At 50.7% G+C, this 71,208-nt stretch overlaps 1 protein-coding gene across 1 annotated transcript; it reads right to left on the bottom strand.

Annotated features, from left to right (window-relative positions):
* Positions 1-49,826: 49,826 nt before the first annotated feature.
* gatd3a (glutamine amidotransferase class 1 domain containing 3A) lies at positions 49,827-64,860 on the bottom strand. Its single transcript, XM_041211358.1, has 7 exons — positions 64,748-64,860; positions 62,917-62,969; positions 61,845-61,955; positions 58,441-58,560; positions 54,971-55,063; positions 52,139-52,295; positions 49,827-50,436 (listed from the first exon to the last, which is right to left on the bottom strand). The coding sequence occupies exons 1-7, from the start codon at positions 64,844-64,846 to the stop codon at positions 50,308-50,310; spliced, it is 762 nt and encodes a 253-aa protein (XP_041067292.1). The 5' UTR covers positions 64,847-64,860; the 3' UTR covers positions 49,827-50,307.
* Positions 64,861-71,208: the final 6,348 nt, after the last annotated feature.

The raw sequence follows: 71,208 nt of genomic DNA, 5'->3' as shown, positions 1-71,208 counted from the left end.
TGAGGGAGTGCTGCACTGTCAGAGGGTAAGTACTGAGGGGATGTTACATTGCTGAATGGTCAGTACTGAGTGAGTGCTGCTCTGTCGGAGGGTCAGTACTGAGGAAGTGCCGCACTGTCAGAGGGTCAGTACTGAGGGAGTGCAGCACTGTCAGAGTATAAGTACTGATGGAGTGCTGCACTGTTGGAGGGTAAGGAAAGAGGGAGGGTAAGGAAAGAGGGTGTGCGTTGGTGTGAGACAGTCGGTAGTGAGGTGTGCAGCACTGTCAAACGGTCAGTATTGAGGGTGTTCTGAACTGTCGGAGGGTCAGTACAGAGGGAGTGCTGCACTGTGAGAGGATCAGTACTGAGGGACTGCTGCACTGTTGGAGGGTAAGGAAAGAGGGAAGGTAAGGGAAGAGGGAGCGCGTCGGTGTGAGACAGTCGGTAGTGAGGTGTGCAGCACTGTCAAACAGTCAGTATTGAGGGAGTTCTGAACTGTCGGAGGGTCAGTACTTGGGGATTGCAGCACTGTCAGAGGGTCAGTATTGAGGGAGTGTTGCACTGTCAGAGGGTCAATACTGAGGGAGTGCTGCACTGTCAGAGGGTCAGTACTGAGGGAGTGCTGCACTGTCAGAGATTCAGTACTGAGGGAGCGCTGCACTGTCGGAGGGTCAGTATTGAGTGAGTGCTGCACTGTCAGAGGGTCAGTACTGAGGGGGTGTAACACTGCTGAAGGGTCAGTACTGAGGGAGTGCTGCACTCTCAGAGGGTCAGTACTGAGGGAGTGCTGCACTGTCAGAGAGTCAATACTGAGGGAGTGCTGCACTGTCAGAGGGTCAGTATTGAGGGAGTGCTGCACTCTCAGAGGGTCAGTATTGAGGGAGTGCTGCACTCTTGAAGGGTCAGTATTTGAAGGGGTGTTGCGCTGTCGGTGAGTCAGTACTGATGGAGGGCTGGATTGTCAGAGGGTCAGTACTGAGGGAGTGCTCAACTGTTAGAGTTTCAGAACTGCAGGAGTGCCGCTCTGTTGGAGGGTCCATAATAAGTGAGTGTTGCAATGACAGAGGGTCATTAATGAGGGACTGCCGCTCTGTCAGAGGGTCAGTGCTTAGGGAGTGCTGTACTGTCAGAGGGTAAGTATTGAGGGAGTGCTGCACTGTCAGAGGGTAAGTATTGAGGGAGTGCTGCACTGTTGAAGGGTCAGCATTAAGGGAGTGTTGCACTCTCGGAGGATCAGTACTGAGGGAAAGCAGCACTGTCGGATGGACAGCATTGAGGGAGTGCTGCGCTGTCAGAGGGTCAGGACTGATGGAGTGCTGCTCTGTGAGAGAGTTAGTACTGAGGGAGTTCTTAACTGTCGGAGGGTCTGTCCTTGGGGAGTGCAGCACTGTCAGACTGCCAGTATTGATGGAGTGTTGCCCTGACAGATGGTCAGTACTTGGGGAGTGCAGCACTGTCAGAGGGTCAGTACTGAGGGAGTGCTGCACTATCAGAGGGTCAGTACTGAGGGAGTGCTGCACTGTCAGAGGGTAAGTACTGAGGGGGTGTTACACTGCTGAATGGTCAGTACTGAGGGAGTGCCTCATTATTGGAGCGTACCTACTGAGTGACTGCTGCAAAGACAGAGGGTCAGTTTCAGAGGGAGTGCTGCTCTGCTGCATGGTCAGTACTGAGGGAGTGCTGCTCTGTCCGAGGGTCAGTACTGAGGGAATTCTGCACTGACAGAGGGTCAGGACTGATGGAGTGCTGCTCTGTTAGAGAGTCAGTACTGAGGGAGTGCTGCACTTTCGGAGAGTCGGTACTGAGGGAGTTCTGAACTGTGGGAGGGTCAGTCCTTGTGGAGTGCAGCACTGGCAGAGGGCCAGTATTGATGGAGTGTTGCCCTGACGGAGGGTCAGTACTTGGGGAGTGCAGCACTGTCGGAGGGTCAGTACTGAGGGAGTGCTGCACTGTCAGTGGGTCAGTCCTGAGGTTGCATTGTCAAGGGTCAGTACAGAGGGAGCGCTGCACTGTCAGAGGGACAGTTCTGAGGGAGTGCTGCACTATCAGAGGGTCAGTACTGAGGGAGTGCTGCACTGTCAGAGATTCAGTACTGAGGGAGCACTGCACTGTCAGAGGGTCAGTACTGAGGGAGTGCTGCACTGTCAGAGATTCAGTACTGAGGGAGTGCTGCACTGTCAGAGGGTCAGTACTGAGGGGGTGTAACACTGCTGAAGGGTCAGTACTGCGGGAGTGCTGCACTCTCAGGGGGTCAGTACTGAGGGAGTGCTGCACTGTCAGAGGGTCGGTATTGAGGGAGTGCTGCGCTCTCAGAGGGTCAGTATTGAGGGAGTGCTACACTCTTGAATGTCAGTACTGAGGGGGTGTTGCACTGTCGGTGAGTCAGTACTGATGGAGGGCTGGATTGTCAGAGGGTCAATACTGAGGGAGTGCTGCACTGTCAGAGGGTCACTATTGAGAGGGTGCTGCACTCTTGAAGGATCAGTACTGAGGGGGTGTTGCGATGTCGGTGAGTCAGTACTGATAGAGGGTTGGATTGTCAGAGGGTCAGTACTGAGGGAGTGCTCAACTGTTAGATTTTCAGAACTGCAGGAGTGCCGCTCTGTTGGAGGGTCCATAATAAGGGAGTGTTGCAATGACAGAGGGTAAGTAATGAGGGACTGCCGCTCTGTCAGACGGTCAGTGCTTAGGGAGTGCTGTACTGTCAGAGGGTCAGTGCTTAGGGAGTGCTGCACTGTCAGAGGGTAAGTATTGAGCGAGTGCTGCACTGTTGAAGGGTCAGCATTAAGGGAGTGTTGCACTCTCGGAGGATCAGTACTGAGGGAAAGCAGCACTGTCGGATGGACAGCATTGAGGGAATGCTGCTCTGTCAGAGGGTCAGGACTGATGGAGAGCTGCTCTTTGAGAGTGTCAGTACTGAGGGATTTCTGAACTGTCGGAGGGTCTGAGGGTCTGTCCTTGGGGAGTGCAGCACAGTCAGAGTTCCAGTATTGATGGAGTGTTGCCCTGACAGAGGGTCAGTACTTGGACAGTGCAGCACTTTCGGACGGTCAGTACTGAGGGGATTTTACACTGCTGAATGGTCAGTACTGAGGGAGTTCCGCTATATTGGAGCATACATACTGAGTGACTGCTGTAAAGACAGAGGGTCAGTTACAGAGGGAGTGCTGCACTGTCAGAGAATCAGTACTGAGGGAGTGCTGCAATGTCAAAGGGTCAGTACTGAGGGAGTGCAGCACTGTCAGAGGGTAAGTACTGAGGGAGTGCAACACTGTCAGAGGGTAAGTACTGAGGGAGTGCTGCAATGTCAAAGGGTCAGTACTGAGGGAGTGCAACACTGTCAGAGGATCACTACTGAGGGGATGTTACACTGTTGAATGGTCAGTACTGAGGGAGTGCTGCTCTGTCGGAGGGTCAGTACTGAGGGAGTTCTGCACTGTCAGAGGGTCAGGACTGATGGAGTGCTGCTGTTAGAGAGTCAGTACTGAGGGAGTGCTGCACTTTCGGAGAGTCGGTACTGAGGGAGTTCTGAACTGTGGGAGGGTCAGTCCTTGTGGAGTGCAGCACTGGCAGAGGGCCAGAATTGACGGAGTGTTGCCCTGACGGAGGGTCAGTACTGAGGGAGTGCAGCACTGTCGGAGGGTCAGTACTGAGGGAGTGCTGCACTGTCAGTGGGTCAGTCCTGAGGTTGCATTGTCAAGGGTCAGTACAGAGGGAGCGCTGCACTGTCAGAGGGACAGTTCTGAGGGAGTGCTGCACTATCAGAGGGTCAGTACTGAGGGAGTGCTGCACTGTCAGAGATTCAGTACTGAGGGAGCACTGCACTGTCAGAGGGTCAGTACTGAGGGAGTGCTGCACTGTCAGAGATTCAGTACTGAGGGAGTGCTGCACTGTCAGAGGGTCAGTACTGAGGGGGTGTAACACTGCTGAAGGGTCAGTACTGAGGGAGTGCTGCACTGTCAGAGGGTCGGTATTGAGGGAGTGCTGCGCTCTCAGAGGGTCAGTATTGAGGGAGTGCTACACTCTTGAATGTCAGTACTGAGGGGGTGTTGCACTGTCGGTGAGTCAGTACTGATGGAGGGCTGGATTGTCAGAGGGTCAGTACTGAGGGAGTGCTCAACTGTTAGATTTTCAGAACTGCAGGAGTGCCGCTCTGTTGGAGGGTCCATAATAAGGGAGTGTTGCAATTACAGAGGGTCAGTAATGAGGGACTGCCGCTCTGTCAGAGGGTCAGTGCTTAGGGAGTGCTGCACTGTCAGAGGGTCAGTGCTTAGGGAGTGCTGCACTGTCAGAGGGTAAGTATTGAGGGAGTGCTGCACTGTTGAAGGGTCAGCATTAAGGGAGTGTTGCACTCTCGGAGGATCAGTACTGAGGGAAAGCAGCACTGTTGGATGGACAGCATTGAGGGAGTGCTGCTCTGTCAGAGGGTCAGTACTGAGGGAGTGCTGCTCTGTCAGAGGGTCAGGACTGATGGAGAGCTGCTCTTTGAGAGTGTCAGTACTGAGGGAGTTCTGAACTGTCGGAGGGTCTGTCCTTGGGGAGTGCAGCACAGTCAGAGTGCCAGTATTGATGGAGTGTTGCCCTGACAGAGGGTCAGTACTTGGGGAGTGCAGCACTTTCGGACGGTCAGTACTGAGGGAGTGCTGCACTGTCAGAGGGTCAGTACTGAGGGAGTGCTGCACTGTCAGAGGGTCAGTACTGAGGGAGTGCTGCACTGTCAGGAGGTCAGTACTGAGGGGATTTTACACTGCTGAATGGTCAGTACTGAGGGAGTTCCGCTATATTGGAGCATACATACTGAGTGACTGCTGCGAAGACAGAGGGTCAGTTACAGAGGGAGTGCTGCACTGTCAGAGAATCAGTACTGAGGGAGTGCTGCAATGTCAAAGGGTCAGTACTGAGGGAGTGCTGCACTGTCAGAGGGTCAGTACTGAGGGAGTGCTGCACTGTCAGAGGGTCAGTACTGAGGGAGTGCTGCACTGTCATTGGTCAGTACTGAGGGAGTGCTGCACTGTGAGAGGGTCAGTACTGAGGGAGTGCTGCACTGTCAGAGGGTCAGTACTGAGGGAGTGCTGCACTGTCAGAGGGTCAGTACTGAGGGAGTGCCGCACTGTCAGAGGGTCAGTACTGAGGGAGTGCTGCAATGTCAGAGGGTCAGTACTGAGGGAGGGCTGCACTGTGAGAGGGTCAGTACTGAGGGAATGCTGCACTGTTGGAGGGTAAGGAAAGAGGAAGGGTAAGGAAAGAGGGAGCTCGTCGGTGTCAGTCAGTCGGTAGTGAGGTGTGCAGCACTGTCAAACGCTCTGTATTGAGGGAGTTCTGAACTGTCAGAGGGTCAGTACAGAGGGAGTGCTGCACTGTCGGAGGGTCAGTACTGAATGAGTGCTGCACTGTCAGAGGGTCAGTACTGAGGGTGTGCTGCACTTTCAGAGGGTCAGTACTGAGGGTGTGCTGCACTGTCTGAGAATCAGTACTGAGGGAGTGCTGCACTGTCAGAGGGTCAGTACTGAGGGGGTGTAACACTGCTGAAGGGTCAGTACTGAGGGAGTGCTGCACTCTCAGAGGGTCAGTACTGAGGGAGTGCTGCACTGTCAGAGGGTCGGTATTGAGGGAGTGCTGCGCTCTCAGAGGGTCAGTATTGAGGGAGTGCTACACTCTTGAAGGGTCAGTACTGAGGGGGTGTTGCACTGTCAGTGAGTCAGTACTGATGGAGGGCTGGATTGTCAGAGGGTCAATACTGAGGGAGTGCTGCACTGTCAGAGGGTCACTACTGAGAGGGTGCTGCACTCTTGAAGGGTCAGTACTGAGGGGGTGTTGCGATGTCGGTGAGTCAGTACTGATAGAGGGTTCGATTGTCAGAGGGTCAGTACTGAGGGAGTGCTCAACTGTTAGATTTTCAGAACTGCAGGAGTGCCGCTCTGTTGGAGGGTCCATAATAAGGGAGTGTTGCAATGACAGAGGGTCAGTAATGAGGGACTGCCGCTCTGTCAGAGGGTCAGTGCTTAGGGAGCGCTGCACTGTCAGAGGGTCAGTGCTTAGGGTGTGCTGCACTGTCAGAGGGTCAGTGCTTAGGGTGTGCTGCACTGTCAGAGGGTATGTATTGAGGGAGTGCTGCACTGTTGAAGGGTCAGCATTAAGGGAGTGTTGCACTCTCGGAGGATCAGTACTGAGGGAAAGCAGCACTGTCGGATGGAGAGCATTGAGGGAGTGCTGCGCTGTCAGAGGGTCAGTACTGAGGGAGCGCTGCTCTGTCGGAGGGTCAGTACTGAGGGAGTTCTGCACTGTCAGAGGGTCAGGACTGATGGAGTGCTGCTCTGTTAGAGAGTCAGTACTGAGGGAGTGCTGCACTTTCGGAGAGTCTGTACTGAGGGAGTTCTGAACTGTGGGAGGGTCAGTCCTTGGTGAGTGCAGCACTGGCAGAGGGCCAGTATTGACGGAGTGTTGCCCTGACGGAGGGTCAGTACTTGGGGAATGCAGCACTGTCGGAGGGTCAGTACTGAGGGAGTGCTGCACTGTCGGAGGGTCAGTGCTGAGGGAGTGCTGCACTGTCAGAGGGTCAGTTCTGAGGTAGTGTTGCATTGTCAGAGGGTCAGTACTGAGGGAGTGCTGCACTATCAGACGGTCAGTACTGAGGGAGTGCTGCACTGTCAGTGGGTCAGTACTGAGGGAGTGCTGCACTGTGAGAGGGTCAGTACTGAGGGAGTGCTGCACTATCAGAGGGTCAGTACTGAGGGAGTGCTGCACTGTGAGAGGGTCAGTACTGAGGGAGTGCTGCACTGTTGGAGGGTAAGGAAAGAGGAAGGGTAAGGAAAGAGGGAGCTCGTCGGTGTCAGTCAGTCGGTAGTGAGGTGTGCAGCACTGTCAAACGCTCTGTATTGAGGGAGTTCTGAACTGTCAGAGGGTCAGTACAGAGGGAGTGCTGCAGTCGGAGGGTCAGTACTGAATGAGTGCTGCACTGTCAGAGGGTCAGTACTGAGGGTGTGCTGCACTGTCCGAGGGTCAGTACTGAGGGAGTGCTGCACTGTCAGAGGGTCAGTACTGAGGGACTGCTGCTCTGTCGGAGGGACAGGACTGAGGGAATGCTGTACTGTCAGAGGGTTAATTTCAGAGGCAATCTGCACTATTGGAGGGTCAGTGCTGAGTGAGTGCTGCCCTGTCAGAGGGTCAGTAGTGAAGGATTGCCACCTTGTCGGAGGGTGAGTACTTAGGGAGTGCAGCATTGTCAGACAGTCGGTAGTGAGTGGGTGTTGCAGATGGTCAGTACTGAGGGAGTGCTACACTGTCAGAGGGTCAGTAATGAGGGACTGCTGCACTGTCAGACGATCAGTACTGAGGGAGTGCTGCACTGTCGGAGGGTCAGTACGGAGGGAGTGCTGCACTGAAGGAGTGTCAGAATGGAGGGAGTGCTGCACTGTCAGAAGGTCAGTACTGAGGGAATGCTGCACTGTCAGAGGTCAGTACTGAGGGAGTGCTACACTGTCAGTGGGTCAGTACTGAGGGAGTGCTGCACTGTCGGAGTGTCAGAACAGAGGGAGTGCTGCACTGTAAGAAGGTCAGTACTGAGGGAGTGTTGCACTGTCAGAGGGTCAGTACTGAAGGTGCGCCACACTATCAGAGGGTCAGTACTGAGGGATTGCTAAACTGTCAGAGGGTCAGCACTGAAGGAGTTCTGCACTGTCAGAGGGTCAGTTCTGAGGGAGTGCTGCACTGTCGCAGCGTCAGTACTGAGGGAGTGTTGCACTGTCGGAGTGTCAGAACTGAGGGAGTGCTGGACTGTCAGAAGGTCAGTACTGAGGGAATGCTGCACTGTCAGTGGGTCAGTACTGAGGGAGTGCTGCACTGTCAAAGACTGGGTACTGCGGAAGTGCAGCACTGTCGGAGGGTCAGCACAGAGGGAGTGCTGCACTGTCAGAGGGTCAGCACTGAGGGAGTACTGCAGTGTCAGTGAGTCAGTACTGAGGGAGTGCTGCACACTCAGAGGGTCAGTACTGATGGAGTGCTGCACTGTCAGAGGGTCAGTACTGAGGGAGTGCAGCACTGTCAGAGCGTCAGTACTACGGGGTTGCTGCACTGTCAGATGGTCAGTACTGAGGGAGTGCTGCACTCTTAGAGGTTCTGTGCTAAGGGAGTGCTGCACTGTCGGAGGATCAGTACTAAGGGAATGCTGGACTGTTAAATGGTCAGTGCTGATGGAGTGCTGCACTCTCGGAGGGTCAGCACTGAGGGAGTGCAGCACTGTCAGATGGTCAGTACTGAGGAAGTGCTGCACTGTCAGAGCGTCAGTACTGAGGGAGTGCAGCACTGTCAGATGGTCAGTACTGAGGGAGTGCTGCACTGTCAGAGGGCCAGTATTGAGGGAGTGCTGCACTGTCAGATGGTCAGTATTGAGGGAGTGCTGCACTGTCAGAGGATCAGTATTGAGGGAGTGCTGCACTGTTAGAGGTTCAGAACTGCAGGAGTGCCGCACTATTGGAGGGTCCATACTGAGTGACTGCTGCTATGACAGAGGGTCAGTTTCAGAGGGAGTGCTGCCCTGTCACAGGTTCAGTAGTGAAGGAGTGCCGCCCTGTCGGAGGGTGAGTACTGAGGGAGTGCTGCACTGTCGGAAGGTCAGTACTGAGGGAATGCTGCACTCTCGATGGGTCAATACTGAGGGAGTGCTGCACTGTCAGAGGGTCAGTACTGAGGGAGTGCTGCACTGTCGGTGTGTCGGTACTGAAGGAGTGTGCACTGTCAGAGTTTCAGTACTGAGGGAGTGCTGCATTGTCGGAGACTCAGTACTGAGGGAGTGTTGCACTGTCGGAGGGTCTGTATTGAGGGTGCGCCACACTGTCAGAGGGTCAGTACTGAGGGACTGCTGCACTGTCAGTGGGTCGGTACTGAAGGAGTGTGCGCTGTCAGAGTTTCACTACTGAGGGAGTGCTGCACTGACGGAGACTCAGTACTGAGGGAGTGTTGCACTGTCGGATGTTCAGTACTGAGGGAATACTGCACTCTCGGATGGGCAGTAATGAGGGAGTACTGCACTGTCGGAGGGCCAGCACTGAGGGAATGCTGCACTGTCAGAGAGTCAGTACTGAGGGAGTGCGGCACTGTCAGACAGTCAGTACTGAGGGCGTGCTGCACTGTCAGAGGGTCAGTACAGAGGGAGCGCTGTACTGTCAGAGGGTCAGCACTGTGGGAGTGCTGCACTGTCAGAGGGTCAGTACAGAGGGAGCGCTGTACTGTCAGAGGGTCAACACTGTGGGAGTGCTGCACTGTCAGAGGGACAGTACTGAGGGAGTGCTGCACTGTCAGAGGGTCAGTACTGAGGGAGTGCTGCACTCTTAGAAGTTCTGTGCAAAGGGAGTGCAGCACTGTCACAGTTTCAGTACTGAGGGAGTGCTGAACTGTCAGAGGGCCAGTATTGAGGGAGTGCTACACTGTCAGATGGTCAGTATTGAGGGAGTGCTGCACTGTTAGAGGTTCAGAACTGCAGGAGTGCCGCACTATTGGAGGGTCCATACTGTGTGTCTGCTGCAATGACAGAGGGTCAGTTTCAGAGGGAGTGCTGCCCTGTCACAGGGACAGTAGTGAAGGAGTGCCGCCCTGGCGGAGGGTGAGTACTGAGGGAGTGCCGCCCTGTCGGAGGGTGAGTAATGAGGGAGTGCAGCACTGTCAGACAGTCGGTAGTGAATGGGTGCTGCGCTGTCAAATGGTCAGTACAGAGGGAGTGCTGCACTGTCAGAGGGTCAGTACTGAGGGAATGCTGCACTGTCAGAGGGTCAGTACTGAGGGAGTGCCTCACTGTCAGAGGGTCAGTACTGAGGGAGTGCTGCACTGTCAGAGGGTCACTACTGAGGGAATGCTGCACTGTCAGAGGGTCAGTACTGAGGGAGTGCTGCACTGTCAGAGGGTCAGTACTGAGGGAGGTTTGCAATGTCAGAGGGTCAGTACTGAGGGAGTGCTGCACTGTCGGTGGGTCAGTACTGAGGGAGTGCTGCACTGTCAAAGGGTCAGTACTGAGAGAGTGATGCACTGTCGGAGGGTCAGGACTGAGGGGGCGCCACACTATCAGAGGGTTAGTACTGAGGGAGTGCTTCACTGTCGGTGGGTCAGTACTGAGGGAGTGCTACACTGTCGGTGGGTCAGTACAGAGGGAGTGCTGCACTGTCAGAAGGTCATTACTGAGGGAATGCTGCACTGTCGGTGGGTCAGTACTGAGGGAGTGCTGCCCTGTCGGAGACTCTGTACTGAGGGAGTGTTGTACTATCAGAGGGTCAGTATTGAGGGAGTGCTGCACTGTTAGAGGTGCAGAACTGCTGGAGTGCCGCACTATTGGAGGGTCCATACTGAGTGACTGCTGCAAAGACAGAGTGTCACTTTCAGAGGGAGTGCTACACTGTTGGAGGGTCTGTACTGAGGGAGTGTTGTACTGTCGGAGGGACAGTTTTGGAGGCATTGCAGCACAATTGGAGGGTCAGTACTGAGGGAGTGCTGCACTGTTAGAGGTTCTGTGCTAAGGGAGTGCAGCACTGTCACAGTTTCAGTACTGAGGGAGTGCTGCACTGTCGAATGGTCAGTACTGAGGGAGTGCCGCCCTGTCGGAGGATGAGTACTGAGGGAGTGCAGCACTGTCAGACAGTCGGTAGTGAATGGGTGCTGCACTGTCAAATGGTCAGTACTGAGGGAGTGCTGCACTGTCAGAAGGTCAGTACTGAGGGAGTGCTACACTGTCAGAGGATCAATACTGAGGGAGTGCTGCACTGTCGGAGGGTCAGTACTGAGGGAGTGCTGCACTGTCGGAGTGTCAGAACTGAGGGAGTGCTGCACTGTCAGAACGTCAGTACTGAGGGAATGCTGCACTGTCAGAGGGTCAGTACTGAGGGAGTGTTGCACTGTCAAAGGGTCAGTACTGAGGGAGCGCTGCACTGTTTGAGACTCAGTACTGAGGGAGTGGTGCACTGTCAGATGGTCAGTATTGAGGATGCGGCACAACATCAGAGGGTCAGTACTGAGGGAGTGCTGCACTGTTAGAGGTTCAGAACTGCAGGAGTGCCGCACTATTGGAGGGTCCATACTGAGTGACTGCTGCAAAGACAGAGGGTCAGTTTCAGAGGTAGTGCTACAGTGTTGGAGGGTCAGTACTGAGGGAGTGTTGCACTGTCAGAGGGACAGTTTTAGAGGCAATGCAGCACAATTGGAAGGTCAGTGCTGAGGGACTGCTGAACTGTTGGAGGGTAAGGAATGAGGGAGCAGATCGCTGTCAGACAGTCGGTAGTGAGGGTGTGCTGCACTGTCAGATGGTCAGTACAGAGGGTGTGCTGTACTCTTAGAGCTTCCGTACTGAGTGAGTGTAGCACTGTCAGTGCATCAGTACTGAGGGAATGCTGCACTGTCAGAGGATCAGTACTGAGGGAGTGCTGCCCTGTCGGAGGGTCAGTACTGAGGGAGCGCTGCACTGTCGGAGTGTCAGAACTGAGGGAGTGCTGCACTGTCAGAAGGTCAGTACCGAGGGAATGCTGCACTGTCGGTGGTTCAGTACTGAGGGAGTGCAGCACTGTCAGAGGGTCAGTACTGAGGGAGTGCTGCACTGTCGGTGTGTCGGTACTGAAGGCGAGTGCACTGTCAGAGTTTCAGTACTGAGGGAGTGCTGCACTGTCGGAGACTCAGTACTGAGGGAGTGCTGCACTGTCAGAGGGTCAGTACTGAGGGAGTGTTGTACTGTCGGATGGTCAGTACTGAGTGTGCGCTTCACCATCAGAGGGTCAGTACAGAGGGAATGCTGCACAGTCAGAGGGTCAGTACTGAGGGAGTGCTGCACTGTTAGAGGTTCAGAACTGCAGGAGTGCCGCACTATTGGAGGGTCCATACTGAGTGACTTCTGCAAAGTTTCAGAGGGATTGCTGCACTGTTGGAGGGTCAGTACTGAGAGAGTGTTGCACTGTCAGAGGGACAGTTTTAGAGGCAATGCTGCACAATTGGAGGGTCAGTGCTGAGGGACTGCTGCACTGTCGGAGGGTAAGGAATGAGGGAGCACATCGCTGTCAGACAGTCGGTAGTGAGGGTGTGCTGTGCTCTTAGAGCTTCCGTACTGAGGGAGTGTAGCACTGTCAGAGCATCAGTTCTGAGGGAGTGCTACACTGTTAGAGGTTCAGAACTGCAGGAGTGTCGCACTATTGGAGGGTCCATACTGTGTGTCTGCTGCAATGACAGAGGGTCAGTTTCAGAGGGAGTGCTGCCCTGTCACAGGGTCAGTAGTGAAGGAGTGCCGCCCTGTCGGAGGGTGAGTACTGAGGGAGTGCAGCCCTGTCGGAGGGTGAGTACTGAGGGAGTGCAGCACTGTCAGACAGTCAGCAGTGAATGGGTGCTGTACTGTCAAATGGTCAGTACTGAGGGAGTGCTGCACTGTCAGAGGGTCAGTACTGAGGGAGTGCTGCCCTGTCAGAAGGTCAGTACTGAGGGAATGCTGCACTCTCGATGGGTCAGTACTGAGGGACTGCTGCACTGTCAGTGTGTCGGTACTGAAGGAGTGTGCACTGTCAGAGTTTCAGTACTGAGGGAGTGATGCATTGTCGGAGACTCAGTACTGAGGGATTGTTGCACTGTCGGAGGGTCAGTATTGAGGGTGCGCCACACTGTCAGTGGGTCAGTACTGAGGGAGTGCTGCACTGTCAGTGGGTCGGTACTGAAGGAGTGTGCACTGTCAGACTTTCACTACTGAGGGAGTGCTGCACTGACGGAGACTCAGTACTGAGGGAGTGTTGCACTGTCGGAGGGTCAGTAATAAGGGAGTACTGCACTGTCGGAGGGTCAGCTCTGAGGGAATGCTGCACTGTCAGAGAGTCAGTACTGAGGGAGGGCTGCACTGTCGGAGTGTCAGAACTGAGGGAGTGCTGGACTGTCAGAAGGTCAGTACTGAGGGAATGCTGCACTGTCGGTGGGTCAGTACTGAGGGAGTGCTGCACTGTCAAAGACTGGGTACTGCGGAAGTGCAGCACTGTCGGAGGGTCAGCACAGAGGAAGTGCTGCACTGTAAGAGGGTCAGCACTGAGGGAGTACTGCAGTGTCAGTGAGTCAGTACTGAGGGAGTGCTGCACTGTCAGAGCGTCAGTACTGAGGGAGTGCTGCACTGTCAGTGTGTCAGAACTACGGGGTTGCTGCACTGTCAGATGGTCAGTACTGAGGGAGTGCTGCACACTCAGAGGGTCAGTACTGAGGGAATGCTGCACTGTCAGAGGGTCAGTACTGAGGGAGTGCCTCACTGTCAGAGGGTCAGTACTGAGGGAGTGCTGCACTGTCAGAGGGTCACTACTGAGGGAATGCTGCACTGTCAGAGGGTCAGTACTGAGGGAGTGCTGCACTGTCAGAGGGTCAGTACTGAGGGAGGTTTGCAATGTCAGAGGGTCAGTACTGAGGGAGTGCTGCACTGTCGGTGGGTCAGTACTGAGGGAGTGCTGCACTGTCAAAGGGTCAGTACTGAGAGAGTGATGCACTGTCGGAGGGTCAGGACTGAGGGGGCGCCACACTATCAGAGGGTTAGTACTGAGGGAGTGCTACACTGTCGGTGGGTCAGTACTGAGGGAGTGCTACACTGTCGGTGGGTCAGTACAGAGGGAGTGCTGCACTGTCAGAAGGTCATTACTGAGGGAATGCTGCACTGTCGGTGGGTCAGTACTGAGGGAGTGCTGCCCTGTCGGAGACTCTGTACTGAGGGAGTGTTGTACTATCAGAGGGTCAGTATTGAGGGAGTGCTGCACTGTTAGAGGTGCAGAACTGCTGGAGTGCCGCACTATTGGAGGGTCCATACTGTGTGACTGCTGCAAAGACAGAGTGTCACTTTCAGAGGGAGTGCTACACTGTTGGAGGGTCTGTACTGAGGGAGTGTTGTACTGTCGGAGGGACAGTTTTGGAGGCATTGCAGCACAATTGGAGGGTCAGTACTGAGGGAGTGCTGCACTGTTAGAGGTTCTGTGCTTAGGGAGTGCAGCACTGTCACAGTTTCAGTACTGAGGGAGTGCTGCACTGTCGTATGGTCAGTACTGAGGGAGTGCCGCCCTGTCGGAGGATGAGTACTGAGGGAGTGCAGCACTGTCAGACAGTCGGTAGTGAATGGGTGCTGCACTGTCAAATGGTCAGTACTGAGGGAGTGCTGCACTGTCAGAAGGTCAGTACTGAGGGAGTGCTACACTGTCAGAGGATCAATACTGAGGGAGTGCTGCACTGTCGGAGGGTCAGTACTGAGGGAGTGCTGCACTGTCGGAGTGTCAGAACTGAGGGAGTGCTGCACTGTCAGAACGTCAGTACTGAGGGAATGCTGCACTGTCAGAGGGTCAGTACTGAGGGAGTGTTGCACTGTCAAAGGGTCAGTACTGAGGGAGCGCTGCACTGTTTGAGACTCAGTACTGAGGGAGTGGTGCACTGTCAGATGGTCAGTATTGAGGATGCGGCACAACATCAGAGGGTCAGTACTGAGGGAGTGCTGCACTGTTAGAGGTTCAGAACTGCAGGAGTGCCGCACTATTGGAGGGTCCATACTGAGTGACTGCTGCAAAGACAGAGGGTCAGTTTCAGAGGTAGTGCTACAGTGTTGGAGGGTCAGTACTGAGGGAGTGTTGCACTGTCAGAGGGACAGTTTTAGAGGCAATGCAGCACAATTGGAAGGTCAGTGCTGAGGGACTGCTGAACTGTTGGAGGGTAAGGAATGAGGGAGCAGATCGCTGTCAGACAGTCGGTAGTGAGGGTGTGCTGCACTGTCAGATGGTCAGTACAGAGGGTGTGCTGTACTCTTAGAGCTTCCGTACTGAGTGAGTGTAGCACTGTCAGTGCATCAGTACTGAGGGAATGCTGCACTGTCAGAGGATCAGTACTGAGGGAGTGCTGCCCTGTCGGAGGGTCAGTACTGAGGGAGCGCTGCACTGTCGGAGTGTCAGAACTGAGGGAGTGCTGCACTGTCAGAAGGTCAGTACCGAGGGAATGCTGCACTGTCGGTGGTTCAGTACTGAGGGAGTGCAGCACTGTCAGAGGGTCAGTACTGAGGGAGTGCTGCACTGTCGGTGTGTCGGTACTGAAGGCGAGTGCACTGTCAGAGTTTCAGTACTGAGGGAGTGCTGCACTGTCGGAGACTCAGTACTGAGGGAGTGCTGCACTGTCAGAGGGTCAGTACTGAGGGAGTGTTGTACTGTCGGATGGTCAGTACTGAGTGTGCGCTTCACCATCAGAGGGTCAGTACAGAGGGAATGCTGCACAGTCAGAGGGTCAGTACTGAGGGAGTGCTGCACTGTTAGAGGTTCAGAACTGCAGGAGTGCCGCACTATTGGAGGGTCCATACTGAGTGACTTCTGCAAAGTTTCAGAGGGATTGCTGCACTGTTGGAGGGTCAGTACTGAGAGAGTGTTGCACTGTCAGAGGGACAGTTTTAGAGGCAATGCTGCACAATTGGAGGGTCAGTGCTGAGGGACTGCTGCACTGTCGGAGGGTAAGGAATGAGGGAGCACATCGCTGTCAGACAGTCGGTAGTGAGGGTGTGCTGTGCTCTTAGAGCTTCCGTACTGAGGGAGTGTAGCACTGTCAGAGCATCAGTTCTGAGGGAGTGCTACACTGTTAGAGGTTCAGAACTGCAGGAGTGTCGCACTATTGGAGGGTCCATACTGTGTGTCTGCTGCAATGACAGAGGGTCAGTTTCAGAGGGAGTGCTGCCCTGTCACAGGGTCAGTAGTGAAGGAGTGCCGCCCTGTCGGAGGGTGAGTACTGAGGGAGTGCAGCCCTGTCGGAGGGTGAGTACTGAGGGAGTGCAGCACTGTCAGACAGTCAGCAGTGAATGGGTGCTGTACTGTCAAATGGTCAGTACTGAGGGAGTGCTGCACTGTCAGAGGGTCAGTACTGAGGGAGTGCTGCCCTGTCAGAAGGTCAGTACTGAGGGAATGCTGCACTCTCGATGGGTCAGTACTGAGGGACTGCTGCACTGTCAGTGTGTCGGTACTGAAGGAGTGTGCACTGTCAGAGTTTCAGTACTGAGGGAGTGATGCATTGTCGGAGACTCAGTACTGAGGGATTGTTGCACTGTCGGAGGGTCAGTATTGAGGGTGCGCCACACTGTCAGTGGGTCAGTACTGAGGGAGTGCTGCACTGTCAGTGGGTCGGTACTGAAGGAGTGTGCACTGTCAGACTTTCACTACTGAGGGAGTGCTGCACTGACGGAGACTCAGTACTGAGGGAGTGTTGCACTGTCGGAGGGTCAGTAATAAGGGAGTACTGCACTGTCGGAGGGTCAGCTCTGAGGGAATGCTGCACTGTCAGAGAGTCAGTACTGAGGGAGGGCTGCACTGTCGGAGTGTCAGAACTGAGGGAGTGCTGGACTGTCAGAACGTCAGTACTGAGGGAATGCTGCACTGTCGGTGGGTCAGTACTGAGGGAGTGCTGCACTGTCAAAGACTGGGTACTGCGGAAGTGCAGCACTGTCGGAGGGTCAGCACAGAGGAAGTGCTGCACTGTAAGAGGGTCAGCACTGAGGGAGTACTGCAGTGTCAGTGAGTCAGTACTGAGGGAGTGCTGCACTGTCAGAGCGTCAGTACTGAGGGAGTGCTGCACTGTCAGTGTGTCAGAACTACGGGGTTGCTGCACTGTCAGATGGTCAGTACTGAGGGAGTGCTGCACACTCAGAGGGTCAGTACTGAGGGAGTGCTGCACACTCAGAGGGTCAGTACTGAGGGAGTGCAGCACTGTCAGAGGGTCAGTACTGAGGGAGTGCTGCACACTCAGAGGGTCAATACTGAGGGAGTGCTGCACACTCAGAGGGTCAGTACTGAGGGAGTGCAGCACTGTCAGAGGGTCAGTACTGAGGGAGTGTTGTACTATCAGAGGGTCAGTATTGAGGGAGTGCTGCACTGTTAGAGGTGCAGAACTGCTGGAGTGCCGCACTATTGGAGGGTCCATACTGAGTGACTGCTGCAAAGACAGAGTGTCACTTTCAGAGGGAGTGCTACACTGTTGGAGGGTCTTTACTGAGGGAGTGTTGTACTGTCGGAGGGACAGTTTTGGAGGCATTGAAGCACAATTGGAGGGTCAGTACTGAGGGAGTGCTGCACTGTTAGAGGTTCTGTGCTAAGGGAGTGCAGCACTGTCACAGTTTCAGTACTGAGGGAGTGCTGCACTGTCGAATGGTCAGTACTGAGGGAGTGCCGCCCTGTCGGAGGATGAGTACTGAGGGAGTGCAGCACTGTCAGACAGTCGGTAGTGAATGGGTGCTGCACTGTCAAATGGTCAGTACTGAGGGAGTGTTGCACTGTCGGAGGGTCATTAATGAGGGAGTACCGCACTGTCGGAGGGTCAGCTCTGAGGGAAAGCTGCACTGTCAGAGAGTCAGTACTGTGAGAGGGCTGCACTGTCGGAGTGTCAGAACTGAGGGAGTGCTGCACTGTCAGAAGGTCAGTACTGAGGGAATGCTGCACTGTCGGTGGGTCAGTACTGAGGGAGTGCTGCACTGTCAAAGACCGGGTACTGCGGAAGTGCAGCACTGTCGGAGGGTCAGCACAGAGGGAGTGCTGCACTGTCAGAGGGTCAGCACTGAGGGAGTACTGCAGTGTCAGTGAGTCAGTACTGAGGGAGTGCTGCACACTCAGAGGGTCAGTACTGATGGAGTGCTGCACTGTCAGAGCGTCAGTACTGAGGGAGTGCAGCACTGTCAGATGGTCAGTACTACGGGGTTGCTGCACTGTCAGATGGTCAGTACTGAGGGAGTGCTGCACTCTTAGAGGTTCTGTGCTAAGGGAGTGCTGCACTGTCGGAGGATCAGTACTAAGGGAATGCTGGACTGTTAAATGGTCAGTGCTGATGGAGTGCTGCACTCTCGGAGGGTCAGCACTGAGGGAGTGCAGCACTGTCAGATGGTCAGTACTGAGGGAGTGCTGCACTGTCAGAGCGTCAGTACTGAGGGAGTGCAGCACTGTCAGATGGTCAGTACTGAGGGAGTGCTGCACACTCAGAGGGTCAGTACTGAGGGAGTGCTGCACACTCAGAGGGTCAGTACTGAGGGAGTGCTGCACACTCAGAGGGTCAGTACTGAGGGAATGCTGCACTGTCAGAGGGTCAGTACTGAGGGAGTGCTGCACTGTCAGAGGGTCAGTACTGAGGGAGTACTGCACTGTCAAAGGGTCAGTACTGAGGGAGTGTTGCACTGTCGGAGGGTCAGGACTGAGGGGGCGCCACACTATCAGAGGGTGAGTACTGAGGGAGTGCTACACTGTCGGTGGGTCAGTACTGAGGGAGTGCTACACTATCGGTGGGTCAGTACTGAGGGAGTGCTGCACTGTCAGAAGGTCAGTACTGAGGGAATGCTGCACTGTCGGTGGGTCAGTACTGAGGGAGTGCTGCACTGTCAGAGGGTCAGTACTGAGGGAGTGCTGCCCTGTCGGAGACTCTGTACTGAGGGAGTGTTGTACTATCAGAGGGTCAGTAATGAGGGATTGTTGCACTGTCAGAGGGTCAGTAATGAGGGAGTACTGCACTGTCGGAGGGTCAGCTCTGAGGGGATGCTGCACTGTCAGAGAGTCAGTACTGAGGGAGGGCTGCACTGTCAGAAGGTCAGTACTGAGGGAGTGTTGCACTGTCGGAGGGTCAGTATTGAGGGTGCGCCACACTGTCAGAGGGTCAGTACTGAGGGAGTGCTGCACTGTCAGTGGGTCGGTACTGAAGGAGAGTGCACTGTCAGAGTTTCACTACTGAGGGAGTGCTGCACTGACGGAGACTCAGTACTGAGGGAGTGTTGCACTGTCGGAGGGTCATTAATGAGGGAGTACTGCACTGTCGGAGGGTCACCTCTGAGGGAATGCTGCACTGTCAGAGAGTCAGTACTGAGGGAGGGCTGCACTGTCGGAGTGTCAGAACTGAGGGAGTGCTGGACTGTCAGAAGGTCAGTACTGAGGGATTGCTGCACTGTCGGTGGGTCAGTACTGAGGGAGTGCTGCACTGTCAAAGACTAGGTACTGCGGAAGTGCAGCACTGTCGGAGGGTCACACAGAGGGAGTCCTGCACTGTCAGAGGGTCAGCACTGAGGGAGTACTGCAGTGTCAGTGAGTCAGTACTGAGGGAGTGCTGCACACTCAGAGGGTCAGTACTGATGGAGTGCTGCACTGTCAGAGGGTCAGTACTGAGGGAGTGCAGCACTGTCAGATGGTCAGTACTACGGGGTTGCTGCACTGTCAGATGGTCAGTACTGAGGGAGTGCTGCACTCTTAGATGTTCTGTGCTAAGGGAGTGCTGCACTGTCGGAGGATCAGTACTAAGGGAATGCTGGACTGTTAAATGGTCAGTGCTGAGGGATTGCTGCACTGTCGGTGGGTCAGTACTGAGGGAGTGCTGCACTGTCAAAGACTAGGTACTGCGGAAGTGCAGCACTGTCGGAGGGTCACACAGAGGGAGTCCTGCACTGTCAGAGGGTCAGCACTGAGGGAGTACTGCAGTGTCAGTGAGTCAGTACTGAGGGAGTGCTGCACACTCAGAGGGTCAGTACTGATGGAGTGCTGCACTGTCAGAGGGTCAGTACTGAGGGAGTGCAGCACTGTCAGATGGTCAGTACTACGGGGTTGCTGCACTGTCAGATGGTCAGTACTGAGGGAGTGCTGCACTCTTAGAGGTTCTGTGCTAAGGGAGTGCTGCACTGTCGGAGGATCAGTACTAAGGGAATGCTGGACTGTTAAATGGTCAGTGCTGATGGAGTGCTGCACTCTCGGAGGGTCAGCACTGAGGGAGTGCAGCACTGTCAGATGGTCAGTACTGAGGGAGTGCAGCACTGTCAGATGGTCAGTACTGAGGGAGTGCTGCACTGTCAGAGGGCCAGTATTGAGGGCGTGCTGCACTGTCAGATCTTCAGTATTGAGGGAGTGCTGCACTGTCAGAGGATCAGTATTGAGGGAGTGCTGCACTGTTAGAGGTTCAGAACTGCAGGAGTGCCGCACTGTTGGAGGGTCCATACTGAGTGACTGCTGCTATGACAGAGGGTCAGTTTCAGAGGGAGTGCTGCACTGTCAGAAGGTCAGTACTGAGGGAATGCTGCACTCTCGATGGGTCAGTACTGAGGGAGTGCTGCACTGTCAGAGGATCAGTACTGAGGGACTGCTGCACTGTCAGTGAGTCGGTACTGAAGGAGTGTGCACTGTCAGAGTTTCAGTACTGAGGGAGTGTTGCATTGTCGGAGACTCAGTATTGAGGGAGTGTTGCACTGTCGGAGGGTCAGTATTGAGGGTGCGCCACACTGTCAGAGGGTCAGTACTGAGGGTTTGCTGCACTGTCGGAGACTCAGTACTGAGGGAGTGCTGCACTGTCAGAGGGTCAGTACTGAGGGAGTGCAGCACTGTCAGAGGGTCAGTACAGAGGGAATGCTGCACAGTCAGAGGGTCGGTACTGAGGGAGTGCTGCACTGTTAGAGGTTCAGAACTGCAGGAGTGCCGCACTATTGGAGGGTCCATACTGTGTGTCTGCTGCAATGACAGAGGGTCAGTTTCAGAGGGAGTGCTGCACTGTCACAGGGTCAGTAGTGAAGGAGTGCCGCCCTGTCGGAGGGAGAGTACTGAGGGAGTGCCGCCCTGTCGGAGGGTGAGTACTGAGGGAGTGCAGCACTGTCAGACAGTCAGCAGTGAATGGGTGCTGTACTGTCAAATGGTCAGTACTGAGGGAGTGCTGCACTGTCAGAGGGTCAGTACTGAGGGAGTGCTGCACTGTCAGAAGGTCAGTACTGTGGGAATGCTGCACTCTCGATGGGTCAGTACTGAGGGAGTGCTGCACTGTCAGAGGATCAGTACTGAGGGACTGCTGCACTGTCAGTGGGTCGGTACTGAAGGAGTGTGCACTGTCAGAGTTTCAGTACTGAGGGAGTGTTGCATTGTCGGAGACTCAGTATTGAGGGAGTGTTGCACTGTCGGAGGGTCAGTATTGAGGGTGCGCCACACTGTCAGAGGGTCAGTACTGAGGGAGTGCTGCACTGTCAGTGGGTCGGTACTGAAGGAGTGTGCACTGTCAGAGTTTCACTACTGAGGGAGTGCTGCACTGACGGAGACTCAGTACTGAGGGAGTGTTGCACTGTCGGAGGGTCATTAATGAGGGAGTACTGCACTGTCGGAGGGTCAGATCTGAGGGAATGCTGCACTGTCAGAGAGTCAGTACTGAGAGAGGGCTGCACTGTCGGAGTGTCAGAACTGAGGGAGTGCTGCACTGTCAGAGGGCCAGTATTGAGGGAGTGCTGCACTGTCAGATGGTCAGTATTGAGGGAGTGCTGCACTGTCAGAGGATCAGTATTGAGGGAGTGCTGCACTGTTAGAGGTTCAGAACTGCAGGAGTGCCGCACTATTGGAGGGTCCATACTGAGTGACTGCTGCTATGACAGAGGGTCAGTTTCAGAGGGAGTGCTGCCCTGTCACAGGTTCAGTAGTGAAGGAGTGCCGCCCTGTCGGAGGGTGAGTACTGAGGGAGTGCTGCACTGTCAGAGGATCAGTACTGAGGGAATGCTGCACTCTCGATGGGTCAATACTGAGGGAGTGCTGCACTGTCAGAGGGTCAGTACTGAGGGAGTGCTGCACTGTCAGAGGGTCGGTACTGAAGGAGTGTGCACTGTCAGAGTTTCAGTACTGAGGGAGTGCTGCATTTTCGGAGACTCAGTACTGAGGGAGTGTTGCACTGTCGGAGGGTCTGTATTGAGGGTGTGCCACACTGTCAGAGGGTCAGTACTGAGGAAGTGCTGCACTGTCAGTGGGTCGGTACTGAAGGAGCGTGCACTGTCAGAGTTTCACTACTGAGGGAGTGCTGCACTGACGGAGACACAGTACTGAGGGAGTGTTGCACTGTCAGAGGTTCAGTACTGAGGGAATACTGCACTCTCGGATGGTCAGTAATGAGAGAGTACTGCACTGTCAGAGAGTCAGTACTGAGGGAGTGCTGCACTGTCAGACAGTCAGTACTGAGGGCGTGCTGCACTGTCAGAGGGTCAGCACAGAGGGAGCGCTGTACTGTCAGAGGGTCAGCACTGTGGGAGTGCTGCACTGTCAGAGGGTCAGTACAGAGGGAGCGCTGTACTGTCAGAGGGTCAGCACTGTGGGAGTGCTGCGCTGTCAGAGGGACAGTACTGAGGGAGCGCTGCACTGTCAGAGGGTCAGTACTGAGGGAGTGCTGCACTCTTAGAGGTTCTGTGCTAAGGGAGTGCAGCACTGTCACAGTTTCAGTACTGAGGGAGTGCTGCACTGTCAGAGGGCCAGTATTGAGGGAGTGCTGCACTGTCAGATGGTCAGTATTGAGGGAGTGCTGCACTGTCAGATGGTCAGTATTGAGGCAGTGCTGCAATGTTAGAGGTTCAGGACTGCAGGAGTGCCGCACTATTGGAGGGTCCATACTGTGTGTCTGCTGCTATGACAGAGGGTCAGTTTCAGAGGGAGTGCTGCCCTGTCACAGGGACAGTAGTGAAGGAGTGCCGCCCTGTCGGAGGGTGAGTACTGAGGGAGTGCAGCACTGTCAGACAGTCGGTATTGAATGGGTGTTGCACTGTCAAATGGTCAGTACTGAGGGAGTGCTGCGCTGTCAAATGGTCAGTACAGAGGGAGTGCTGCACTGTCAGAGGGTCAGTACTGAGGGAATGCTGCACTGTCAGAGGGTGAGTACTGAGGGAGTGCAGCACTGTCAGAGGGTCAGTACTGAGGGAGTGCTGCACTGTCAGAGGGTCAGTACTGAGGGAATGCTGCACTGTCAGAGGGTCAGTACTGAGGGAGTGCTGCGCTGTCAGAGGGTCAGTACTGAGGGAATGCTGCACTGTCTGTGGGTCAGTACTGAGGGAGTGCTGCACTGTCAAAGGGTCAGTACTGAGGGAGTGTTGCACTGTCGGAGGGTCAGGACTGAGAGGGCGCCACACTATCAGAGGGTTAGTACTGAGGGAGTGCTACACTGTTGGTGGGTCAGTACTGAGGGAGTGCTACACTGTCGGTGGGTCAGTACTGAGGGAGTGCTGCACTGTCAGAGGGTCAGTACTGAGGGAATGCTGCACTGTCGGTGGGTCAGTACTGAGGGAGTGCTGCACCGTCAGAGGTTCAGTACTGAGAGAGTGCTGCACTGTCGGAGGTTCAGTACTGAGGGAGTGTTGCACTGTCAGAGCGTCAGTACTGAGGGAGTGCTGCACTGTCAGAAGGTCAGTACTGAGGGAGTGCTGCCCTGTCGGAGACTCTGTACTGAGGGAGTGTTGTACTATCAGAGGGTCAGTACTGAGGGAGTGCTGCCCTGTCGGAGACTCTGTACTGAGGGAGTTTCGTACTATCAGAGGGTCAGTATTGAGGGAGTGCTGCACTGTTAGAGGTGCAGAACTGCTGGAGTGCCGCACTATTGGAGGGTCCATACTGAGTCACTGCTGCAAAGACAGAGTGTCACTTTCAGAGGGAGTGCTACACTGTTGGAGGGTCTTTACTGAGGGAGTGTTGTACTGTCGGAGGGACAGTTTTGGAGGCATTGAAGCACAATTGGAGGGTCAGTACTGAGGGAGTGCTGCACTGTTAGAGGTTCTGTGCTAAGGGAGTGCAGCACTGTCACAGTTTCAGTACTGAGGGAGTGCTGCACTGTCGAATGGTCAGTACTGAGGGAGTGCAGCCCTGTCGGAGGATGAGTACTGAGGGAGTGCAGCACTGTCAGACAGTCGGTAGTGAATGGGTGCTGCACTGTCTAATGGTCAGTACTGAGGGAGTGCTGCACTGTCAGAAGGTCAGTACTGAGGGAGTGCTGCACTGTCAGAGGATCAATACTGAGGGAGCGCTGCACTGTCGGTGGGTCAGTACTGAAGGAGTGTGCACTTTCAGCGTTTCAGTACTGAGGGAGTGCTGCACTGTTTGAGACTCAGTACTGAGGGAGTGCTGCACTGTTTGAGACTCAGTACTTAGGGAGTGGTGCATTGTCAGATGGTCAGTATTGAGGATACGGCACAACATCAGAGGGTCAGTACTGTGGGAGTGCTGCACTGTTAGGGGTTCAGAACTGCAGGAGTGCCACACTATTGGAGGGTCCATACTGAGTGACTGCTGCAAAGACAGAGGGTCAGTTTCAGAGGTAGTGCTACAGTGTTGGAGGGTCAGTACTGAGGGAGTGTTGCACTGTCAGAGGGACAGTTTTAGAGGCAATGCAGCACAATTGGAAGGTCAGTGCTGAGGGACTGCTGCGCTGTCGGAGGGTAAGGAATGAGGGAGCACATCGCTGTCAGACAGTCGGTAGTGGGGGTGTGCTGCACTGTCAGATGGTCAGTACAGAGGGTGTGCTGTACTCTTAGAGCTTCCGTACTGAGTGAGTGTAGCACTGTCAGAGCATCAGTACTGAGGGAATGCTGCACTGTCAGAGGATCAGTACTGAGGGAGTGCTGCCCTGTCGGAGGGTCAGTACTGAGGGAGTGCTGCACTGTCGGAGTGTCAGAACTGAGGGAGTGCTGCACTGTCAGAAGGTCAGTACTGAGGGAGTGCTGCACTGTCGGTGTGTCGGTACTGAAGGAGTGTGCACTGTCAGAGTTTCAGTACTGAGGGAGTGCTGCACTGTCGGAGACTCAGTACTGAGGGAGTGCTGCACTGTCAGAGGGTCAATACTGAGGGAGTGTTGTACTGTCGGATGGTCAGTACTGAGTGTGCGCTTCACTATCAGAGGGTCAGTACAGAGGGAATGCTGCACAGTCAGAGGGTCAGTACTGAGGGAGTGCTGCACTGTTAGAGGTTCAGAACTGCAGGAGTGCCGCACTATTGGAGGGTCCATACTGAGTGACTTCTGCAAAGACAGAGTGTCAGTTTCAGAGGGATTGCTGCACTGTTGGAGGGTCAGTACTGAGAGAGTGTTGCACTGTCAGAGGGACAGTTTTAGAGGCAATGCTGCACAATTGGAGGGTCAGTGCTGAGGGACTGCTGCACTGTCGGAGGGTAAGGAATGAGGGAGCACATCGCTGTCAGACAGTCGGTAGTGAGGGTGTGCTGTGCTCTTAGAGCTTCCGTACTGAGGGAGTGTAGCACTGTCAGAGCATCAGTACTGAGGGAGTGCTACACTGTTAGAGGTTCAGAACTGCAGGAGTGCCGCACTATTGGAGGGTCCATACTGTGTGTCTGCTGCAATGACAGAGGGTCAGTTTCAGAGGGAGTGCTGCCCTGTCACAGGGTCAGTAGTGAAGGAGTGCCGCCCTGTCGGAGGGTGAGTACTGAGGGAGTGCCGCCCTGTCGGAGGGTGAGTACTGAGGGAGTGCCGCCCTGTCGGAGGGTGAGTACTGAGGGAGTGCAGCACTGTCAGACAGTCAGCAGTGAATGGGTGCTGTACTGTCAAATGGTCAATACTGAGGGAGTGCTGCACTGTCAGAGGGTCAGTACTGAGGGAGTGCTGCACTGTTAGAGGTTCAGAACTGCAGGAGTGCCGCACTATTGGAGGGTCCATACTGAGTGACTGCTGCTATGACAGAGGGTCAGTTTCAGAGGGAGTGCTGCCCTGTCACAGGTTCAGTAGTGAAGGAGTGCCGCCCTGTCGGAGGGTGAGTACTGAGGGAGTGCTGCACTGTCAGAGGATCAGTACTGAGGGAATGCTGCACTCTCGATGGGTCAATACTGAGGGAGTGCTGCACTGTCAGAGGGTCAGTACTGAGGGAGTGCTGCACTGTCAGAGGGTCGGTACTGAAGGAGTGTGCACTGTCAGAGTTTCAGTACTGAGGGAGTGCTGCATTTTCGGAGACTCAGTACTGAGGGAGTGTTGCACTGTCGGAGGGTCTGTATTGAGGGTGTGCCACACTGTCAGAGGGTCAGTACTGAGGAAGTGCTGCACTGTCAGTGGGTCGGTACTGAAGGAGCGTGCACTGTCAGAGTTTCACTACTGAGGGAGTGCTGCACTGACGGAGACACAGTACTGAGGGAGTGTTGCACTGTCAGAGGTTCAGTACTGAGGGAATACTGCACTCTCGGATGGTCAGTAATGAGAGAGTACTGCACTGTCAGAGAGTCAGTACTGAGGGAGTGCTGCACTGTCAGACAGTCAGTACTGAGGGCGTGCTGCACTGTCAGAGGGTCAGCACAGAGGGAGCGCTGTACTGTCAGAGGGTCAGCACTGTGGGAGTGCTGCACTGTCAGAGGGTCAGTACAGAGGGAGCGCTGTACTGTCAGAGGGTCAGCACTGTGGGAGTGCTGCACTGTCAGAGGGACAGTACTGAGGGAGCGCTGCACTGTCAGAGGGTCAGTACTGAGGGAGTGCTGCACTCTTAGAGGTTCTGTGCTAAGGGAGTGCAGCACTGTCACAGTTTCAGTACTGAGGGAGTGCTGCACTGTCAGAGGGCCAGTATTGAGGGAGTGCTGCACTGTCAGATGGTCAGTATTGAGGGAGTGCTGCACTGTCAGATGGTCAGTATTGAGGCATTGCTGCAATGTTAGAGGTTCAGGACTGCAGGAGTGCCGCACTATTGGAGGGTCCATACTGTGTGTCTGCTGCTATGACAGAGGGTCAGTTTCAGAGGGAGTGCTGCCCTGTCACAGGGACAGTAGTGAAGGAGTGCCGCCCTGTCGGAGGGTGAGTACTGAGGGAGTGCAGCACTGTCAGACAGTCGGTATTGAATGGGTGTTGCACTGTCAAATGGTCAGTACTGAGGGAGTGCTGCGCTGTCAAATGGTCAGTACAGAGGGAGTGCTGCACTGTCAGAGGGTCAGTACTGAGGGAATGCTGCACTGTCAGAGGGTGAGTACTGAGGGAGTGCAGCACTGTCAGAGGGTCAGTACTGAGGGAGTGCTGCACTGTCAGAGGGTCAGTACTGAGGGAATGCTGCACTGTCAGAGGGTCAGTACTGAGGGAGTGCTGCGCTGTCAGAGGGTCAGTACTGAGGGAATGCTGCACTGTCGGTGGGTCAGTACTGAGGGAGTGCTGCACTGTCAAAGGGTCAGTACTGAGGGAGTGTTGCACTGTCGGAGGGTCAGGACTGAGAGGGCGCCACACTATCAGAGGGTTAGTACTGAGGGAGTGCTACACTGTTGGTGGGTCAGTACTGAGGGAGTGCTACACTGTCGGTGGGTCAGTACTGAGGGAGTGCTGCACTGTCAGAAGGTCAGTACTGTGGGAATGCTGCACTGTCGGTGGGTCAGTACTGAGGGAGTGCTGCACTGTCAGAGGGTCAGTACTGAGGGAGTGCTGCACTGTCAGAGGGTCAGTACTGAGGGAGTGCTGCACTGTCAGAGTGTCAGTACTGAGGGAGTGCTGCACTGTCAGAAGGTCAGTACTGAGGGAGTGCTGCCCTGTCGGAGACTCTGTACTGAGGGAGTGTTGTACTATCAGAGGGTCAGTACTGAGGGAGTGCTGCCCTGTCGGAGACTCTGTACTGAGGGAGTTTCGTACTATCAGAGGGTCAGTATTGAGGGAGTGCTGCACTGTTAGAGGTGCAGAACTGCTGGAGTGCCGCACTATTGGAGGGTCCATACTGAGTCACTGCTGCAAAGTCAGAGTGTCACTTTCAGAGGGAGTGCTACACTGTTGGAGGGTCTTTACTGAGGGAGTGTTGTACTGTCGGAGGGACAGTTTTGGAGGCATTGAAGCACAATTGGAGGGTCAGTACTGAGGGAGTGCTGCACTGTTAGAGGTTCTGTGCTAAGGGAGTGCAGCACTGTCACAGTTTCAGTACTGAGGGAGTGCTGCACTGTCGAATGGTCAGTACTGAGGGAGTGCAGCCCTGTCGGAGGATGAGTACTGAGGGAGTGCAGCACTGTCAGACAGTCGGTAGTGAATGGGTGCTGCACTGTCTAATGGTCAGTACTGAGGGAGTGCTGCACTGTCAGAAGGTCAGTACTGAGGGAGTGCTGCACTGTCAGAGGATCAATACTGAGGGAGCGCTGCACTGTCGGTGGGTCAGTACTGAAGGAGTGTGCACTTTCAGCGTTTCAGTACTGAGGGAGTGCTGCACTGTTTGAGACTCAGTACTGAGGGAGTGCTGCACTGTTTGAGACTCAGTACTTAGGGAGTGGTGCATTGTCAGATGGTCAGTATTGAGGATACGGCACAACATCAGAGGGTCAGTACTGTGGGAGTGCTGCACTGTTAGGGGTTCAGAACTGCAGGAGTGCCACACTATTGGAGGGTCCATACTGAGTGACTGCTGCAAAGACAGAGGGTCAGTTTCAGAGGTAGTGCTACAGTGTTGGAGGGTCAGTACTGAGGGAGTGTTGCACTGTCAGAGGGACAGTTTTAGAGGCAATGCAGCACAATTGGAAGGTCAGTGCTGAGGGACTGCTGCGCTGTCGGAGGGTAAGGAATGAGGGAGCACATCGCTGTCAGACAGTCGGTAGTGGGGGTGTGCTGCACTGTCAGATGGTCAGTACAGAGGGTGTGCTGTACTCTTAGAGCTTCCGTACTGAGTGAGTGTAGCACTGTCAGAGCATCAGTACTGAGGGAATGCTGCACTGTCAGAGGATCAGTACTGAGGGAGTGCTGCCCTGTCGGAGGGTCAGTACTGAGGGAGTGCTGCACTGTCGGAGTGTCAGAACTGAGGGAGTGCTGCACTGTCAGAAGGTCAGTACTGAGGGAGTGCTGCACTGTCGGTGTGTCGGTACTGAAGGAGTGTGCACTGTCAGAGTTTCAGTACTGAGGGAGTGCTGCACTGTCGGAGACTCAGTACTGAGGGAGTGCTGCACTGTCAGAGGGTCAATACTGAGGGAGTGTTGTACTGTCGGATGGTCAGTACTGAGTGTGCGCTTCACTATCAGAGGGTCAGTACAGAGGGAATGCTGCACAGTCAGAGGGTCAGTACTGAGGGAGTGCTGCACTGTTAGAGGTTCAGAACTGCAGGAGTGCCGCACTATTGGAGGGTCCATACTGAGTGACTTCTGCAAAGACAGAGTGTCAGTTTCAGAGGGATTGCTGCACTGTTGGAGGGTCAGTACTGAGAGAGTGTTGCACTGTCAGAGGGACAGTTTTAGAGGCAATGCTGCACAATTGGAGGGTCAGTGCTGAGGGACTGCTGCACTGTCGGAGGGTAAGGAATGAGGGAGCACATCGCTGTCAGACAGTCGGTAGTGAGGGTGTGCTGTGCTCTTAGAGCTTCCGTACTGAGGGAGTGTAGCACTGTCAGAGCATCAGTACTGAGGGAGTGCTACACTGTTAGAGGTTCAGAACTGCAGGAGTGCCGCACTATTGGAGGGTCCATACTGTGTGTCTGCTGCAATGACAGAGGGTCAGTTTCAGAGGGAGTGCTGCCCTGTCACAGGGTCAGTAGTGAAGGAGTGCCGCCCTGTCGGAGGGTGAGTACTGAGGGAGTGCCGCCCTGTCGGAGGGTGAGTACTGAGGGAGTGCAGCACTGTCAGACAGTCAGCAGTGAATGGGTGCTGTACTGTCAAATGGTCAATACTGAGGGAGTGCTGCACTGTCAGAGGGTCAGTACTGAGGGAGTGCTGCACTGTCAGAAGGTCAGTACTGAGGGAATGCTGCACTCTCGATGGGTCAGTACTGAGGGAGTGCTGCACTGTCAGAGGGTCAGTACTGAGGGACTGCTGCACTGTCAGTGGGTCGGTACTGAAGGAGTGTGCACTGTCAGAGTTTCACTACTGAGGGAGTGCTGCACTGACGGAGACTCAGTACTGAGGGAGTGTTGCACTGTCGGAGGGTCAGTAATGAGGGAGTACTGCACTGTCGGAGGGTCAGCTCTGAGGGAATGCTGTACTGTCAGAGGGTCAGCACTGTGGGAGTGCTGCACTGTCAGAGGGTCAGTACTGAGGGAGTGCTGCACTGTCAGACAGTTGATATTGAGGGAGTGCTGCACTGTCAGAGGGTCATTACTGAGGGTTTGTTACACTGTCAGATGGTCGGTATTGAGGGACTTCTGCACTGTCAGAGAGATGGCATCAAATTTTAATGGCTCTGATGAGGGCATATTGTCGAGACTACCCGCAGGACTGGGATCGAGGGATTCTGTTCTTGTTATTTGCTATTTGGAATGTCCCTAACAAATGAACTGGGTTTAATCCTTTTGAGGTTGTCTATGCTCATCAACTAAGGGGACCACTCAAGTTGATTCAGGAGAAACAAGTTGGTCAGAGTTCGGAACTACTCTCCTGGATTATGTGTCAAAATTCAGGGAATGGTTGAACAGAGCAAGAGTTGGCTTAGGAACATTTAAAGATATCATAGCAAGTGATGAAGGCAAAAGCAGATAAGAGATTCACATCTCTTAATGTTGTTGCTGGGGACAAGGTGTTAGTTTTATTACCAGTACTGGGTTACCCGTTAAAGGCAAGATTTAGTGGGCCTTACAGGGTTGAAAAGAAACTGAATGAAGTGAATTATTTATTAAATACTCCAGATAGAAGAAAGAAGCAGAGGGTGTGTCATGTAAATATGCTTAAAAAGTACTTTGACAGGGAATAGGGCCAAAAGGAGGCATTTGTGGCGGTAGATAAGGAGAAAGAGGTAGAAATGAAAGATTCTGAAATTGATTTTCCTCTAATCAAATTCAACAATGAGGGGGTACTTAAAAATGTAAATGTAATATTGAGTTACCTTCCAGACATGTGTCAAAGTGATTTGGAGAAATTATTGTGGGAATAAGCTGGGGAGGACATGATGTAGATGTGGGTGATTCACTTTCAATAAGGCATAGAATGAATCCAGTAAAATTATCGCAAGTACAGAAAAAAAATCTAATTCATGCTTCAAAATGATATCATTGAGTCTAGTTGCAGTAAGTGGAGTTCGCCTATTGTACTGGTACCAAAACCAGATGGAACATACAGGCTGTGTGTGGACTATCAAACGGTGAATGCAGTGACAAAAGCAGATTCATATCCAATATCACAGTTGGAAGATTGCATTGAGAAAGTGGAACAATTAAAGTTTATCACAAAGATTGACTTGCTGCGAGAATATTGGCAAGTACTGTTGTCAGAGAGAATAAAGGAGATATCGGTTTTTGTAACGCCAGTTTAAAGTCAAGCCATTTGGTATGAGGAATGCACCTACGACATTTCAAAGACTGACAAACAAAGTAATTACTGGAATGAGCAATTGTGCTGTTTATATCGATGACCTGATAGTTGTCGGTCAAATGTGGGAGGAGCATTTACAACATCTGAAAGAACTGTTTGATCAACTACAAGAAGCTAATTTGGTGATGAACTTGGCTAAAAGTGAATTTGCAAAAGCACAAGCCCCATATCTAGACCACACCATTGGACATGGTAAGGTGGCTCCGAGAGATGTGAAAGTCAAGGCTATCGTGGATTTCCCAGTGTCTACAACAAAACAGGAAGTTTTGAGATTTCTGGGCATGAGTGAATTTTACTGGAAATTTGTACCAAATTTGAGCCAAGTGGTTGCTCCACTGACTGAACTATTAAAAAACAGGAAGTTTCAATGGACACTGGAGCTTTTTTAATTCATTCACGGGATGTGGGTGTCACTGGCTGGGCCAGCATTTATTACCCATCCCTAATTGCCCTTGAGAAGGTGGTGGTGAACTGCCTTCTTGAACCGCTGCAGTCCGTGTGGTGTAGGTACACATCAGAAGGCATTTGACAGTTTGAAAACTGTATTGACTACAACACCAGTTTTGGCTGTACCCAGTTACACCAAGCAATGTAAGTTGGTGGTGGATGCGAGTGATTTTGGTATTAGTTACAAGATGAAGAAACTGGAATTGAGGGGCCAGCAGGATATTTTTCATAGAAGTTGAATTTACATCAGAGAAAATACTCAACCATCAAAAAAGAGACTCTGGGATCTTGCTGTGCGCAAATGGGAATTCAGTTTCCTATCTTATAAACTTCTTCACATAACCTTGCACATTGTTCCTTTCCAGATAACAGTCTAATTTCATTTTGAATGCTTCAGTTGAACCTGCCTCCACCAAACTCTCAGGCAATACATTCCAAACTTTTGCTTTCATTAATCACTTTAAACTTGAGCCCTCTCATTCTCTATCTTCTCACAAATGGGAACAGTTTCTCTACTCTGCCCAGTACCCTGATGATTTTGAAGACCTCTATGAAATCCCCTCCACTTCCTCAAGGGAAACAGTCCTGACTTCCCCAATCTATCTTCATATCTGAAGCTCCTGATCCCTGGAACCTTTCTCGTGAATCTTTTCTGCATCCTTTCTAAGGTCTTCACATCCTTCCTAAAGTGCAGTGTGCAGAACTGGATACAATACTCCAGTTGAAGTTGAACCAGTGTTTTATACACGTTTAATATAATTTCCATGTTTTTATACTCTATGCCCCTATTAACAAAGCCCAGGATACACTGTACGCTTTAGTAACCACCCTCACCCTCAACCTGTCCTGCCACCTTCAATGATCGATGCACATTTACACCCAGGTCCCTCTGCTCCTACACCCAGGTTAGAGCAGTACCTTTTATTTTACCTGGTTTCTCCATGTTCTTCCTACAAAAATGAATCACGTCGCATTTCTCTATATTGAACTTCATCTGCCACCTGTTTGCCCACTCCACCAACCTGTCTATGTCTTTTTGAAGTTCTGCACTGTCCTCCTCACAGTTCACAATGCTCCTGAGTTTTGTCTCATCCACACATTTTGAAATTATGCCCTGTACACCAAGGTCTAGGTCATTAATATATATCAGGAAAAGCAAGAGTCCCAACCCTGGCTCCTGGGGAACTCCACTATAAACCTTTCTCCAGCCGGGAAAAACATCCATTAATCACTACTTTCTGTTTCCTGGCACTCAGCCAATTCCATATCCAAGTTGCTACTGTCCCTTTTATTCCATGACCTGTAACTTTTCGCACAGGTCTGTTGTGCAGCTCAGTATCGAATGCCTTTGGAAGTCTATGTACGCCACATCAACAACATTGCCCTCAGCAACCCTCTCTGTTACCTCTTCAAAAAACTCCAGCAAGTTAGTTGAACAGAATTTTCCCTAAAGAAATCAATGCTGACTTTCCTTAATTAACCCGCATTTGTCCATGTGACAATTAACTTTGTCCCAAATTATAGATTCTGGAAGTTTCCCCAACTGACTGGCCTGTAGTTGTCGGGTTTATCCTTACACCCTGTTTTTGAACATTGTTATAACGTTTGCAATCCTTCAGCCCTCTGGCATCACCCCTGGGTCTCAGGAAGACCGGAAAATTAGGGCCAGTGCTTCTGCAATTTCCGCTCTCGCTTCCCTCAGCATCCTTAGGAAAATCTCATCTGGTCTTGGTGCCTCGTCCACTTTTAGTACAGCCAGTCCCTCTAATACTTCCTCCTTTTCAATTTCAATCCCTTGCACAGTCTCAATGACCTCATCATTTACTTCTCTGGTGGGAACAGTGCCAAAGGAAACAAGTTTACAGCAAATAAAATTCTCAATGTCAAGATTTTAGGAACAAGTTAATGGAACTTTTCCGTTATGTTGGACATGGGATGCCACTCAGCTGTTGGGCTCTCACTCACTCCTTCCCAGGAAAACCACAGCACAAACCTCCTCACCTCCCCAACACCAGCTTCGAAAACCCAACCTTGATATTACTGAAGAAGCATAGAGAGATTTACAGCACAACAGCACACAGGGAGGCCATTCAGCCCATCATGCCCTGCCAGCCAAGATCTACCCAGTCTAATCCTACCTTCCAGTTCTAGCTCCATTGTCCTGTAAGTGATGGCATCTCAAATGTATATCCAAGTATTTTTAAGGTAAAAATTATGATGAGGGTTTCTGCCTCTCCCACCCTGTCAGACAGTGAGTTCCATTGCCCTCTCAGTGAAAACATTTCTCCTCAACTCCCCTTGAATCCTTCTACCAGTTACTTTAAATCTCTGTCCCCTGGTTACTGACCTCTCTACTAAGGGAAATAAGTCCTTCCTATCCACTCTGTCAAGGGCTGGTATAATTTTATAAACCTCAATTAAACCTCACTTCAGTCTCCTGTGCTGTAAAGAAAACAACTCTTTTGAATATTTTTAAGGCAGAGCTGGATAAATTCTTGGTAAGCAAGGGGGTGATAGGTTATTGGCGGTAGGTGGGATGCAGATTTCAGGTTATTATCAGATCAGCCATGATCTTATTAAATTGCGGAACAGGCTCGAGAAGCTGAATGACCTACTCCTGCTCTTTGTTCGTATAAAATTTTCCCTGATCGCTTAGATTCTCCATTCTTAGCACGTACTTGTAAATCTTCTCTGAACCCTCCCTAATGTGATTACATCCTTCCTGTAATGTGTTGACCAGAGATTTACGCAGTATTCTAGCTGCAGCCTAACTAAAGCCATTTATAGTTTCAGCATTGACCTGAAACTGAGAAGAAATTACAAACAAGGAAGGACATTGAGCCCATCTTCATCTAGAGATCCTATCACCCTTCAGTGAGACCCACGTTAGGTTGGGAATAGTTCCGTGAAAGTTCACCACAATCGTCCTCCAAAAACCAGCCCATGGGCAGGTCAGGTTAGAGCAAAACAATGGGGGTGATGGGTGCATCACTGGGAGAATGGGGGTGTCACTGGGAGGGGGTGTTAAATGAGTAGGAGACATATCTGTTTTGTCACCAATCCCCACTTTCAAGTCAGTAACATCACCAACTCTTCCCATCTCAGCCCATCAGCTGCTGAAACACTCATTTGTTACCTTTAGACTTGACTACTCCAACTCACCCCTCACTGCTCTCCCACAGTCCACCCTCCGGAAACACCGTAGCCTGTGTCCTAACTCACACTGAGTCCCATTCCCCTATCACCCCGTCACCTCTGACCTACATGCGCTCCCAGTCAAACAACATCTTGGCTTTAAGATTCTCATCCCCATTTTCAAATCCCTCCATGACCTTCCAACCTCCTCACTCCCCAGCACCCACACCCCGGGTCTCTGTAATCTCCTCCCCTCGCACAACCCTCCTAGATCTCTGCGGTATTCTAATTCCAGCCTTTCGAGGATCCCTAATTTTATTAATCCTCCATTGTCGAGGTCCCAAACTCTGGAATTTCCTCCCTTCACCTCTGCACCTCTACCACACTTCCCTCCTTTGAAATGGTCTTTAAGACCGACCTCGTTGACCCAGCTTTTGGTCAGCTGACCTAATGCTCATTGTTACATTCTGCTTCATAACGTTCCAATGGAACACCTTGGTATGTTTTCCAGTGTCAGTTCCTGCTGCAGTAGAATGAGGAGGAGTGGGAATGAAGTGTGAGGGATGGGAATGGGAGTGAGAGGTTTGAGGATAGATTGGGACAGGGTCAGGAACAGAATGGAAGATTCAGGAATGGATTAGAAGTGTCAGGAATGGGTTGGGAGATGGTCTGGAGAGGATCTGGAATGGATTGGGAGGCAGTTTGGAATGGATTGGGATAGAGTGGGAAATAGAGGGGGAGAGGGTAGGAATGGATTGCGGGAGAGTCAGGAATTGATTGAAGGGTTGGGAGTGGATTGGGAGAGTGTGTAATGCATTGGGAGAGGGCTGGGAATGGATTGGGATAGAGTGGAAAATGGAGGGGGAGAGGGTCAGGAATGGATTCGGAGAGTCAGGAATGGATTGGAGAGTGGAGAATGGATTGGGAGAATTGGCAATGGATTGGGAGGGTGAAGAATGGATTGGGGGAAGGTCAGGAATAGACTTGGTGGAGAATGGGGGAGGTGGTTTTGAATTGGGATAATTTGAGATTTCTAACAAATGGGCTGACACACTCTGCAGTAAAGCTAGCCTGTTAAATGATGCTTGCTGTTGTGTGGTGTACAAAAGTTCCAGTAAAAAGCCCACTACAGAGTTTGGGTCAGTGCTCTTAATCTACCCTGTACCTCATTGTAAATATCTGCTCAATCCCAGTTACTAATACTGTCCAAAGGGACTCACTATTCCTGAATGCTCCTAAACCTGGAGTAAAAGGGACTCGTATAGTAATGTTAGCTGTGTAGAATTCTAATGGTTGCTGCGAGATGTTGTCAGCTAGTCTCTGTTAATGAGAGGTTGGGAGGAATGAGTGATGGGGAGAGAGGGTGGTAATCAGCAGGTGCTCACTGAAACATTGGAATTTTTGTAATTATTAGCGATAAAATAAAATTAATGTTGGGAATGTTAATGGTTCCATTCCACAGAGAGATAAGTTCATTCCAGAACATGCACCAAGCTATTCGTGAGAGCTGATGATGAGACTGTTTCAGTCACTCTCAATAACACAAACCACATCCTTCCAAAGCTCGGAATAACCCAGCGTGAGCGACTCATCCTGGTCACTTTACCATTCTGTTCCACTTACTGGCAGAACGGAAAGTTCTGCCTTTATCAGATTCTCTCACAGGTTTGACACGCATTATAACGTGAGCTGGGATATTCATTAACATTGTCAAGCCGTGATGCAACATTATATAAAAATCCATAGTCGAGGGACTAGATAGAGTGATTGTGTCAGTGGAGGAATACAGCATGTGAAGCTGCATTTTTTTAAATTCATTCATGTGATGTGGACATCATTGGCTGGGCCAGCATTTATTACCCATCCCTAACTGCCCTTGAGAAGATGGTGAGCCCCCTTCTAGAACCACTGCAGTCCATGAGGTTCAAGAAGGCAGCTCACTAATGTCCTTTAGGGAAGGAAATCTGCTGTCCTTAGCTGGTCTGGCCTACACGTGACTCCAGACCCAGAGCAACGTGGTTGACCCTTAACTGCCCCCTGAAATGGCCCTAGCAAGACACTAAGTTCAAGGGCAATTAGGGATGGGCAACAAATGTTAGCCCTGCCAGTGACACCCACATCCCATGAACAAATAAAAGACAATTAATAGTAGAAAAGGAGCTGGGTACCCTCCAGGACGATGCTGAAATAGTGAACAGGTTTACAGGTGAGTGCAGGACTCTTTCCTTTATGTGGTCTGGTCAGCTCTGGTGAATGGCTAAACCAGGTGCCTGGTATAAATAAGGGGCTGTCCCATTTAGGACAGGGGTGAGGAGGAATTTATTCTCTCAGAGATGGTTAGTCTTCAGAATTCTCTCCCCCCAAGAGCAGTGAAGGCTGGGTCAGTGAATATATTCAAGACTGAGTTAGACAGAATTTTGAACGACAAGGGAGTGGACGGTTATGGGGCAGAGAGGAAGGTGGAGTTAAAGCCACAATCAGATCAGCCACGATCTTATTGAATGGTGGAGCAGGCTCGAGGGGCCGAAGGGCCTATTCCTGCCCTAGTTCCAATAAAAACCAAATGTTGAAGTGGTATTGGTACAATACTTAATTAGTTGGTAATGAATTCACACACCCACAATCCCTGCTCCTCTCAGTTTCCTGACTCACTAAGGAAAGGAGAATGTGACTTTATTTGGGCTGCTGGATAAATTTGCCACACATTTCTCTCCAGCGAAGGTATTATGCAGAGCACAACAGAAAAGTTATGTATAGTTTTTCCGCCTCCAGTATCAGTTAGCAGAAACTTTTTAAAAATATAAAATGGAACTTTAATGGACTCAAAAAATAAATAAATAAGAATCCCAAGGGGATGAACGATGATAGACCAAGATTCTCTATCAGATATAATACAGAGCACGAGGTACTGCAGCACCTGCACTGAGATTCCCAGGAAGGGACGATGGCCTCTCGGGGGGAGACAGTGGCCTAGTCACTGGACTAGTAAACGCAGAGGCCCAGGCTAACGCTCTGAGGACACGGGTTCGAATCCCACCACAGCAGCTGGTGGAATTTAAGTTCAATTAATAAATCTAGACTATAAAGCGAGTCTCAGTAATGGTGACCATGACAACTATCATCGATTATTGTAAAAACCCACCTGATTCACTAATGTCCTTTAGGGCCCCCCGCTGTCCTTACCTGGTCTGGGCCTACATGTGACTCCAGACTCAGAGCAATGTGTTTGACTCTTAACCACCCTCCGAAATGGCCTAGTGAGACACTCAGTTAAAGGGCAATTAGGGGTGGGCAGCAAATACTGCACCAGTGAGACCCACATCCCACAGGAGAATAACAAAAAACAAACCTCAGCATAGTTTATCAACCAACCTCTCTGTTATATCAAATACCCCCTGTTGATAATTCTGAGTCAACACCAAGCCTACAAGAGAGCTTTAACACAAAGTTAGGAAAGGCAGTGATTGGGAGCAGGAACCCTGGCTGCAGATAGCAGCAAGTGGTTACAAAGAGACATTGATAAATTAAGTAATGAGACAAACTATGGAAAATGGAATAAAAACACTCAGCAGTCAGCCAGCGTCTGTGGAGAGAAACAGTGTTAACGTTTCCAATTTGTGATAACGTTTCCAGCCTTTCATCAGAACAACTTGAAAAGTTAACTCTGTTTCCCTCTCCACAGACACTGTTTGACCTGCTGAGGGTTTTTAGCATTTTCTGATTTTATTTCAGGTTTCCAGCATCTGCAGTACTTTGCTCTCCTATGGAAGATGGAGAACAATCTGGGGAAGTGAGAGTTTATCTTCTTTGGACAGATGAAAGGCAAATTGGAAAATGTTTTTTAACAGTGAGAGACTGGGAATTGTAGAGGAGCAAAGGAATATGAGAGTCTAGGTTCACAAATCATTAAAAGCTAGGGCACAAATACAAAAAGTAATCAAAATGGCTACTGGAACATTAGCCTTTATCTGGAGGGTTGGAACACAGAGGAGATTGTTGTGTTTCAGGTGTACGGAGCTCTGCTTAGACTGCACCGGGAGTGACTGTGTTCAATTCTGGGAGTCAGACCCCAGCAAGCTGATGGAGCAGACTTAGCAGATTTCTACCAGGACAGAAAGGGTTAAACCAAGAGGCCATAGCCTAGACTTGTATCACCTTGAATAGTGAGGATGTGGGGTGAGCTTGAGGTGTTTAAGGCTGTAAATCGGATTAATATCCTAACAGTTTTGTCCACATCACAGACGTAGCTTCAAACAATGAACTTCAGTCAGTTTACTCAGCAAGGAGGTCACTCCATTTCGCACTGAAGGCTGGGCCACACTGAGACTTCATCTGCTCAACAACAACTACTGTCTTGCCTGTTTGCCACATGTTAAAGTTATCATTTTGAAGATATTCCATCATTCCATCACCCTATGAAGCATCATAGGTCAGGCTTTCTCTACTTTGTGATTGTCACGAATGCAGCCACAATGCTGCAATTATTCTTCAACCTGAGTAACTTTATTTCTGTTCCAGTTAGAGACTGGAAAAGATAAAGTTGCAACTCACCACTTTAATATTACCAACACAGCTTAACCCCCAACCACCTCCATCAGAACGCCACCATCTTAAAAAACAACTCCCTGGCTATTTGACTTTACATCTCCCTAACCCAGAGATCACTGGACAGTGATCAGGAGCAGGAACCCTGGCTGATTTCCCCTCTCTCTAACCCAGAGATCACTGGACAGTGATCAGGAGCAAGAACCCTGGCTGATTTCCCCTCTCTCTAACCCAGAGATCACTGGACAGTGATCAGGAGCAGGAACCCTGGCTGCTTCCCTTGCTCTCTAACCCAGGCATCACTGGACAGTGATCAGGAGCAGGAACCCTGGCTGATTTCCCCTCTCTCTAACCCAGAGATCACTGGGCAGTGATCAGGAGCAGGAACCCTGGCTGATTTCCCCTCTCTCTAACCCAGAGATCACTGGACAGTGATCAGGAGCAGGAACCCTGGCTGCTTCCCTTGCTCTCTAACCCAGGCATCACTGGACAGTGATCAGGAGCAGGAACCCTGGCTGATGTCCCCTCTCTCTCCCTAACCCAGGGATCACTGGACAGTGATCAGGAGCAGGAACCCTGGCTGATTCCCTCTCTCTCTAACCCAGGGAACACTGGACAGTGATCAGGAGCAGGAACCCTGGCTGATTCCCTTGCTCTCTAACCCAGGCTTCACTGGACAGTGATCAGGAGCAGGAACCCTGGCTGATTTTCCCTCTCTCTAACCCAGGGAACACTGGACAGTGATCAGGAGCAGGAACCCTGGCTGATTTCCCCTCTATCTATCTCTCTCTAACCCAGGAATAACTGGACAGTGATCAGGAGCAGGAACCCTGGCTGATTTTCCCTCTCTCTAACCCAGGGAACACTGGACAGTGATCAGGAGCAGGGACCCTGGCTGATTCTCTCTCTCTCTCTCTCTCTAACCCAGGGATCACTGGACAGTGATCAGGAGCAGGGACCCTGGCTGATTCCCTCTCTCTCTCTCTCTAACCCAGGGAACACTGGACAGTGATCAGGAGCAGGAGCCCTGGCTGATTTCCCCTCTCTCTCTCTCTCTATCCCAGGGATCACTGGACAGTGATCAGGAGCAGGAACCCTGGCTGATTCCCTCTCTCTCTCTATCCCAAGGGTAATTGGACAGTGATCAGGAGCAGGAACTGAGCATTACCCTCATCAGCCTTTTCTGTTACCTCTTCAAAAAACTCCAGCAAGTTAGTTAAACCTGATTTCCCCTTTAGAAATCCACGCTGGCTCTTCCTTATCAGCTCATATTTTTCCATGTGACTAATTTTATCCCGAATAATTGTTTCTGGAATCTTGCCCACCACTGAAATGAAACTGACAGGTCTGTAATAGCTGGGCTTATGTTTGCAATTCTCCAGGTCCCTCTGTAGCCACCCTCCTGAGGCTAGGGAAGACTGAAAGATTGTGGCCAGTGTCTCTGCAATTTCTACTCTTACTTCCTTCAATATTCTTGGATGTATCTCATCCAGTCCCAGTGCCTTGGCAACTTTAAGTCTATTCAACACTTCCTGATTATCAATTTTGAATCCTTCTCGCGACAGAGTTTCCTTGTCTGTCACCACGGCCTGGTTAGCATCTACCTCCTTGGTAAAGACAGATGCAAAGTATTCATTTAATATCTCAGACATGGCCCCTTTGTCTGTGTGTAAATTCCCTTTTAGGTCCCTAATCAGCCCTACTCCTCCTTTTACCACACTTATACTATTTATATGTCTATAGAAGGCTTTGGGACTCCCCTTTATGTTGGCTGCCAGTCTTTTCTCATAATCCCTCTTTGCTTGTCTAATATGCTTTTTCACCTCCACTCTGGACCTTCTGTATTCCTCTTGGCTCTCAATTGTATTTTCTACCTGACACCTGTCATAAGCACATGTTTTCTTATTTATCTTAATTTCAATCTCCTTTTCCTTCCAGGGAGCTCTGGATTTGTTTGTACTACCCTTCCCTTTTCATGGATTATACCTTCACTGTGCCCGAACCAGTTCTTTTTTGAAGGTAATCCATTGTTCAGCTACAGATTTTCCTGCCAATCTTTCGTTCTAGTCTATCTGACCCAGCTCCATTCTTGCCCCATCAAAGTTGGCTCTTGTCCAGTTAATTATTTTTACTCTGGATTTCCTATCATCCTTTTCTATCATCCTCTTAAAACGTACAATACAATGATCACTGTCTCCTTAATGCTCCCCAACTGACACTTGATCTACTTGGCCCACCTCATTTCCAAGACCCAGCTCCAACAATGTACCTTTTCTTGTTGGATTGGACACATACTGCTGTAGAAAATTCTCCTGAACACAATGTGGGAACTTTTGCCCCTCTCCGCCCTTTACACTACCACTGTCCCAGTCTATATTCAGGTTATTAAACTCACCCATTATAACTACTCTATAATGCTTGCATCTCTGTAATTTCCCTGTAGATTTGTTCTTCTATGTCCTTCTCACTAGTTGGTGATCTATAGACAACACCGAGCAATGTATTTGCTCCCTTTTTGTTCCTTCACTCTAGCCAAATTGATTCTGTCCTTGAACCCTCTGGCACATCCTCTTTCTCCAGCACTGCAATGCTCTCCTTAACCAAAACCGCCATCCCTCCTCCTTTCCTATCTTTTCTGAACACCTTGTACCCGGGAATATTTAACAATCAGTTCTGCCCTTCCTTGAGCCAGGTCTCTGTTATCACCACAACATCAGATTTCCACATGGCAATCTGCGCCTGTAACTCCCCAATCTTATTTACCATATATGCATAGTAACCCTGATTTAGATTTTGTTACTTTCTCCTTCACCCTGACTTCACCTATTAAATGTGAGGTTATCCACTTTGGTAGCAAAAACAGGAAGGCAGATTATTATCTGAATGGCTATAAATTGAGAGAGGGGAATGTGCAACGAGCCCTGGGTGTCCTTGTACACCAGTCACTGAAGGTAAGCATGCAGGTGCAGCAGGCAGTAAAGAAGGCAAATGGTATGTTGGCCTTCATAGCGAGAGGATTTGAGTACAGGAGCAAGGATGTCTTGCTGCAATTGTACAGGGCCTTGGTGAGACCACAGCTGGAATACTGTGTGCAGTTTTGGTCTCCTTACCTGAGGAAGGATGTTCTTGCTATAGAGGGAGTGCAGCGAAGGTTTACCAGACTGATTCCTGGGATGGCGGGACTGACACGTGAGGAGAGATTGAGTCGGTTAGGATTATATTCACTGGAGTTCAGAAGAATGAGGGAGGATCTCATAGAAACCTATAAAATTCTAACAGGACTAGACAGGGTAGATGCAGGAAAGATGTTCCCAATGGTGGGGGAGTCCAGAACCAGGGGTCACAGTCTGAGGATATGGGGTAGACCATTTAGGACTGAGATGAGGAGAAATTTCTTCACCCAGAGAGTGGTGAGCCTGTGGAATTCACTACCACAGAAAGTAGTTGAGGCCAAAACATTGTATGTTTTCAAGAAGGAGTTAGATATAGCTCTTGGGGCGAAAGGGATCAAAGGATATGGGGAGAAAGTGGGAGCAGGCTACTGAGTTGGATGATCAGCCATGATCATAATGAATGGCGGAGCAGGCTCGAAGGGCCGAATGGCCTACTCCTGCTCCTAGTTTCTATGTTTATTAACTTACTCTTCTCTATATTAGTTCTATATGTCCTCCCAGTATTTTGTGCACCCTGGTATTCTTCTCTAATATTTTCTCTAGGCTCCCACATCACTGCCAAGTTAATTTAAAGCCCCCCCAACAACAAAACACCCCAGTCATGAAGCTATTCATGTATAGATTTTGAAAAATATTATTTTTTTTTAAATAGAGGTTTAGTCTGTGGGTGTGTCTTAATTAGGTTAAAGCCAGCTAGTCTTGTGCTTTGACATGTGCTAGTTTGAGATGTAAACAGGAGGTAGAGTGTATTTCTATTTTTGAACAGAGCATTCAAGAAGTGGGGTAAAAACTTGATGCCTTTCTAACAGCTACCAAGCAATATGTTTATATCACTAATAAAATTGGTACTATGAAAGGGGTTTCATTGTTAAAAGGTAAAGTTCAAAGGGGCTGGTGAGACATTGAGAATTTGAATTCAATCAGGGGTGGTAGGTATAATTTCAGTAGTTTTCGGGTGTACAGGGCAGAATCAATGTGAGATCAAAAGGCAGCTGTGAGCCTCCAACTGGCTCCACAGGAACCAAAGTGAAAAGAACCTCATTTTGAATTCATAAGGTGAAAATGCTTTGCCTGGTGTTTGGTTAAGTCTATGGGTTGCTGTTGTCTTAATGAAAATTAGTTTGGGAACTTGTTAAAAGTTACGACAGTAGTAATTTGCAGCCATGTGCATGTATTTTAATCTGTGTAAGTTAATAAAGTATTTCCTTTAATATAAAACCTCAAACTGATGGTCTGATTCCTGAATTTAGAGTCGCATCTCAAACATAACTTAAAAATTATAAGTTATGACAGTTGTTTAAAGTTTCGCTCTGGGATTTTTAATAACTCCACAAGCATTACCTCCCTGTTGCTTGCCATTTTAACACTCCACCCCGCTCTCATGCCCACATGTCTGTCCTTGGCTTGCTGCATTGTTCCAGTGAAACTCAACGCAAACTGGAGGAACAACACCTCATCTTCCAACTAGGCACTTTACAGCCTTCCGGACTGAATATTGAATTCAACAACTTTAGATCATGAACTCTCTCCTCCATCCCCACCCCCTTTCCGATCCCCGCCCCCGCCCCCCCCCACTTTTTTCCAATAATTTATGTAGATTTTTCTTTTCCCACCTATTTCCATTATTTTTAAATGTATTTCCATCCATTGTTATATCTCTACCTTTTAGCCCTTTTTGATTCCTTCACCCCACCCCCACTAGAGCTATCTGTACCTTGCTTGTCCTGCTTTCTACCCTTAATTAGCACATTCCTTTAGATAATATCACCACCTTCAACACCTCTTTATCCTTTTGTCTGTGACATCTTTTGGTTATCTCCACCTATCACTGGCCCTCTATCCAGCTCTACTTGTCCCAACACCCCCCCCCCCCCCCCCACCCCACCCCCCTTAAACCAGCTTATATTTTACCTCTTTTCTATTTTTACTTAGTTCTGTTGAAGAGTCATTCAGACTTGAAACATTAACTGTGTTCCTCTCCGCAGATGCTGTCAGACCTGCTGAGTTTTTCCAGGTATTTTTGTTTTTGTTATGGTACAATTTAAGTTTATGTACAAAGAAATAGACAAGTTGCAAAAAAATGTTTTGGTTTGGGGGAGAGCAGATTATAGTAAAATAAGGCAGGATCTGGCCAAGGTAGACTGGGAACAGCTACTTGTGGGGAAATCTACAGAGGAGCAGTGGGGAACGTTCAAAAAGGAAATGGGGAGGGTACAGGCTCAACATGTTCCCTCTAGGGTGATAGGAAGGAGTAACAAGCCCAGAGAACCATGGATGACCAGAGATATTCAGGATTCAATGAGAAGGAAAAGAGATGCTTTTAGCAGGTACAAGGGAAGCAAATCAGCAGAGGCATTAGTGGAGTACAGACAGTGCAGGGTGGAGCTGAAGAAATCAATTAGGAGAGCAAAGAGGGGAGATGAGAAAGCTCTGGCTGGTAAAAGTAGGGAAAATCTAAAGATATTCTGTAAGCATAAGAAATGGGAAGAGGATAATCAGGGAAAGAGTATGACCCATTAGGGACCAAGGGGACAATCTATGGGTGGAGCCAGAGGACATTGGTAGAGTGTTGAATGAATATTTCACATCCGTCTTCACCCAAGAGAATGAGGATGAAGGTATGGGACTCGGGGAGAGAGACTGCGAGGTTCTTAAGCAAATCGATATAGAGAGTGACAAGGTATTGGAGGTGTTGGCAGGTTTAAAAGTGGACAAATCTCTAGGTCCAGATTTGTGTCCCAGACTGCTGAGGGAGGCAAGGGAGGAGATCGCAGGGGCTCTGACCCAAATTTTTAATTCCTCTCTGGCCACGGGGGAGGTGCCAGAGGTCTGGAGAACAGCTAATGTGGTTCCGCTATTTAAGAAGGGTTGTAGAGATAAGCCAGGGAACTACAGGCCAGTGAGTCTCGTGTCAGTGGTAGGGAAACTATTGGAGAAAATTCTGAAGGAGAGAATCTATCTCCACTTGGAGAGGCAAGGTTTGATCAGGGATAGTCAGCATGGCTTTGTCAGAAGGAGGTCATGCCTAACAAATGTGATTGAATTGTTTGAGGAGGTGACCAGGTGTGTAGATGAGGGGAGTGCAGTTGATGTAGTTTATATGGATTTCAGCAAAGCCTTTGACAAGGTCCCACATGGGAGACTTATAAAGAAGGCAAAGGCACATGGGATACAGGGTAATTTGATAAGGTGGATTCAAAATTGGCTTAGTTGTAGGAGACAGAGGGTGACGACAGAAGGATGCTTTAGTGACTGGAAGCCAGTGTCCAGTGTCCAGTGGCGTACCACAGGGATCTGTGCTTGATCCCATATTATTTGTCATTTGTATAAACAACATAGATGACCATGTGGGGAGTAGGATTAATAAGTTTACGGATGACACAAAGATTGGCCGGGTGGTTAACAGTGAGGTTAAGTGTCTTGGGCTACATGAAGAAAAAGACGGGATGGTCAAATGGGCAGATAAATAGCAGATGGAATTTAACCCTGAAAAGTGTGAGGTGATACATTTTGGAAGGAGTAATTTGACAAGGAAGTATTCAATGAATGGCATGACACTAGGAAGTTCTGAGGAACAAAGGGACCTTGGCGTGTGTGTCTATAGGTCTCTGAAGGCGAAGGAGCATGTTAGTGGGGTGGTGAAAAAGGCATATGGGACACTTGCCTTTATCAATTGAGAGGCATGGACAGGGTGCACTGGGAGCAGCTGTTCCCCTTAGTTGAAGGGTCAGTCACATAGAAACATAGAAACTAGGAGCAGGAGTAGGCCATTCGGCCCTTCGAGCCTGCTCCACCATTCATTGTGATCGTGGCTGATCATCCAACTCAATAGCCTGCTCCCGCTTTCTCCCCATACCCTTTGATCCCTTTCACCCCAAGAGCTATATCTAACTGAAAACATACAATGTTTTGGTCTCAACTACTTTCTGTGGTAGTGAATTCCACAGGCTCACCACTCTCTGGGTGAAGAAATTTCTCCTCATCTCAGTCCTAAATGGTCTACCCCGTATCCTCAGACTGTGACCCCTGGTTCTGGACTCCCCCACCATCAGGAACATCCTTCCTGCATCTACCCTGTCTAGTCCTGTTAGAATTTTATAGGTTTCTATGAGATCCCCCCTCTTTCTTCTGAACTCCAGTGAATATAATCCTAATCGACTCAATCTCTCCTCATATGTCAGTCCCACCATCCCAGGAATCAGTCGGGTAAACCTTCGCTGCACTCCCTCTATAGCAAGAACATCCTTCCTCCGATAAGGAGACCAAAACTGCACACAGTATTCCAGCTGTGGTCTCACCAAGGCCCTGTACAATTGCAGCAAGACATCTCTGTTCCTGTACACGAATCCTCTCACTATGAAGGCCAACATACCATTTGCCCTCTTTACTGCCTGCTGCACCTGCATGCTTACCTTCAGCAACTGGTGTACCAGATCTCGTTGCATATTCCCCTCTCTCAATTTATAGCCATTCAGATAATAATCTGCCTTCCTTAGGCCACACTTGGAACATTGCGTGCAATTCTGGTCACCACATTACCAGAAGGACGTGGAGGCTTTGGAGAGGATGCAGAGGAGGTTTACCAGGATGCTGCCTGGTCTGGAGGTTATTAGCTATGAGGAGAGGTTGGAGAAACTCAGATTGTTCTCACTAGAGTGACAGAGATTGAGGGGCGACTTGATAGAAGTTTATAAAATTATGAGTGGCATGGACAGAGTAGATAGTCAAAAGCTTTTTCCCAGGTTGGAAGAGTCAATTACTAGGGGACATAGATTTAAGGTGAGAGGAGAAAACTATAGAGGAGATGTACGGGGCAAGTTTTTTTACGCAGAGGGCAGTGAGTATCTGGAATTTGCTGCCAGAGGAGGTGATGGAAGCAGGTACACTAGTGGTGTTTAAGAGGCAGCTTGACAAATACATGAATAGAATGGGAATAGAGGGATACTGACCCTGGAAGTGCAAAATGTTTTAGTTGACGGGCAATATGATCGGCGCAGGCTTGGAGGGCCGAACGGCCTGTTCCTGTGCTGTACTTTTCTTTGTTCTTTGTCGTTCCTGTTTTTGCTACCAAAGTGGATAACCTCACATTTATCCACATTATACTGTATCTGACATGCATTTGCCCACTCACTCAGCTTGTCCAAATCACACTGAAGCATCTCTGCATCCTCCTCACATCTCACCCTCCCACTCAGCTTTGTGTCATCTGCAAATTTGAAGATATTACATTTAATTACCTCATCTAAATCATTTATATTGTGAATAGCTGGGGTCCCAGCACCGATACCTGCGGTACCCCATGGGTCACTGCCTGCCATTCAGAAAAAGACCCATTTATTCCTACTCTTTGTTTCCTGTCTGCCAACCAGTTTTCTATCCATTTCAATACACTACCCCCAATCCCATGCACTTTAATCTTACACGCTAATCTCTTATGTGGGACTTTGTCAGAAACCTTTTGAAAGTCCAAATAAACCACATCCACTGGCTCCCCTTCATCAACTCTACTAGTTACATCCTCGAAAAATTCCAGTAGATTTGTCAAGCATGATTTCCCTTTCGTAAATCCATGCTGACTCTGTCCAATTCTGTCACTGTTTTCCACGTGCTCAGCTATTAAATCTTTTATAATGGACTCTAGAATTTTCCCCACTACCGACGTCAGGCTGACTGGTCTATAATTCCTTGTTTTCTCTCTACCTCCCTTTTTAAATAGTGGGGTTACATTAGCTACCCTCCAATCTGTAGGAACTGTTCCAGAGTCTATAGAATCTCGGAAGATGACCACCAATGCATCCACTATTTCTAGGGCCACTTCCTTAAGTACTCTGGGATGTAGATTATCAGACCCTGGGGATTTATCAGCCTTCAATCCCATCAATTTCCCCAACACCATTTCCCTACTAATACTGATTTCTTTCAGTTCCTTCCTTTCACTAAACCCTGTGTTCCCCAACATTTCTGGTATGTTATTAGTGTCCTCCTTTGTATGTATTTAGTTGGTCAGCCATTTCTTTGTTCCCCATTATAAATTCCCCTGTTTCTGACTGTAAGGGACCTACATTTGTCTTCACCAATCTTTTTCTCTTCACATACCTATGGAAACTTTTAGAGTCAGTTTTTATGTTCCCCGCAAGCTTACTCTCGTACTCTATTTTCCCCTTCTTAATCAATCCCTTGGTCCTCCTTTGCTGAATTCTAAAGTGCTCCCAATCCTCAGGCCTGTTGTCTTTTCTGGCCAATTTGTATGCCTCTTCCTTGCATCTAATACTATCTCTAATTTCCCTTGTAAGCCATGATTTGGCCACCTTTCCTGTTTTACTTTTGCGCCAGACAGGAATAAACAATTGTTGCAGTTCACCCATGCGCTCTTTGAATGTTTGCCATTGCCTATCCACCATCATCCCTTTAAGTAACGTTTCCCAATCCATCATAGCCAACTCATGCCTCGTACCATCGTAGTTTCCTTTATTAAGATTCAGGACCCTCGTCTCAGAATCAACTATGTCACTCTCCATCTTGATGAAGAATTCTATCATATTATGGTCGCTCATCCCCAAGGGGCCTCGCACAACTAGATTGCCAATTATTCCTTTCTCATTACACAATACCCAGTCTAGGACGGTCTGTTCTCTAGTTGGTTCCTCAATGTATTGGTCCAGAAAAACATCCCGTATACACTCCAGGAATTCCTCCTCTACGGTATTGTTATTAAGTTGATTTGCCCAATCTATATGCAGATTAAAGTCACCCATAATTACAGATGTTCCTTTATTACATGTGTCTCTAATTTCCTGTTTAATGCCATTCCCAACATCACCACTACAGTTTGTGGGTCTATATACAACCCCCACTAATGTTTTTTGCCCCTTAGTGTTTCTCAGCTCATGAGGGGACACAAGTTCAAGGTGAGGGGCAGGAGGTTTAGGGGGGATGTGAGGAAAAAGGTTTTTACCCAGAGGGTGGTGACGGTCTGGAATGCGCTGCCTGGGAGGGTGGTGGAGGCAGGTTGCCTCACAGGATGTACCTGGGTGAGCATTTGGCACGTCATAACATTCAAGACTATGGGCCAAGTGCTGGTAAATGGATAAGGTAGGTAGGTCAGGTGTTTCTCATGTGTCGGTGCAGACTCGATGGGCCGATTCTGTGCTTCTGTGAATAAAAAAAAGTGACTTCTTGCCTTTATCATTCCTCATCTTAACCCAAACCTCCTCTACATCCTGGTTTCCTGAACCTAGGCCATTCCCTCTCTAATGTGCTAATAGCATCATTAATTAACAGAGCCGCCCCTCCACCTTTTCCTAACTTCCTGTCCTTCCTACATGTCACACGTCCTTCAGTCCAATCTATGTCATCCCGCAGCCATGTCTCTGTAATGGCTATCAGATCATACTTAGTTATTTCTATTTGCGTTATCAGAACTGAGCCCAGGATTGCCTGCACTTAAAATACAGGTCTCTTGTCGACCCTCACACACTGCCATCACCACCCCACCCTCAGACACAGCATCCCTGATTGCCAGAGGGAGCAACAGGATTCTGAAGGAAAGAATTGTTTTTAAAGTATACCAATCACAGCAGCATGATTGTAATATTTAATCGATCCCAAATCAAAACAATGGTTCCTAACATTCACTCAATTCTACAAAGAGCAGATTACACTTCTTAACCTGATGTAGGGTAACTAACACAGCGTAATTCATATAGCAATCATGGCAGATCTCACACATGGACAAGAATGATCCACCCACTGTCCAATCATGGCATTTTAATGGCATTACACAGATCACCCTGTAATACTGTCACTGAAATTCTCTCGCAGGCTCCAGCAGCTTCATTAGGTCAGACTAGATCACAGCCGCCTACCCAGTTAGACAAGCGTGCACACAACTGCCGACAAGGTAGGCAGACACACACACCCCGCCCAACATACACACACGCCCACTGACAAGGTACACGTACATACCCAGACATGCCCCCAGACACACACATATCCGCTCACTCACCCACACATTCATTCATTAATCATTGATCTGCTGCTTGAGTTGTGGTCTAAGCAGCATCATTTCCCCGTTAGTTTCAGTACTCGCTGTACCATCGCTCCAATCCCATCGAAGATGTGATGAAGTTTAGTTTCACACATGAAGGCTGGTGTCGTCACAATCATATTCTCACGATCCACATGAGCACAGTGAGAGGGCGTGAAGGAAACCAATCGAACAAACACAGGGACAACACCCCACCCTAGAGCACCACCTTACACAGGGACAATACTCCACCCTAGAGCAACCCCATACACAGGGACAACACCCCACCCTAGAGCACCCCTTTACACAGGGACAACACCCCACCCTAGAGCACCCCCTTACACAGGGACAACACCACACCCTAGAGCACCCCCTTACACAGGGACAACATCCCACCCTAGAGCACCCCCTTACACAGGGACAACACCCCACCCTAGAGCACCCCCATACACAGGGACAACACCCCACCCTAGAGCACCCCCTTACACAGGGACAACATCCCACCCTAGAGCACCCCCTTACACAGGGACAACACTCCACCCTAGAGCACCCCCTTACACAGGGACAACACCCCACCCTAGAGCACCACCTTACACAGGGACAACACCCCACCCTAGAGCACCACCTTACACAGGAACAACACCCCACCCTAGAGCACCCCCTTAAACAGGGACAACACCCCACCCTAGAGCACCCCCTTACACAGAGACAACATCCCACCCTAGAGCACCCCCTTACACAGGGACAACACCACATGCTAGAGCATCCCGTTACACAGGGACAACACCCAACCCTAGAGCACACCTTTACACAGGGACAACATCCCACCCTAGAGCACCCCTTTACACAGGGACAACATCCCACCCTAGAGCACCCCCTTACACAGGGACAACACCCCACCCTAGAGCACCCCCTTACACAGGGACAACACCCCACCCTAGAGCACCCCCTTACACAGGGAAAACACCCCACCCTAGAGCACCCCATTACACAGGGACAACACCCCACCCTAGAGCACCCCCTTACACAGGGACAACACCCCACCCTAGAGCACCCCCTTACACAGGGACAACACCCCACCCTAGAGCACCCCCTTACACAGGGAAAACACCACACCCTAGAGCACCCCCTTACACAGGGACAACATCCCACCCTAGAGCACCCCCTTACACAGGGACAACACCCCACCCTAGAGCACCCCCTTACACAGGGACAACACCCCACCCTAGAGCACCCCCTTACACAGGGAAAACACCCCACCCTAGAGCACCCCTTTACACAGGGACAACACCCCACCCTAAAGCACTCCCTTACACAGAGACAACACCCCACCCTAGAGCACCCTCTTACACAGGTACAACACCCCACCCTAGAGCACCCCCTTACACAGGGACAACATCCCACCCTAGAGCACCCCCTTACACAGGGAAAACACCCCACCCTAGAGCACCCCCTTACACAGGGACAACACCCCACCCTAGGGCACCCCCTTACACAGGGACAACACCCCTCCCTAGAGCACCCCCTTACACAGGGAAAACACCCCTCCCTAGAGCACCCCCTTACACAGGGACAACACCCCACCCTAGAGCACCCCCTTACACAGGGACAACACCCCACCCTAGAGCACCCCCTTACACAGTGACAACACCCCACCCTACAGCACCCCCTTACATAGGGACAACACCCCACCCTAGAGCACCCCCTTACACAGGGACAACACCCCACCCTAGAGCACCCCCTTACACATGCCACAGCCCCAACAATCCCAGAACAAGCCAAACCCCAATTACCCAGGGGCCCCTGTTACACTCTGATCTGGTTCTTTCCCACTCACTGACAGGTGTAACCAGCTCAAAAGGATATATCAACCTCGCTGACTGTGTGTTTGCCTCCCATGGAAACGATGGCTGCCGCTGTTCCAGCATACGGCCATTTTCCACCATCCTCATCCTCATGGCCGACAGTGACCTCTACTCCAGGAAGCACTTTGGCAGCCAGCACAGGGGCAATGCAACATAACCTGGAACAAACGTCAGAGAGGTGAAAGGCAGCTGTGTTCCAGGTTGGAGCAGAGGTCAAAGCTCCTACCTCAAATCTGGACAATAATTTATCCCACTCACATTCCACTGCCTCCCAATTGATTGCAATTTTAACCTATGCATCTGCCAACATAACACTGTAAATCCGATGGATGTTCATCCAGCTCCCTCATACTGTCACTCAGTAACCCCTCTCTCCCCAGCGCCCGGTGTTACTGACTGTATTTCTACTGATGTTAATCCAGCTCCCTCACACAGTCACTCAGTGACCCCTCTCCCCCCAATGCCCTGTCTTACTGACTGTATCTCTACTGATGTTAATCCAGCTCCCTCACACTGTCACTCAGTAACCCCTCTCCTCCCAGCGCCCTGTTTTACTGACTGTATCTCTACTGATGTTAATCCAGCTCCCTCACACTGTCACTCAGTAACCCCTCTCCCCCCAGTGCCCTGTGTCACTGACTGTATCTCTACTGATTTAATCCAGCTCCCTCACACAGTCACTCAGTAACCCCTCTCCCCCCAATGCCCTGTCTTACTGACTGTATCTCTACTGATGTTAATCCAGCTCCCTCACACTGTCACTCAGTAACCCCCTCTCCCCCCATTGCCCTGTGTTACTGACTGTATCTCTGCTGATGTTAATCCAGCTCCCTCACACAATCACTCAGTGACACCTCTCACCCCATTGCCCTGTGTTACTGACTGTATCGCTACTGATGTTAATCCAGCTCCCTCACACTGTCACTCAGTAACCCCTCTCCCCCAGCGCCCTGTTTTACTGACTGTATCTCTACTGATGTTAATCCAGCTCCCTCACACTGTCACTCAGTAACCCTTCTCCCCCAGTGCCCTGTGTTACTGACTGTATCTCTACTGATGTTAATCCAGCTCCCTCTCACTGTCACTCAGTAACCCCTCTCCTCCCAGCGCCTGGTGTTACTGACTGTATCTCTACTGATGTTAATCCAGCTCCCACACACTGTCACTCAGTAACCCCTCTCCCCCCACCACCCTATGTTACTGACTGTATCTCTACTGCTGTTAATCCAGCTCCCTCTCACTGTCACTCAGTAACCCCTCTCCCCCCAGTGCCTGGTATTACTGGCTGTATCTCTCCCCATGTTAATCCAGCTCCCTCACACTGTCACTCATTAACCCCTCTCCCCCAGTGCCTTGTGTCACTGACTGTATCTCTACTGATGTTAATCCAGCTCCCTCACACTGACACTCATTAACCCCTCTCTCCCCCAGTGCGCTGTGTCACTGTATCTCTACTGATTTAATCTAGCTCCCACTCACTGTCACTCAGTAACCCCTCTCCCCCAGCACTCTGTGTCACTGACTGTATCTCTACTGGTTAATCCAGCTCCCTCACACAGTCACTCAGTAACCCCTCTCTCCCCCAGTGCTCTGTGTCACTGACTGTATCTCTACTGATTTAATCCAGCTCCCTCACAGTCACTCAGTAACCCCTCTCTCCCCCAGCGCCCTGTGTTACTGGCTGTGTCTCTACTGATGTTAATCCAGCTCCCTCACACTGTCACTCAGTAACCCCTCTCTCCCCCAGCGCCCTGTGTTTCTGGCTGTGTCTCTACTGATGTTAATCCAGCTCCCTCACACTGTCACTCAGTAACCCCTCTCCCCCAGCACCCTGTGTTACTGACTGTATCTCTACTGATGTTAATCCAGCTCCCTCACACAGTCACTCTGTGACACCTCTCACCCCAGCATCCTGTGTTACTGACTCTATCTCTACAGATGTTAATCCAGCTCCCTCACACAATCACTCAGTAACCCCTCTCCCCCAGCACCCTGTGTTACTGACTGTATTTCTACTGATGTTAATCCAGCTCCCTCACAATGTCACTCAGTAACCCCTCTCTCCCCCAGCGCCCGGTGTTACTGACTGTATCTCTTCTGATGTTAATCCAGCTCCCTCACACTGTCACTCAGTGAACCCTCTCCCCCCAGCGCCCTGTGTTACTGACTGTATCTCTACTGATGTTAATCCAGCTCCCTCACACTGTCACTCAGTAACCCCTCTCTCCCCCAGCGCCCTGTGTTACTGACTGTATCTCTACTGATGTTAATCCAGCTCCCTCACACTGTCACTCAGTAAACCCCTCTCTCCCCCAGCACCCTGTGTTACTGACTGTATCTCTACTGATGTTAATTCAGCTCCCTCACACTGTCACTCAGTAACCCCTCTCCCCCAGCGCCCTGTGTTACTGACTGTATCTCTACTGATGTTAATCCAGCTCCCTCACACTGTCACTCAGTAACCCCTCTCTCCCCCAGCACCCTGTGTTACTGACTGTATCTCTACTGATGTTAATCCAGCTCCCTCACACTGTCACTCAGTAACCCCTCTCCCCCAGCACCCTGTGTTACTGACTGTATCTCTACTGATGTTAATCCAGCTCCCTCACACTGTCACTCAGTAACCCCTCTCCCCCCAGCGCCCTGTGTTACTGACTGTATCTCTACTGATGTTAAGCCAGCTCCCTCACGCTGTCACTCAGTAACCCCTCTCCCCCCAGCACGCTGTGTTACTGACTGTATCTGTACTGATGTTAATCCAGCTCCCTCACACTGTCACTCAGTGAACCATGCTATGACCACTCCCCCCGAACCAGCCTGCTCTGCTCCTTACCCAATGGGTTTCCGTGCCCTGTGGAACTCGGTGATGACACGCTCGATGTCAGGGATTACTTTGCAGTCCTTACCGTCCATGGCAAAGGTTGAGCTGGAGGCAACAAAGAGAGTTCAGACTCAACAGTACCGTGTTGAGAAACCTTCAATCTAACAGTGTTCCACACAGCGTCAGCATTCAACCCACATCACAGCCTCCATCTCACTACACATCGCAATCACCTCAATGAAGACAAATTTGGTTTAACACCCCAATCCTCTGACAATGCAGTACTCCCTCAGTACTCCCTCAGTACTTAGAAACATAGAAAATAGGAGTCGGTAATTCGGCCCTTCGCGCCTGCTCCACCATTCAATATGATCCTGCCTGATCCTCAATCTCAACACCATACTCCCACTCTCTCCCCATACCCCTTGAAGCCTTTAGCGTCTAGAATTATCTATTTCTATCTTAAATATACTCAGTGTCTTGGCCTCCACAGCTTCTGTGGTAGAGAATTCCACAGGTTCACCACCCTCTGAGTGAAGAAGTTTCTCCTCATCTCAGTCCTAAATGGCCCACCCCGTATCCTGAGACTGTGACCCCTGGTTCTAGACCCCCCCAGCCAGAGGAAACATCATCCCTGTATCCAGTTTGTCCAGCCCTGTCAGAATTTTATGTTTCAATGTGATCTCCTCTCATTCTTCTAAACTCCAGTGAATACAGGCCTAGTCAGCCCAATCTCTCCTCATACGACAATCCTGCCATCCCAGGAATCAGTCGGTGAACCCTCGCTGCACTCCCTCAATGGCAAGTATATCCTTTCTTAGGTAAGGAGACCAAAAACTGCATACATTACTCCAGGTGTGGTCTCACCAAGGCCCTGTACAGCTGCAGTAAGACATCCTTGCTCCTGTACTCAAGTTCTCTCGCAATGAAGGCCAACCTACCATTTGCCTTTCTAATTACTTGCTGCACCTGCATGCTTGCTTTCAGTGCCTGGTGTACAAGGACACCCAGGTCCCTTTGTACATCAACATTTCCCAGTCTATCACCATTTAAATAATACTCTGCCATTCTGTTTCTCCTACCAAAGTGGATAACTTTACACTTATCCACATTATACTGCATCTGTCATGTATTTTCCCACTCAGTCAACCTGTCTATATCACCTTGATGCCTCTCAACATCCTCCTCACAACTCATTTTCCCATCAAATTTCATGTGATCAGCAAACTTGGAAATATTACATTTGGTTCCCTCATCCAAGTCATTGATATATATTGTGAACAGCTGGGGCCCAAGCACTGATCCCTGCGGTACCCCACTAGTCACTGCCTACCATACAGAAAAAGACCCGTTTATTCCTCCTCTCTGTTTCCTGTCTGATAACCAATTCTCAATCCACACCAATATATTATCCCCAATCCCATGTGCTGTAATTTTACACACTACCCTCTTAAGTGGAACTTTATCAAAAGCTTTCTGAAAATCCAAAGATACCACATCCATTGGTTCCCCTTTATCTATTCTGCTAGGTATGAAGTCAAAAAACTCCAGTAGGTTTGTCAAACATGATTTCCCTTTCATGAATCCACGTTCACTTTGTCTAATCCCGTTGATATTTTCTAAGTGTCCTGTTATCACATCCTTTATATTGGACTCTAGCATTTTCCCTATCACTGATGTTAGACTAACCGGTCTGCAATTCACTGTTTTCTCCCTCCCTCCTTTTTTAAATAGTGGGGTTACATTTCCACCCTCCAACCTGCCAGGACTGTTCCAGAATCTACAGAATTTTGGAAGGTGACAACCAATGCATTCACTATTTCCATGGCCACCTCCTTTCGTACCCTGGGATGTAGATTTTTGGCCCTGGAGGTTTATTGGCTTTCAGTCCCATTAATTTCTCCAGCTCTATTGTTTTAGTGATACTCATTTCCTTCAATTCCTCCTTCTCACTAGACCCTTGGTTCCCTAGTATTTCTGGGAAGTTATTTGTGTCTTCCTCTGTGAAGATATAAATTCTACTGTTTCAGACAGTAAGGGACTTACGTTTGTCTTCATTAATCTTTTCCTTTTTACATACTCATAAAAGCTTTTATGTTCCTTGCAGGTTTACTCTCATGCTCTATTTTTCCCCTCTGAGTCCATCTCTTGGTCCTCCTTTGCTGAATTCTAAACTGCTTCCAATCCTCAGGCTTGCTACTTTTTCTAGCAACTTTATGTGACTCCTCTTCGGATCTAATACTGTCCTTAATTTCTTTTGTTAGCCATGGTTAAGCCGCTTTTCCTGTTGTGCTTTTGCACCAGAAAGGAATGTATAACTGTTGTAATGTGTACATTTGTTCCTTAAATATTAGTCATTGTCTATCCACCATCAAACCTTTTAATGATGTTCCCTAATCTATCTTAGACAACTCATGCCTCATACACTCACAGTTTCCTTTATTAAGATTTAGGATGCTAGTTTCGGATCAGGCTACTTCACTTTCCATCCTAAAGAAGAACTCTGCCATGTTATGGTCACTGTTTCCTAAACAGCCCCGCACAACAAGATTATTAATTAATCCCTTCCCATTGCACACTAACAACTCCTCGGATAGCCTGTTCCCGAGCACTGAACCTCAGAGTGCGGCACACCCTCAGCGTGACGCTCCGCCAGTGCGGCACACCCTCAGCGCTGACGCTCCGCCAGTGCAGCACACCCTCAGCGCTGACGCTCCGGCAGTGCGGCACACCCTCAGCGCTGACGCTCCTCCAGTGCGGCACACCCTCAGCGCTGACGCTCCGCCAGTGCGGCACACCCTCAGCGCTGACGCTCCGGCAGTGCGGCACACCCTCAGCGCTGACGCTCCGGCAGTGCGGCACACCCTCAGCGCTGCACTTTTCTGTCAAAGTGTTTTGCACCTTTGGATCTCTCTGCCTACAAAGGCGGTGGAGGTGGGGTCACTGAATATTAAGGCAGAGGTAGATTGATTCCCTTGCTTAATAAGAATCTAAGGTTATCTGGGGTAGGATCCTGAGGTGTCTTGACAGGGTGGATGTGGAGAGGATGTTTCCTCTTGTGGAACAATCTAGATCTAGGGGTCACTGTTTGAAAATAAGGATTCGCCAATACATGGGGTTAAATTTTTTCACTCAGTGGGTTGTGAGTCTTTGTAACTCTCTTCCTGATAAGGTGGTGGAAGCAGAGTCTTTGAATATTTTTGAGGCAAAGGTGGGTAGATTCTTGGGAAGCAAGCAGGTGATAGGCTATCGGGGGTAGGTGGGATACAGTTTCAGGTTACTATCAGGTCATCCATGACCTTATTAAATGGCGGAGTTGGCTTGATGGGCTGAATGGCCGACTCCTGCTCCTTGTTCGTGTGCTCACCCTCGCCCACCATTGGGCCCAACAACACTCAGCGGGAAAGGGAGTTGTACCATTGCCCATGGAGTTATCTATCAGCTGGTATATCACAGACAAATGGCTCAGCAGGAATACTCACAGATTCTTGGCTGCACCAAACCCACCGGGGAAGATAACCGCGTCGTGATCCTGGGCGTTCAGCCTGGCAAGATCCAGGATCTTACCACGGGCAATCCGAGCTGACTCCACCATAACATTCCTGTGGGGTAGGGGGAGATAATTCAGCATGACAAGTCACAAAGAGGCAGAAAAAGAGAGGGAGGGAGGGAGACAGACGGAAAGGGCGCGGAGGACAGGGAGAGAGCGAGAGGGGGGTGGGCAGGGAGAGCGAGAGGGGGCGGGCAGGGAGAGAGAGAGAGCGAGCGTGAGAGCCAGGAGCATGAGCCGGAGCAGGAGCACGAATGAGGAGCGCGAGTGAGAGCGGGAGCGCGCGAGTGAGAGCGAGAGCGCGCGAGTGAGAGTGGGTGCATGCGAGTGAGAGCGGGTGCGCGCGAGTGAGAGCGGGAGCGCGCGAGAGCAAGCAGGAGCGCGCGAGAGCGAGAGAGAGAGCGGGAGCGCGCGAGAGCGAAAGAGAGCGGGAGCGCGTGAGAGCAAAAGAGAGAGCGGGAGCGCGCGAGAGAGAGCGGGAGCGCGAGAGAGAGAGCGGGAGCGCGAGAGAGAGAGCGGGAGCGCGAGAGAGAGAGAGCGGGAGCGTGAGAGAGAGAGAGCGGGAGCGCGAGAGAGAGAGCGGGTGCATGAGAGAGTGAGAGAGAGCGGGTGCACGAGAGAGAGAGCAGGAGCGTGAGAGAGAGAGAGAGCGGGAGCGCGAGAGAGAGAGAGAGCGGGAGCGCGAGAGAGAGAGCGGGAGCACGAGAGGGAGCGCGAGAGAGAAAGCGGGAGCACGAGAGAGAGGCAGGCAGAGAGACAGAATGACAGTGACTGAGAGACCGCTCCCACGTGCTATAGCTGATTACGTTACTGGACCCATGAGTTCAAATCTCATCCTTGGCTGCCTAAAAATTTGAATCCAATTTTTAAAAATCTCGAAATCAGGAGCGGAGTTCAGTAATGGTGACCAACAATTTACTGGGTTTTCATAAAAACCCATCTGGTTCATTAATGTCCTTTAGGGAAGGAAATCTGTCTTCCTTACCCAATCTGCCCTACATGTGACTCCAGACCCACAGCAACGTGGTTGACTCTTAAATGCCTCTGAAATGGCCGAGCAAGTCAATCAAATCCACTGCAGAGAATAAAACTAAAATCACCCAGACTACAGTGATTTAAGAAGGTAGCTCACCATCACCTCATGATGTAGCAAACCTGAATAAACAAAAACAGTTTGGAGAGAGGAGGAAACATCAATTATCCATTAACACGGAGGAAAATACTCTCGATACTGTAGCAGTAAATGCTGGAAAATCTCAGCAGGTCAGACAGCATCTGTGGAGAGAGAAGCAGAGTTAACGTTTCAGGTTGGGTGACCTTTCAATCATAACTGGGAGCACTGCGAGTCGGAACAGGCTTTTAAGCCAGACAGGAAAGGGTAAAACAAGTCTGTGGAGGGAAGGAGAGATTCAGTGACAATAGGATTCATGGTGCAAGGCCAAAGGGAACAGGACAAGTAAAGAAACAGAGGATATGACTAGAGGTGGTGTGAATGGCAGCATGGTGAGCAGCTGCTATCCACAAAGCAAAAACAAGAGAAAAACGAGAGGAGGAAAAAAGGGTAGAAAATAGAGAGAAAGTTTAAGAAGTGAAATTGTTGAACTCAGTGTTGAGTCCAGGAGTATGTAAAATGGCTAATTGAAAGATGAGATGCTGTTCTTTGAGCTTCACTGGAGCAGTGCAGGAGGCTGAGGGCAGAGAGGTCTGTGTGAGAGAAAGGTGGAGAATTAAAATGACAGGTGACAGGAAGCTTGGGGTCAGGCTTGCGGACTGAATGGTGGTGTTCCACAAAGCGGTCACCCAGTCTGTTTTTGACCTCCTCAATGTCGAATGGACCACATTGTGAGGTATGAATGCAGTATACTAAATTGAAAGAAGATCAAGTAAATAACTCTTGCAGCTGGAAGGAGTGTTTGGGCCTTGGATGGTGAGAAGGAAAGAGGTAAAATGGCAGGAGTTACATCATCTGCGCTAGCATGGGAAGGGGCCCTAGGAAGGGGTGCAGGGGATGATTCAGGCAACCACAGGGGTGGCACGGAGGGAACTGTCTCTTCAGAATGCTGAAGGACAAGGAGAAGGGAAACTGTTTTTGGTGGTGGCATCATGCTGGAAGTGGTGGAAATGGCGGAGGATGGGGGATGAATGGTGTGCGTGGAGTCTGGTGGGGTGGAAGGTGAGGGCAAGGGAAACCCTATCGCAGTTCTGGGAGGGAGGGGAATGGGTGAATCATAGAATCGTTACAGCACAGAAGGTGGCCATTTGACCCATAGTGTCTATACTGGCTCTCCTAAGGAACAATTACATACTGCCACTCCCCCACCCTCTCTCCACTCCTCGCACATTCCTCCCTTCAGATATTTAGAAAATGTAGAAAAATTTACAGCACTGAGGGAGACCATTCTGTCCATTGTATTTACACTGACCAAAAAAACAAGCCCACCGGCCTAATCCTATTTTCCAGCACTTGACCCTTGGACCTGCAGGTTCTGACACTTGAGGTGCATATCCAGACACCTTTTAAATGAGTTGAGGGTTTCTGCCTCTACTCCCTTTTCAGGCAGTGAGTTCCTGACCCTTACCACACTGGGTGAATACATTTTTCCATATCTCTAATCCTTGCACCGATCACTTTAAATCTATGCCTCCTAGTCACTGACCTCTCTGCTAAGGGAAACAGCCTTCCCATCCACACTGTCCAGTCCCCTCATAGCCTTGTTCCCACCCCTCATCCTCCTGGGCGAGAGCAGAAGTGCGGACTCAGAAGAGGCCCTGGTATCAACCAGGATTCACTTCAAGCTCAGCGACTCCCACAGCCACCTTGACCACACTTCCTCACACCCAGCTTCCTTAACGGACTCCATCCCATTCTCCTCCTGTTTCTTTGTTTGCACCATCACAATCTTGCTGCCTTCATTATAAACCTGTTACTTAATCTCTCCTCCCTTCCACCCCATCAGCGACAGTCAGTCAGTCGTTTTGCTCTGACCTTTCCTCCCTGGCTTAAAACCTGTTCCATCTCTCCGCGCTCTCGAAGGGTCATTGATCAGGATTGTAAACTCAGCTTCTCTCTCCACAGATGCTGCCAGATCTGCTGAGGATTCCAGTACTTTGTTTTTATTTGCAAAACAACCTTCATGATGAGAGCACATTATCCGGTCATTTATTTCACGGTGGTTTGGATAGCTTCACTAGCATACCTCCCTCCAGAACAGGACAGGTCCCTATACACGTTCACATACACATGGGCTCACATGACCTTGCACAGACACACACTCAAGCATGCTCGCACCCACACCCACTGACATGTATGTGCACACAAGCTCATGATTCACTCACCTGCTCTCTCCAGTAGGCTCCCCCTTGACATGATCCACCACATGCATCTGAGAGATATCAGGAGCGTAAACCTGGACCTCAGCCCCTCCACGACTCAGGTGAAGCAAAATCCTGAAACAAAACTGGGAGAATTAATTCCACCCGAACTGAACACTATAGATAACAAAAAGTAAGCTCAGGAACCCAACTCCACATTCAGATAAGCACAACTTGGGTTAGATACAGAGTAAAGCTCCCTCTACACTGTCCCCATCAAACACTCCCAGGACAGGTACAGCGCGGGGTTAGATACAGAGTAAAGCTCTCTCTACACTGTCCCCAACAAACATTCCCAGGACAGATACAGCACGGGGTTAGATACAGAGTAAAGCTCCCTCTACACTGTCCCCATCAAACACTCCCAGGACAGGTACAGTATGGGGTTAGATACAGAGTAAATCTCCCTCTACACTGTCCCCATCAAACACTCCCAGGACAGGTACAGCACGGAGTTAGATAGAGTAAAGCTCCCTCTACACTGTCCCCATCAAACACTCCCAGGACAGGTACAGCACGGGGTTAGATACAGAGTAAATCTCCCTCTACACAGTCCCCATCAAACACTCCCAGGACAGGTACAGCACGGGGTTAGATACAGAGTAAAGCTCCCTCTACACTGTCCCCATCAAACACTCCCAGGACAGGTACAGCACGGGGTTAGATACAGAGTAAATCTCCCTCTACACCGTCCCCATCAAACACTCCCAGGACAGGTACAGCACGGGGTTAGATACAGAGTAAAGCTCCCTCTACACTGGCCCCATCAAACACTCCCAGGACAGGTACAGCACGGGGTTAGATACAGAGTAAAGCTCCCTCTACACCGTCCCCATCAAACACTCCCAGGACAGGTACAGCACGGGGTTAGATACAGAGTAAAGCTCCCTCTACACCGTCCCCATCAAACACTCCCAGGACAGGTACAGCACGGGGTTAGATACCCTCTTTGGTACACCAAGGGGGATTTTGATTAAAATCTCTGTTTGCTGTTTTCAGGGTGAAGCTGGTTTAATTTTGTGTAAAATCCTCTCACGCTGAAGCCTCGTGAATTTCGGTTCCATCGTAAACTCCACACCCAGAGAGAACCTGCAGGGAACACGAACAGAAACTCTCATATAATAAAGCCAAAATACTACAGATGCTGGAAATCCGAAACAAAAACAAAAAATGCTGGACAAACAGCAGCTCTAACAGTGTCTGTGGAGAGAGGAACAGGGTTAACGTTTTGAGTCCATATGACTATTCTTCAGAGCTCAAGTAAAAATGTGATGAAATGTATACTGTGTAAGGGGGGGTGGAGCAGGTGAAGCTCCACAGCGATAGGTGGAGGCAAAGGAGAGATTGACAGAGGCGTTGTGAACAAAAGGACAAAGTGGGTGTTAATGGTGTCATTAAGGTCAGAAAGGAGAACGTGCGAATAGCAGGAACTCTGGAAAGAACAACATCAACAACAAGTGACAGAAGCTGTCGGACCCGCTGAGAATTTCCAGCAGGTTTTGTTTTTGTAACAGAAACTCCCAGTTTTATTCTTGCTGAGGACAACAGCCCCCCCAGCACCACCCCCCCAGCACCACCCCCCCACCCCCAGGACAACAGCCCCCCCAGCACCACCCCCCTGCCCCCCCAGCACCACCCCCCTGCCCCCCCAGCACCACCCACCCGCCCCCCAGGACCACCCCCCCAGCACCACCCCCCCTGCCCCCCCAGCACCACCCCCCCACCCCCAGGACAACCACCCCCCCAGCACCACCCCCCTGCCCCCCCAGCACCACCACCCCACCCCCAGGACAACCACCCCCCCAGCACCACCCCCTCACCCCCAGGACAACCACCCCCCCCAGCACCACCCCCCTGCCCCCCCAGCACCACCCCCCCACCCCCAGGACCACCCCCCCAGCACCACCCCCCTGCCCCCCCAGCACCACCCCCCCACCCCCAGGACAACCACCCCCCCAGCACCACCCCCCTGCCCCCCCAGCACCACCCCCCCACCCCCAGGACAACCACCCCCCCAGCACCACCCCCCCTGCCCCCCCAGCACCACCCCCCCTGCCCCCCCAGCACCACCACCCCACCCCCAGGACAACCACCCCCCCAGCACCACCCCCTCACCCCCAGGACAACCACCCCCCCAGCACCACCCCCCTGCCCCCCCAGCACCACCCCCCCACCCCCAGGACCACCCCCCCAGCACCACCCCCCCCAGCACCACCCCCCCACCCCCAGGACCACCCCCCCAGCACCACCCCCCCCAGCACCACCCCCCCACCCCCAGGACAACCACCCCCCCAGCACCACCCCCCCAGCACCACCCCCAGGACCACCCCCCCCAGCACCACCCCCCCCAGGACCACCCCCCCCAGCACCACCCCCCCACCCCCAGGACCACCCCCCCCCAGCACCACCCCCCCCAGCACCACCCCCCCACCCCCAGGACCACCCCCCCAGCACCACCCCCCCCAGCACCACCCCCCCACCCCCAGGACAACCACCCCCCCAGCACCACCCCCCCACCCCCAGCACCACCCCCCCCAGCACCACCCCCCCACCCCCAGGACCACCCCCCCAGCACCACCCCCCCCCAGCACCTCCCCCCCACCCCCAGGACCACCCCCCCCAGGACCACCCCCCCCAGGAGCACGCCCCCCACCCCCAATCCCCCAGCACCAGGATCACCCCCTCCCCCCACGACCACCCCCCCCCCAAACGAGACCCCCCAACGGGACCGCCCACAACCCCGGGCCCCGAGACCCTCCCCCCCGAAACCCCCCCCCCTCCCCCGAGACCGCCCTCAGGCCTCCCCCCCCGCCCCGAGCACCAGCTGCCCCGCTCCCCCCCGCTCCCTCTCTCTCCCCCGGACTCACCACCGCCACGTTGGGCCCCGGGGCGCCCGAGCGGAAACGGCAAAAACGCAGAGCGAGAGACACAGGCCGGAGCAACATGGCGGCGAGGAGCCTGGACATGGGGGCGTGGCCTGGAGGGGGCGTGGCTTGGAGAGGGGTTGGGGCCTGGAGCATGGGGGAGGGGCTTGGAGAGGGGGTGGGACCTGAAGTTGGGGGCGGGGCTTGAAGAGGGGGTGGGGTCTGGAGAATGGGGGCGGGGCTTGGAGAGGGGGTGGGACCTGAAGATGGGGGAGGGGCTTGAAGAGGGGGTGGGGTCTGGAGAATGGGGGAGGGAGAGTGGGAAGGAGGAGGGGGGAGAGGGGCAGGGGGAGGGGGTGAGGAAGCGGGCAATGGGGTTGGGGGCAAGGGGCGAGGGGGGTCAAGCGGAGGGGAAGGGGGGCAAGGAGGATGGGGAGCGAGAGCATGGGGGCAGGGGCCTGGAGGGAAAGGGTGGGGCCGCAGGCAGTGGGCGGGGCCACAGGGAGTGGGCGGGGCTTTAGGGAATGGGCGGGGCCACAGGGAGTGGGGGGGGGCCGCAGGGAGTGGGAGGGGCTGCAGGGCATGGGCGGGGCCACAGTGAGTGGGCGGGGCCATATGGAGTGGGCGGGGCCGCAGGGAGCGGCCACAGGGAGTGGGCGGGGCCTCAGTGAGTGGGGGGGGCCACAGGGTGTGGGCGGGGCCGCAGTGTGTGGGCGGGACCGCAGTGCATGGGCGGGGCCACAGGGAGTGGGAGGGGCTGCAGGGCATGGGCGGGGCCACAGGGAGTGGGCGGGGCCATAGTGGGTGGGCGGGGCCGCAGGGTGAGGCCACAGGGAGTGGGCGGGACCGCAGGGAGTGGGTGGGGCTGCAGAGCGGGGGCAGCAGGGAGTGGGCGGGGCCACAGGGAGTGGGCGGGGCTGCAGGGCATGGGGGGGCCACAGGGAGTGGGAGGGGCTGCTGGGCATGGGCGGGGCTGCAGGGAGTGGGCGGGGCCTGTGTTGTCACCAGTTTTGCTGTCCTTCCTGCTCTGAACAGAGTCAGGGTTTTGCATTACCTTCTCAAAGAATATTCAGTGTTAAGGGTATAAATTACCCTGAGTCTAGACAGGTCATTGAACTGAAACGTTAATTGTTTGTCTCCATTGATGCTGCCAGACCTGCTGAGGATTTCCAGTATTTTCTGTTTTTATTCCCTTGACTCCAGTTTGTTTGACTCTGCAATGCTGAAAGTCACACTTTCCCCTTACTGAACCTGTCCTTTCCTCTGAGCTATTCTGTACTCTGGAGGAAACTGATCAGAAATTCCTGACACCACCTCACTCACACTCCACCCTCAGAGAAGCTGAATCAGACAGTGACTGACTTATTGCAGATGTGACAATTGTGCTCAGTCTCACTGTTCACATGTTGATACAGAACCTGTGCTGCTATCTCTGATATTTAATTATTTGTATAGTAATTAGCAGTAACTTAGATTTAGAATTAATAGAATCAGAGGTCCAGCGTTAATTAGTTGATGGACCAGTTTGATTTGAAATTATATTTGTGATTATTATGTCTGTCAGATACTTATTTAATGCAAATTGAATCCATTTAATATTGGTTTCCTCTATTTATTTTGTCACCTTAGATCTAATTAGGGTCTATTTGTTTGCCTAAAGGATATATTGTGAATATTGAAGATAAATGATAGATGAAAAACTTGCCTTCTCAGTCTGTGCCAACACATCATTTTGAGATTTTCCCCTGTTTCTCTCTTATCAGCTGCTTTCTGCTTCACAACATTAAAGAAATCTCATCATTGTGTAAGGAACATATCTTTTTATCTCTGTTGGACTGGGTTAAAATTACAATGGCTGCAGGTTGAAAAACATGTCCACTGGGACAGGATGAGAGATATATGCAATGTGGTAGTCCTGGAACAAAATGTGCCATGAAAGACAGAATGGTGCCAGAAAGGAGTCCTGGATCAAGGGAGCTGCCTGACAATGGCATTTTAATTGGCTCCTGACCAGGTGACCAGGTTTTATGTGAGCACAGTGCAGCAGAACAGCTTCTCGCCTAAAAGGAACAAGACCTAAAACCTCTCTCTCCTGTGTGAAAGATTGCAGTAATTCCACAATAATATCTAGCTGGCTTTTTCTCCTCATATCTTTATAACCTGCCCTCCACTGTCAAGACGCAAAGGAGAAAATCACTGTTAGAGACATTGAAAGGAAAGTGCTCAACCAGTGAACTAAATACTGAAAATGCTGGAAGACCACCTCATGTCATCAACAAGAACTGAAAGGAATTTGGAAGATATCGATCAAAATCAACCCATCGAATTCTGTACTCCAGATTGGTGCTATTGAACTGTTTTATCCCACCCTTAAAATCCATTTTTTGTGTGCATCTTATGTCTCTAGTGTGTGTCTGTGTGTGTGTGTAGAGGGATTTAAGGGATACAGTTTAAGTTATAGTGTTAGAAATTAGCAGTTCATATCTCTTTCTTTTGCCATTGGTTAACAAGTTTGTTCAATAAACAGTTACTTACTTATTAAGTTTACAAACCTGGTGCTCATATTCTGTTAAACTAAAGTTAGATAGAATTGGGGAAATCTGGTGGTTTGGTCAAACTTATTGACAGTTGTCGTGGTTCAGGGGACAATGGGGCTGGTATTACAGCGCACTGCCCCCAGTCAATCGTCACAATTGTAGTCTGTTCAAAGTGCTCTGATGGGTTGGGATATTTATTTTTGGAACGAGGATGTACAGCAGGGATTCTAAACAGGTCTAGCTCCAGAAGCCCATGTTCCCATTCTTTTATCAAGCTTTGAGCCTCAGGAGTGTGACAGCTGACATACTTATGTGATATTAAAACCAAAATTGGTCCACAATCTTTGAACAAACTCCAAGACCTTGCTCAGCTTCACAAAGAAAGGGTTGTACACTAGGGAAATGCACAGATCAAGAGCTAGGATCATCTCCATGCTGTTTTATATTCATTTATGGGATGTGGGCATCCTTGGCTAGACCAGCATTTATTGCCCATCCCTAGTTGCCCTTGAGAAGCTGGTGGTGAGCTGCCTTCTTGAACCGCTGCAGTCCATGTGGTGTAGGTACACCCACAGTGCTGTTAGGGAGGGAGTTCCAGGATTTTGACCCAGCGACAGTGAAGGAACGGCGATATATTTCCAAGTCAGGATGGTGAGGGGTTTGGAGGGGAACTTCCAGGTGGTGGTGTTCCCATCTATCTGCTATCCTTGTCCTTATAGATGGTATTGGTTGTGGGTTTGGAAGGTACTGTTGAAGGAGCCTTGGTGAATTCCTGCAGTGCATCTTGTAGATGGTACACACTGTTGCTACTGTGCATTGGTGGTGGAGGGAGTGAATGTTTGTGGATGTGGTGCCAATCAAGCGGGGCTGCTTTGTCCTTTTTGGTTTCAAGCTTCTTGAGCGTTGTGGGAGCTGCACTCATCCAGGCAAGTGGGGAGTATTCCATCACACTCCTGATGTGAGCTCAACATTGCTGGTTATAGGGTATTCAGACAAGATGGAGAGGGGAATAGAAGGGTTGTGGGGGGAGGTGAAGGGAGGTCACAATATTGATCAAGAAATCAAGTCTAGCAGTGAGGAGGGATAACATCTTGGAAAGATCATCAAATGAGGCCATATGGGTAGAAGTAAAAACACAAAAGGGGCAAACACGCTGTTGGGTGTGTGCTATAGGCCTCAACCAGTCAGGGAGAGATAGAGGATCAAATATGTAATCAAATTTCCGAGAACTGTAAGAATAATAAGGCAGTAATGGTAGGGGATTTTAACTACCCGAATATTAACTGGGATAGTTTGTGTGCAAGGTAGGGAGGGAGCAAAACTCTTAAGTTGCATCCAGGAGAACTTTTTTAGCCAGTACATAGAAAGCCCAACAAGGGAGGGGACAGTTCTGAGCCTCATGTTTGGAAATGAGCCCGGACAGGTGGAAGACGTATCAGTAGGGGAGCATTTTGGAGACAGTGACCATAACTCAGTTAGATTTAGGATAATTATGGAAAAGGATAAGGTTGGGGAGGGAATTAAAGTTCTAAACTGGGGAAAGGCTAATTTTACTGAGATGAGATACAATTGGCCCAAGTGGACTGGGAGCAGCTACTTGCAGATAAAACTGTATCAGGGCAATGGGAGGCATTCAAGGAGGAAATAGTGAGAGTAGAGCAAATATCCACCCGTAAAGACAAAGGTAAGGGACCAAGTCCAGAGAACGCTGGATGTCAAGGGTAAAGATTAGGATTAAGAAAGAAAGAGGCTTATGGCAGATATTGAGGGCTCAATACAACAGAGTCCCTAGAGGAGTATAAAAAGTGCAGAGGGGAACTGAAAAAAGAAATGAGTAAAGTTAAGAGTGTGCATGAGAAAGCATTGGTGGGTTGAATAAAGGAAAATCCAAAGAGTTTTTTTCAATATATAAAGAACACGACAATAACGAGGGAAAGAGTAGGGCCAACTAGGGACCATAGAGGTAATGTGTGTGGAGCTGGTGGACATGAGTACAGTCCTCAAGGACGACTTATGTATAGACATCAGGGTGGAGGACTGTGAAATATTAGAGGACATTAACATTGAGAGAGAGGAGGTACCAGCAGGTTTATCAGCCTCCAAAGTGGTTAAATCCACAGGCCTGAGCGAGATATATCCCAGGCTATTGACAGAGACAAGGGAAGAGGGGGCCCTAACAGTAATTTTCAAATCCTTTCTGGCCACAGGTGAGGTGCCAGAGGACTGGAGAACTGCTAATGTTGTCCCATTATTGAAAAAAGGAAGTGATAGACCAGGAAATTACAGGCCCGTCAGTCTAACCTCAGTGATGGGGAAGTTACTAGAAAGAATTCTGAGGGACAGGATATATCTGCACTTGGAGAGACATGGATTAATCAGGGATAGTCAGCATGGATTTGTTCAGGGAAGGTCGTGTTTGACAAATTTGATTGAATTTTTTGAGGTGGTAACCAGGAGTGTTGATGAGGGTAATGCATTTGATGTGGTCTACATGGACTTTAGCAAGGCTTTTGATAAGGTCCCTCATGGCAGACTGGTCAAGAAAGTAAGAGCCCATGGGATCCAAAGCAAAGTGGCACATTGGATCCAAAATTGGCTGAGAGGCAGAAAGCAGAGGGTGATGGTCGAGGGATGTTTCTGTGACTGGAAACCTGATTCCAGTGGGGTTCCGCAGGGCTCGGTGCTGGGGCCCTTGCTGTTTGTGGTGAACATAAATGATTTAGACTTAAATGTAGGGGGCATGATCAAGAAGTTCGCAAGTGACACGAAAATTGTTAGGGTGGTAAATAGTGACGAGGATAACCGTAAACTGCAGGAGGATATCAATGGACTGGTCAGGTGGGCAGAGCAGTGGCAAATGGAATCCAACCTGGAAAAGTGAGGTAATGCACTTGGGGGGAGGGGCTAACAAGGCAAGGGATTACACTATGAATGGTAGGACCCTGGAAAGTACTAAAGATCAATGGGACCTTGGTGCACATATCCACAGATCACTGAAGGTAGCAGGGCAGGTGGATAAAGTGGTTAAGAAGGGATATGGGATACTTGCCTTTATTAGCCGAGGCAGAGAATACAAGAGCAGGGAGGTTATGCTGGAACTGATAAACACTGGTTAGGCCACAACTGGAGTACTGTGTGCAGTTCTGGTAACAACATTATAGGAAGGATGTGATTGCACTGGAGAGGGTGCAGAGGACATTTACCAGGATGTTGCCTGGGCTGGAGGGTCTGAGCTATGAGGAAAGATTGGATAGGCTGGGGCTGTTTTCCTTGGGGCAGCAAAGGTTGAAAGGGGACCTGATAGAGGTGTATAAGATTATGAGGGGCATAGATGGGGTGGATGGGAAGGCACTTTTTCCATTAGTAGAGGGGTCAATAACCAAGGGGCCATAGATTTAAGGTAAGAGGTAAAAGGGCTAACAGAGGAATTGAGGAGAAATTTGTTTACCCAGAATCTGGAACTCTCTGCCTGAAAGGGTGGTTGAATCAGAAACTCTCGTACATTTAAGTATTTCCATATTCACTTGCGTTGCCACAGCCTCCAGGGCTATGGGCCAAGCGCTGGAAAATGGGATTAGTGTAGTCAGATCTTGGTTGAACAGCGCAAACATGATGGGCCAAATGGCCTCCTCCTGTGCTGTAAATGTCTTTTGAATCTATGATGGGCAGGCTTCAGTTATTCACTGCATCGTCCCCAGCCTCCGACCTGCTCTTGTAACCAAATATTTATATGGCTAGTCCAGTTCATTTTCTGGTCAATGGTAACCCCCAGGATGTTGATTGTGGGGGATTCAGTGAGGGTAATGCCATTGAACGTAAAGGGGAAATGGTTGGATTCTCTATTGGTGGAGATGGTCATTGCCTGACACTTGCGTGGTGTAAATGTTACTTACCACTTGTCAGCCCAAGCCTGGATATTGTCCAGGT

Source organism: Carcharodon carcharias, chromosome 18, assembly GCF_017639515.1.
Source record: "Carcharodon carcharias isolate sCarCar2 chromosome 18, sCarCar2.pri, whole genome shotgun sequence".
Classification (NCBI taxonomy): domain Eukaryota; kingdom Metazoa; phylum Chordata; class Chondrichthyes; order Lamniformes; family Lamnidae; genus Carcharodon; species Carcharodon carcharias.
Note: the sequence above shows the minus strand (reverse complement) of the source record. Positions and strands in the feature narration are given on the sequence as shown.

Coding starts and splice junctions, on each gene's coding strand:
- gatd3a (XM_041211358.1), bottom strand. CDS start 64,846: ATGTCCAGGCTCCTCGCCGCCATGTTGCTCCGGCCTGTGTCTCTCGCT. Junction 62,970..64,747: donor CGGGGCCCAACGTGGCGGTG/GTGAGTCCGGGG, acceptor TGTTCCCTGCAG/GTTCTCTCTGGGTGTGGAGT. Junction 61,956..62,916: donor GAAATTCACGAGGCTTCAGC/GTGAGAGGATTT, acceptor GTTTTGTTTCAG/GATTTTGCTTCACCTGAGTC.